Source organism: Patella vulgata, chromosome 6 (genome assembly GCF_932274485.2).
Source record: "Patella vulgata chromosome 6, xgPatVulg1.2, whole genome shotgun sequence".
In the NCBI taxonomy this organism is placed as follows: Eukaryota; Metazoa; Mollusca; class Gastropoda; family Patellidae; genus Patella; species Patella vulgata.
In genome coordinates, this window is record NC_065884.2 from 34,537,336 (window position 1) to 34,598,283 (window position 60,948).

At 38.5% G+C, this 60,948-nt stretch overlaps 1 protein-coding gene across 1 annotated transcript; it reads left to right on the top strand.

The window, feature by feature from the left end:
• The first annotated feature begins 3,193 nt into the window (after window positions 1-3,193).
• Window positions 3,194-60,555, top strand: LOC126824336 (uncharacterized). Its single transcript, XM_056101733.1, has 3 exons — window positions 3,194-3,297; window positions 4,170-4,258; window positions 60,551-60,555. The coding sequence occupies exons 1-3, from the start codon at window positions 3,194-3,196 to the stop codon at window positions 60,553-60,555; spliced, it is 198 nt and encodes a 65-aa protein (XP_055957708.1).
• The last annotated feature ends 393 nt before the right edge of the window (window positions 60,556-60,948 follow it).

Genomic DNA, 60,948 nt, shown 5'->3' on the forward strand with positions numbered 1-60,948 from the left:
TTTGCGTGAATGAATGATTAACACAGACGGGCACTTGGAATCGTAGCAACGCGCGTAAACAAAACAAAGCGACTCATGCTGGTGCGGCTCATTCAGATATCATCATCATATTGATTTAGAGCATTTAGTTTTTAGACTAATTTTTTCTTTATACATTTCACCGATATGGTTACTTGTATACAACTAAAAACAAATCTCGCAGAACAAATTTCTAAATACAAATCTCCAAATACAAATCTTGCAAAACATTTCTCCAAAAATATTTCTCGAAATTCGTCGATTCGGAACATCATGACGACATAAGCGGAAATCATCTTGGCATACAATAAGTCGGTATACAACAAAGTGGAATCGAGCAAACATAAATATCGCTCGATGACCGTGACTTTAGTGAAATCTGTTAATCTGATCTAGCATTAAATAAAATACATTGAAAGTAGTCTATTTTTAGTAATTAGGTTATTATTTGATAGCGACATATTTCTTTGGGCAAACGAAAGAGGGTTTTATCTCTTCTAAATCATGCAATCATGAATGTACGCAGGTGGAAGACACACAGAAATGGTCTCAGATGGTGTCACTGTAGCCGAAGCTACCCGATCACCATCTTTAGAACCATCTGTGTAAATAGGAGCATAATCACCATACTTAGACCTTAACTCTACAAAGAGAGATTAGAACACCGTAGAGCTAGTATCTCTCTTTTTATGTTGCGTAAGATCGAAAACGATCTTTAGGGGAGATATAGCCCACCGCGGAGTCTTAAAGAAAGGGGTATTCACAATACTTTCAAGGCTGATACCAGCCTCAGACAAAACGGGTTGTATCCGAATACCAAATGGTGGAATAACTTTTGTCTTGAGCAGATATAAATGCTCATTTTATGGTCTAATTATGGTGTTAAATGAAATATGATTTGGAGGAGATGCGATTTTCGTAGCATACTGCAGGGTCAGTTTATCACGTTTGTTGTGCAGCGAGGGCTCTTGCGCCTCGACGTACAAACTGTCCACTAGTGATGTACGAAATGCTCCTACACTGATTCAAAGTCCCTGGTTGTGTATGGTGTCGAGCTCTTTGAGATAAGACTCGCGGGCAGACCCATACACAATACACCCATAATCGAGTTATGATCTTATTAATGCTCGATATAATCGGAGCAAGACCTTACGGTGTGCTCCCCAGTCAGTATTTGATAAGACTCTCAATATGTTGAGGGGTTTGAGACATTTCTGTTTTAGGTTTCTAATATGGGGGATAAATGATTTGGTTTCATCTACAACAGGAAGGCGGTTGCTATTCAAGAAATGTTCTGGATCAGGATACTAACCTCATTTCTGACAGACATGCATGCAGACAGTCTTGGATTTTGAAAAACGAAATCCAGTTTTGGTTGCCCATAGTTGAAGTGAATTCGAACAAAACTGCAACTTACGTTCGACTATCCGCATGTCTGTAGACCATGGCACATCAGAAAGTCATCAACATAAAGAGCGCCGTCTGTGCCTGGTTTAAGGAACACTGGGATAGTATTAATTTTTATTGCTAAAAGAGTTGGAGATAAAATACTTCCCTGTGTAACCCCCATTTCCCGAGGAAATGTGTCAGCGAATATTGATCACAGTCGTACCTTAAATAACCTATCTTCCAGGACATTTTTAATGAAGATAGGTAAGCGACCTTGTAGGCTGAGGTTATGGAGTTCGCGCGTGGTATCATATTCTTTCTCTAGATCAAAAGATATTGCAACTAAATGTTGCTTCTGGATGAAAGCGTCCCTGACGAACGTTTCCAATCGAACGAGATGATCAAGAGTGCTCCTTTGGGACCGAAATCCACATTGGAGGTCAGTGATGAGGTTGTTGGGCTCAAGGTACCAAGCAAGCCTTCGATGGATCAATCTCTCCATGGTTTTGCAAATGCAGCTAGTTAAAGCGATCGGCGATAATTTGTATGATTCGTATGATCTTTATTGTGGCCGTAGGAATTTGGATGATGAATTAAATGAAAATGTACTGGCCAGAGAATTAGCAATATTAGGAAATGTTCTTAAGTCGGTATTATCAACATTTAGATGGTTAACTGATAATGCACTACTTTTACCTTTAATCCTACGAATCATATCCCATACCTATTTGGGTGTAGTACGGGAATTGATCCTAGAGACGTAACCTTGCCATGAAGACTTATTTGCTTGATGTATGGTTCTAATGGTTCTACGGGCCTTCGCCCGGACCATCTGGTATGCCGCAATATTCTCCATGGAAGGGTGGGTTTTTTTAGTCGTCTCAAAATAAGATCTAGCTCTTTTAGGGCGGATCTGCAATTGTCATTATACCATGGTTTATTGAAACGTTTTGGTTCAGTCGTGATTTTTGGATGGAATCGCCTGCTAAACTACATCTTGAAGAATTGAAGTGATTAATGCCATGGGCTCATCTGCATCTTCTAACTCTCTGTATCAAAAGAGAAAAGACACAAAGATTCAAATAGAGGCCAATCAACCTTATGCAACTTCCACCTCTGGGGTCTTCCGACCGGAGAGGGACCATTTTTATCAATTAAGATAGAAAAATGGTCTCTACCACATAGTTCTTCATTTACTCTCCATGTAAAATCCCGAAACAGGACCGGGGAGCAAATGGTGAGATCTAGGGAAGAACACGAATTTGTGGCAGGATGTAGATAAGTAGGCGAGTCACCATTTAATAAACACTAATTATGAAGGTTAATGAAGTCCGCTATTTGTTTACCTCTGTTGTTATCATCTGGATTAAGATGTAAACTTGGTGGAAGATATACAGAGCAGAGTGTTATGGGAATAAGCAAAGTCACCCTTACTGCAACTGCCTGTAAAGGCGAGTTTAGGGTGACTTGACTCTGAGGGATATCTCCATTAAGAATAATATAAACACCCCCATGAGCTCTACCATCATTAATTGACTATTGATGATAACTAAGAAAATATCTAAAAGACAAAGTGTCAGAATTCCTCCAAAAAGTGTCCTGTAAACAAACAGCTAAAGGGTTGTATTGTTGATTTTTGAATTAAAAGTTGGACTTCATTAAAATTTGGTTTGAAACCACGACAATGGGGTTGTCCGCTCGCGCACTGATTCTCAGGTTTTTCCACTGGATTATGGGTTACTCCAAGACGTCATTGAGTTACTCTTTCACAGCAGACGGCAAAATCATGGCGGAAAATAATTACGGTCGATTTACTGTTGGAAAATTGAAAGACGAGTTAGCTAAACGAGGTGCATGGACAACGGGCAGAAAAGAGGCACTTATTGAGAGGTAAGTGTCATCGAGTAAACATTAGCCTATAATAACCTAATTAAGCCCTGTTCCCATTCCAGCGACTGCCTTATGTTCGTACGCTTCACAAACCTGCGACCCACTTTCAAGTTTATAAGCGGTTCAGACGTTCATTCGTCGGCATTTAGAAACAAACAAATTACACCCGTAGGTATAGGTACGGATTTGGCATTACTCACATTGTCGGTAGTGTAATTTATTGATTTTCACAGGCCTTAGCTACTCGAGCTAGGCCTTAGCCTATCTATAGCATATCAACTAGCCTAGGCAAGCCCACGAAAGTTTTAAATCTGAATAGGCCTAATTCATTAACTAGGCCTATTTTAACTAACAATAACATGGAAGTTATTACACTGACTCAGAGACACTGTTGTCAGTGTATATCTTAGCTTGAAATAAGAAAACTTAGCCTATAGGCCTAGTATTCTGTTGTGCCACAGTATTTTGGATTTCTGCATTCAACTTGATGAGAGAGTTAATATTAATAGTCCTAAAGTACAATTATTTGTGTACGCATGTAGATAGCATGCTGATTACCATATATTATTATTAATATTATATAGATAGGCCTATTATTATAAACTTTGTTCCAAATTCCAAGTGGTGATTGACTTGCTTTGTGGTGTTTATAGAAGCCTTGTGTTCTAAATTAAATTTTAAGACAATGTATATTATGTGTTCTAATAAAATTAATAATTAATAGCTTTAGAAATCCTGTTATCCATCTTCCTGAGTACACAATTCCACAGTGGCCTAGTTCAGGATTTCGACAACTTGTATGTGAACACAGATCAACATTACCAAAAATTGATAGATGTCAATTGTCAAATAGATGGTTATTTTAAATACAGAATGGTATCTGATCATGGGATGGCCCATGATTTAAAAACACTGCAGAAAGGAGAGGAGTTGATGGAAAGTGATCGAGTTTCTGCATGCAGTTTATGTGAAATAGATACTTGTATTTACTTTACAGAAATTGTTGCTGCTGCAATGAAAAAGAAGGTAATTTGTGAGCTTAAATCTTTATTTATGTTATAATTTAATAGGGAGAACTGGTGAGCTGATCAGGGAATTTTGTTTCCTGTTTTATTGGCTAGATATTAAAAGCCTATCTCTGTCAATCATGCCAATCACATTATCTGCATTGCATTTTTAGTAAACAACAATTAGATTTCTGGTAAAAAAGAAATGATCAGATATTCTGAAATTACTCCTGATGTATTTCTTATGAACATTGATAGACATATTCTTCTTTGCAAGAGATACTTTATTACTTTTGTTGTATGTATACATGTATAGATTGATTAGTAGACTTACAGGCTGCAGCTCATGTAAAGGAATCATTCAATTTCCTAAATATAATATCTGGCACACCATTATTGAATATCCATATAGTATTAAGAAAATCGGCCCAAATGAAACTTATGCATTTTATTATAGGTAACTTACAACTATAAACTCAGCGTTGAAAAAAGTAGTGGTGAAATTGTAAATAGTCACTGTGAATGTCCTGCTGGTAAAGGCCACATGGAACCTGCAAACATCTGGCTGCAGTTTTACTGATGCTGGTTCAATTCATTGAAGATGGGCAGTGTAAAATCAAGAGCAGTTGTACTGAGAATTTGCAATCTTTCCACATGCCAAAAAGGCAATATGAAGGTAAGAGAATATGTTAAGATACAAAATTTTCATTTCCCTCTTAGTCAAGGAATCTTGGGCAGAGTTAGGGGTTTTATTTTTACTTACATGTATGTCCTTGGTTGACAATGTAATTCCTTAGCAATAGCATGTCCTTGTCTTAAGCTATCTATTTAAGCTAAATCGGCCAATTGAAGGTCTTTTTTCAGACCTTAGATTTTATATAAATTATTAATAAGACATTAATTAACTACCAAGATCAACACAATGAATCATGAATGATCAATGCCATGATTGCCATCAGATATCACTGATATTAAGTAGATTTAAATACTTTTGCGGTTTATTATTGTAACAATGACAATCAGAGCTAGACTCTCAATGTGTCGTCAATAGCCAGGCTCCGAGTGAAGTAATTTGACTGAAATTTTCAACATATTCCCTTTTCATTATCTATTTGTTAACTATTATATCAAGAACTGTCGGCTCTTTATCTAATCTTACCTAATGCCAATGCCCCTTTAATAAAATTTTGATTTATTTTCAGGATCCCCAGTAAAATCAAGAGAATTTCCCTGCATCAAAACAACCTTGTTTAGATGATCCACGTCCTTCAGCGCATCGCAACAAGCCTGGCTTTGAAGCTGATGTTAGGAACCGTGTGTACAACTACTGCTCTACAGAACAAACTGATTTAACGATCAAATTTTTATATCCCAAAGCTGATATTTTAACTGCAGTTAAAGACCATGATTATTTAATGTTACCATATACTCAATATTGGGTTGACAGTTATTTTCAGATAAAAGATGCTGAAGCAATAAAGCTAGAGGCAGCTACAAGGAGACAGGGTTTGTGTTCAAAATAGCATGATGCCAGGGAGTGGCGTTTGACGGCATCTCGAATTGGGAATGTTATGCATATGACTGCAAGACGAAATATTGACAAACTTTGTGAAAGTATTTGTTTTCCACCTGTTCTTAGTGGCCCGCCTGTAATACATGGTCTTAAATTTGAAACTGTTGCATGCAAATTTTTCAATGAAAAAATGGGTTTCATTGTGTCTAAATGTGGAGTTTTTGTGCACCCAAGTTATCCGTATCTTGGTGCAACTCCTGATGGAGTAATTGATGATAATAAAATAATTGAAATTAAATGTCCATATACAGGAAGGGATTTAAATATTGCTCCGGGAAAATATTTCCCTTATCTGGAATATTTGGATGGTAGCAGCAAAGTCTGGCTTTCTAGAAACAGTCGATATTATTCTCAGGTACAAGGACAGCTTTATTTATCTAAACACCAGTTATGTTTTTTTTTTTAATATCTACACACAAAGATCTTTATATAGAAAAAATAGAAATTGACAATGATTATTGTAAAGGTTCTTTATTACCTAAGCTTGAATTATTTTATCATAAATATTTAAGACCTTATATTGCATCTCATTTATAATTATAACAATGGTGATATGTATAATTACAACAGTTCTGTAAAACAAAATTAATCAATTTGATATCAGATTAAACAAGACCTTATATAAAGCATCCCTTTTATAACAACGGTGATATTTACAATTTCTACTGGATCACTACTGGGCTAAATCAAATGCCTTCTTATATACATCACATATTTCCATTGACTAAGTATATGTCATGTTGTTTAAAGGAATGTACAATTATCCTGTTTCACTTAAAAGTGTCAGGGTTACATTTATGATAAAGTAGCCTACAGCGTCCGGGGGGGGGGGGGTGGAGTGCAAAATATTTATATGCGATAATTAAATAGTCTTTTTTTCATGTTTTTTTTTAATTTTTAAATAAAAACGGGTCATGCAGTGCTTTTCAGGTTACACATGATTGTCTGAGAACCAGAATATTTTTTGTAAGGTCTTATAACAATGGTGATACGTACAATATCTAAAAATTAGAACATGATTATTATATTGATAAACAAAGTTGCATGTTACTTGTCTGGTTCCACAGAAGTGTTATCTCTTGAAAGTTTTTAATAAGAGATTTTCTCTTTTAATTGCCGCTACCATCATTCATGGCAAGTTAAATATACATTACTCAAGTGTGCTACATTTACCTATAATTGCAGGTCTTTCTTTTGGCATTAAATGTTATAATAAATTATCAGACATTTATTAACATACACAATCAATGCACACATCTTGTCGAAACTACAGACATTGGTAACTTGGCTTACAATAAAGTAAGTTGAATAAAATTTTCAATATATTCATTTTGCATTATCTATTTTTAAACTATCATAGCGAGAACGATCGGCTCTTATCTAAATTTTACATAATGTATTTTTAAGAAAAATGTACAATGCAAAGATTGTGTACTATTGTTATTATTGTTATTATTAATATAGGTATATGTTATGTTATACAAAAGGCTTTATTTATGATATTAAATACATGTAGTTACAGTAATAAACACACTATTATATTACAGGCCTACTAGATTTCTTTGTTTGATCTATTGGGGGGGAATGTGATTAGGCAAGTCTGTTGACAATTGATGGACGGAAATTTGATAGCATATAGCATACAAATACAATTCTTGAACCAAGAGCTCGTTTGCTGGCAGGCAGATCTTTTTTCAAAATTGTGTAGGTTTTGCCTAAACCTATCACTCTTTCGACATGAATTCTCTTTGAAGCAATTCGACGATCATGTATGACTTGTTCAGGTTCTAGTTGCGACTTGCCTTTCAACATTGTTGGGGTGTTGACCAAAACATTTTTGGATGCAAAGATATCCTGGACCATAATACCCCGGTCAGCCATTATGCTATCCTTTGATTCAAACATACCATTATTATTGACTAGTGTGGATCGTCAATTATTTGTCTGTCACTAGCTGATCCGCCATAACTGTCACTGACATATGATACAAAGTCCTCGAGGTGAACAACCGATTATGGTTTTCAGTATGTTTTTATTTTTGTACGTAGAAAATGTCATACTTTGGGCATCAACATTCTGTGGCTTTGAAATAGGAATTTCTGTGGCGTCTAGTACTACACGTGTTGTAGAAAATGCAGATTTAAAGTTACTGGGCATATTCTCTTGTACAATAGATTTTTCGAGCCAAATATTGATTTCTTTTAATTGGAAATATAAAAAATTGATCCATACATTAATTAGTTGTGAAACGGTACTTTCACTGACTTTGAAAAAAATACTGAGTTCCAAATCTTCCTTGGCTTGTCTTAATTTCATGAGAGTTAAGAAAAGTTGATCCTTAGGTTCCAACAAAGAACACTTATAATTTAAATAAAAAACTACAGGGCCAAGAGAGTAATATTTAATGGCTCTTGGATTTTCACAGAAATTTTCAATGGAGAACTTAGAATTTATATCTGACAAAAGGTGACATTGAATTTCAACATTATAATTTTGGGATGGTTCACAATCAACATACACGGCAACATCAACGCAAGAGTGATCAATTACAATTTCATTGATGACTTCATTCTCTTCATTCTGTAACATTACCGGGTTAATTGAAGCTTCAAAGACTCTCCTCAACTTTCTCCTTGGGCATACAGACTTTTTGAATGTAAATAACGATGGAACAGCATCCTTTTTCAAATAATTTATCATCGAGTTGCCCAGAGTCTCAATCTTTTGGATGACGAGTGTTATTTTATTTATTATTTTTTCTGAACAGACCTAGCCCTAATTTATTCTCGTATGGGGATTTGAACAATATTAAATTCAAAACCTTAATATATGCATTTTGCATCTGAGTGCAAAGATGATGAACATGTATGTAGGGGTCTATGTTTTTATTATTTTTTCTTACCGAGAAGTGTACTTGTATAGTCGTCATTGGTAAAATGATCTTTACAAACACGATCGTGCTCCCCTGGTTGCCATAATTTTCCAGTCTGTTGATCATTCCGCTTTATTGCAACAATCCATCTCTTCCGCAGTATTGGATCTTTCGGAAAAGTGTGCCCACCTTTTGAGTTTTTGCAGTTTGGTACACAGCAATACTGCGGCATTGTGCGTCTTTAGAGTTTAGATGTTTACATCATAGATCGTATGTTGACATAAGGCCGTGAACTATAATCCATAATTCATGCGCGCCACCTGGTGAGCTCCTCAATTTAGAATTGTCGGGGATATTATGATCTGATATTATGCACATTTTCCCTTTATTTGGCCAGTTTAAATCTGTCTAAACAGAGATGCTTTTGGTAGATACTTTTACTGCGCCTGCAAAAGACTTCCCTTAGGATTGAACGGGAAATAGCACAGTTAGATCTACTTGCTTTCTAGCATTATAATATGGTATTTTCCTCTCAGACATTACCTGCTGAATTCTTTTTTCTTTTTACCATATTGGACATTCGCGAGAATAAGAAAAGTGCTTACCCTTGCAATAGAGACAACACAATTCCGCATGGTAGGTAGCGCTCTCGTGGCCATTATGACCACAACGAGCGCAGGTGTCCTTACCTCTACAGACGGTCTTGCTATGTCCTAATTTCTGACATTTGTAACAGCGTAGGGGTTACTGATGTAAGAATCAACAGGTATGTTAAGATAGCCTGTCTTGAGAGTCTTAAGAATGTCGGGACGATTGAACGTGGGGATATAGGTGCTTGTAGGAATCACCTTTTCTCCCCCGCGTTCACTGATTCTTTTTACATATGACACGCCTTGAGAAGAAAGGTATTCTCGCTGCTGTCTTCAAGATCCCGACAGCGAATTACGCCTCTATTGGAGTTCAATGACCTATGTGGTAAACCGTGATAGGTGTATGTCTGCTAAGAATGTTGATTTAACCAACATTCTATCAAGAGAGTTCCATTTTTGAGTTTTGTAATAGCCGTGGACTCACCGGCCAAGCCAACAATGCCCTTGGTTATTAAAAATGGTGAAACTTTTGAAAGGTCTGTAGGGGGACTCTCAATTAAGAGAAACCTCGGCCATGCCTTTAAACTTTTCTTTGGGTTGTTAAGTAAGTTAGAAACGTCCTCAGTGTTCGGACGTTTCTGTTTGTTATTGACTGGGGTTTGGGGAATCCATAGATGATATTTTTTTTATTCACTCCTCGCCGTCCCCCAGGTAGGTACTACCCTGCTTACGGGGGGGGGGGGGCTAGCACGGATATCCGACGCGTGGCCTCGGGGCTCCACGAGGGAGGGGTATACTCAAGCCAGAAAGTTAAAATACTTGTCTAACCTGATTGACCCAAGCCGCTGCTATGTAGAATGTACTCCAGGATACAAAGGTAAACTTGCTGAGTATAAAAACCAACAAAGCAAAAAAGAGAAACGTACATCCTACAGAGCTAAAACGACCAAAGCCGATTGATCAGAGTGAGTCATCCTGACCTCCTGTCTAGGTGAACCAAGGGCCAAAGTAATGTGTTGCAGAGAAAGGGCTCAATCACCAGGATTCCACTCTCCACCGACACGGGTCGCAACGCATGGCAAACACGTTGCCCCATTACAGGGATCCTTTTAGTCGCCTCTTACGACAAGTTTTTGATTTTAATAATGGCGTAGCATGTGATGCTTTTAATAAGATTTATATCGTTAGTACTTTGTTTGACCAGAAATCTAGGCAAGGTTCGGGATGATTTTATTGCTAATGGTTCTAAATCCTCGGTAGACATACGCTTAGTAGCACGAGTCTTCTTTGTTTGAGAAGCCATTTGACTGATTGAAAAGATTCATCCCTGCCTGCTCTCCAACCACCGAGCATTAGAGCGTATATGGACTTTGCCAAATTTCGACAGAAAAAATTCAGCACGGTAGGCATAAGGTAGCTTTGTGTGACACTGGCTGGCTTTAAACGTCCTAGTTAGATTTGATTCAATACGTACGGCACAATTAGGTCGCTCCGTGTGACACGGGCTTTAAACTTCCTAGTAATGGCCTATCACACGATTGCGTGTGAGAGAAACGTAGACCTATGGGTTGCGCATAAAAATTAATAAAATCCGTCGTTAACGTTAGTTTGATCATAATACTAGTGTTAAAGGTCGAAATGTTTTCTTTCATCTAGTACACGCTCCATCAGTGATATTGATATATTCCTTGTAAGTCTGGTGGTGTCTTTATGCGCCCACATTTTCATGTGGACGTATATTGTCGTCGACCCTGTCCGTCCGAACGTCCGTCCACAATTGCATTTTATCCGATTTCAACGAAACATGAAATGTAGGTTTATCTCCCTTAGATCTCGGTGCCTTTCGATATTGGCATGTATCGGACCGTAACTTCATGGATTATGGCCCCTGGTTGTACGAAAAATCGCGTTTGTAGCTTGTGGACCCTATAGAGGTCACAATTTTTATCTGATTTTGCTGAAATTTTAAAAAAATAAGTTTATACCTCAAAGATCTTGGTTCCTTTCAATCTTCGCGCATATCGGACCATCACGTTTAAAAAACCGTTTGAATATATCACCGTCACACCTTAATGGCGGTGGAGTTCGAATTCCGTGAAAATCGGACCAAAACTGCCGGACAAAATGGCCGCCCCTCGTACGTAAACAGTGTACAAATATGGTATATCAAGATTGTGGACCCTCTAGAGCTCACAATTTTGATGAAACTTGAAATACGTGTTTATAACCCAAAGATCTTGGTTCCTTTTGATATTTGCGCATATCGGATAGTAACTTTCTGAATTATGGCCCTTGTCTGTACGAAAAATCGCGTTTTTTAGCTTGTGCTCCATCTAAAGTTCACAATTATTATCCGATTGAAAAAGAAACGTGTTAATATATCACGGTTACACCGTAATGAGTTCGAATTTCGTGAAAATCGGACCAAAAATGGCCGCCCCTCGTATACCGGTGTAAATATATGGTATATCAAAGTTGTAGACCCTCTAGAGGCCACATATTTTTTTTTTCGATTTTGATGAAACCTTAAATTTAAGCTTATATCACAAAGATCTTGGTTCCTTTTGATATGCGCGGATCGTAACTTGATGGTATGGAAAATCGCGTTTTAAGCTTGTGTTCCCTCTGGGGGTAACAATTTTTATCCCTGGAGGTCACAATTTTCACCTGATTTTGATGAAACTTGAAATGCATGTGTATAACCCAAAGATCTTTGTTGCTTTCGATATTCGCGCACATCAGATCGTAACTTCCTGAATTATGTCTACTGATTGCACGAAATATCGCGTTTTTAGCTTTTGGTCCCTCTAAAGGTCACAATTATTAACTGATTTAAAAACAATTGTTCGAATATATCACCGTTAAATGGTAATGTTGGTTGAAATGCTAGACAAAATGGCCGCCCCTCTACGCAAATAGTATAAACATCTGGTATATCAAGGTTGTGGACCCTCTAGAGGTCACAATTTTGATCCGATATTGACGAAACCTGAAATGCATGTTTATGACCCAAGTATCTGATCGTACCTTCCTGAATTATGGCCCTTGATGTTACGAAAAATCGCTTTTTGTTTAGCTTGATCTCTATCCATCTCTTGCAAAATGTGGGCGTATCCACATCTAATAATCTTTACCCACACCTCCTCCATACACACATAAACACTCAAACTCACACAGAAACGAAACAAACAAAACAAACAATAACATCAGAAGTAATCCCGTTGATATTTCAACTTTTTATGCGTTGGGTTTTTTAATTGGGCAACCTCTTAATAACCATAATTAAGTAGTTTGTTTATACGGGAGCAAAACACATTATTGTTTTTTACCATGGCTCAGCAAGTAGCATATTTTATACTGAACATATACTTGAACATCGTATAAATTTATAGAATAACATACAGATTGTATAGAATTCAAGATCGCACATCAATTATTCGCAGAGTTATTATCCTTGTCATGAAACTCTGTAATCCTACTGATATTCCTACTGAAAGTCGCACGCCAATGGAGCCGCGGTGGCCCAGGGGTAACAATGGCACTGCAGTATGCTACAAAAATTGTATCGCTGCCTCATCATATTTTATTTAACACCATATTTAGACCCTATCATGAACATCTATATTTACTGAAAACTAATGTTATCCCATCATTCGGTATTCGCATTCAACCCCTTTTGTCTCGGGCTGGTATCAGTCATGACAGTATTGCGAATACCCCTTTCTTTGAGACACCACCATGGTCTGTATCTCCGCCCAAGATCGATCTAGATCTTACAAAAAATAAAAAGAAAGATACTAGTTCCACAGTGTTTCAGTCTCTCCCCAGAGAGTTAAGGTCTAAATATGGTGAATATGCTCGAATTTATACAGATGGTTCCAAAGATAGCTTCGGCTACTGTCACGCCATCTGAGACCATTTCTGTTCGTTTTCCTCCTGCTTCTTCCATATCTACCGCTGAACTCCAGGATTTGGAGTTCGTTAAATCCTCTTCGTCTTTAAAACACATTATTTACTAATTCTTTGTCCTGTTTACAATCTCTGCAACACATTACTTTGGCCCATGGTTCACCTAGACGGAAGATCAGAGTGGCCCACTCTGATCAATCGGCTTTGGTCGTTTTAGCTCTGTAGAATGTACGTTCTCCTAACATCAATGCTTTGTAGTTTTTGCACTCAGCAGATTTACCTTTGTGTCCTTAAGTACATTCTGTGGAGCAGCAGCTTGGGTCAATCAGGTTGGCTAAGTATTTATACTTTCTGGCTTGAGTATACCCCTCGTCAAGCCCTGAGGATTGCACTGGTTATCCGTGCTAGTCCTCCCGTTGGTAGGCAGGGCAGTAAGCTTGGGGACTACGAGGGGTGAATAATAATTAAAAAAACAAAAATACGTCATGGATAAATAAGAGTTAAAAACAGAAGTCCTAATACAGAGGACGTTTCTAATTTATTTAATGTTTACATGTAAGGTATTAAAACCTTGGCCGAGGTTTCTCTTGATTGAGAGTCCCTCTATGGATTTATCAAAAGTTTCACCGTCCTTGATAGCAAAGGGCATAGCTGGCTTAGCCGCGGTCAGCATGCTACCATGTTGCTTAAATAATCAACATTAGCAGACATTCCTATCAAGGTGTCTCCTCATATGTCTTTAAATCCATGTATACCTTTCTCCTTAGGGTGTTCAACTCGTTAAACGGGTAAGTATAAATGTAGTTTTATGGTATGTCAGTTCCAATCGGTCTATATTGCGCCAAACATAATACGGTGATTTTTACGAGACAGGCTAAAAAAAAAATATATATATATCACAGAAAAACATTATATGCATAAAAAAAAACAATATCACAGTAAGTAGAAATTAAAAATAAAACACATCTTTTATGCATATAAATATTTAAATACAAAAATGAAATGATATATATACAATTAAAATTTATGATAAAATCCTGTCTCTTTTAAAAAATCTAACACTTTACCATAAAAACCCGGTTGGGCAAACATGTGATGTAATGATTGACAAGGGTAAAAATGCGATTTAATATCCTTGAGATGCTTGCACTCAATCAAAATGTGCTTAACCGTCAAAGGAACATGACATTGTTCACATTCTGATTGAGGCTCTCGCTTTAATATAAAAATGTGAGTTAATGTGACCAATTCGAGAGCGACACAAAACAGCTTCGTCTGCCCTGTTGGTTCTATAGGAACTTTGCCAGTTTCCTAAGAGAGGCTAGGTGGTCACGGTGGCAAGTTGGTAAGACGCTGGTTCGCTAGCCCAGAAAGTTCATCCAGATTTTCCGGCGTGGTTACCCCTTGTGAGTGACGCAGGACAGAGGGCCTGACAAGGACAGGTGTCTAGTCATTCGGATGGGACGAATAACCGAGGTCCCGTGTACACATTGGTTTGTACCTAAAAGATCCCTTGACAGTTGGAATTTGATATAAAAGTAGGCCGTAGTGCCGCTGTCCGCTCAAAATTTCCCTCATTGCACACTGTATGGCGTATACCCGTCTTCATTAGCCCAGTTCGGAGCAAAAAAGTAGGACGTTAACCCCATTTCATTTCTAAAGTGATGAAGTTTATTTGTGTCTGCAAGATCCCAAGACCGTTGTCAGCATTCATAAATAAATTGGTTGATACATGCTTTAAAATCTGTAAAGGGTAAAAGGAATTGTGATATGGGAACATCTAAAGCAGTCTGCTTGATCATTCCTTTTAATATCAACATGACTGGGGACCAAGCAAAGGATAATGTCCTTGCCGATAAACTCGTGCGATAGTAGCAGACGATAAATGTCTGTTACTAATGGGTGTACAAGTTGCTTATTGTTTATTGCCTGTAAAGAGGACAAAGGATCAGAAAATATGACGTTTTTTAAATAAGAAGATGATTGAATGAACTCCAATGCATGAAAGATGGCGAGGAGCTCAACAGTTAAGATTGAAGCAGCGGGTGGAAATCTGATAGACATGATTCCAGATGGGGTGATGGTAGCTTAAAGGACAATATTGGTGCCAGTCATTATCAAATATGTGATAGAACTGGTTAAACACGTTCCAAATATCATTTTATCACAAGCTCAACAGTTAAGATTGAAGCAGCGGGTGGAAATCTGATAGACATGATTCCAGATGGGGTGATGGTAGCTTAAAGGACAATATTGGTGCCAGTCATTATCACATATGTGATAGAACTGGTTAAACACGTTCCAAATATCATTTTATCACAGAGATCATTGCAACGATAGATGAGTAATCAATGTTTCAACAATATAGGAAGTGACGAACGCAAAAGGAAAACACGGGTTATCCCTCTATTTAACTGACTCACGTTTCGGGTGATAACAGATACATGGGCGAATTTCTGCTCACTAATAATTCCTTTGAAGACCAAAAGTTGTTGTAGGGACTGTGAAATGATATCTGACAATTCATAAACAAAATTGACTGTCACTAGATAAGAGAACATGAAAGAAAAACAGAAAAAGTCCGTGCATTACCATGTTTTTATAAGTATAGAATGAAAAAACACCCGTGAATGTACGGACTGTTTCTATTTTCCTCGTGTTCTCTTATCTAATGACATTCAATTACTTTTTTGAATTGCCAGATATACTCTTACAGTCCCATATAACAAGTTTTGGTCTTCGAAGGAATTTTTAGTGAGCAAAAATTCACCCATGTATCTGTCATAACCCGTCACTTCAGCCAGTTATATAGAGGGATAACTCGTGTCTTCCTTTTGCGTTCGTCACTTCCTATTGTTGAAACATTGATTACTCATCTATCGTAGCAATGATCTCTGTGATAAAATAATATTTGGAACGTGTTTAACCAGCTCTATCACATATGTGATAATGACTGGCACCAATATTGTCCTTTAAGTTATGAATATAGCGTGTTTTAAAGATAAAGATGATTGAATGAACTCCAATGCCTGAAAGTTCTCGATCATCGGAATGCAAACCTCGTTTCTGACAGAAATGCATTCAGACAGTCTTCGATTTCGAAAAACGAAATCCATTTTCGGTTGCCCATTGTTGAAGTGAATTCAAACAAAACTGCAACTTACGCTCGATTATCCGCATATCTGTAGAACCATAGCACATCTAAAAGTCATCAATATAAAGAGCGCCGTTTGTACCTGGTTTAAGGCACATTTAGATGGTTGACTGATAATGCACTACTTTTAGCTTTAATTCTACGAATCCTATCCCATACGGATTTGGAAGTGGTACGGGAATTTATCCTTGAGAAATAACCCTGTCACGAAGACTTCTTTGTTGGCGTATGGTTCTCAAGGCGTCATAAAATACGATCAAGCTCTTTAAGAGCGAATTTGAAATCGTTATTATACCATGGTTTATTGAAACGTTTTGGCTCAGTCGTGGTCTATGGAATCGCCTACTCAGCTACATCCTGAAGGATTGAAGTGAATAAGGCCATGGGCTCATCTGCATCTTTTAACGCCTTTGCATCAAAAGAGAAGAGACACGAAGATTCGAAAAGAGCCTAATCAGCCTTATGCAACTTTCACCTCTGCGGCCTTTCAACCGGAGAGGGGCCATTATTGTCTATCAAGATCGGAAAGTGATCACTGCCACAAAGATCTTCATTAACTCTCCATGTAAAATCCTAAAACAGGACCGGATAGCAAATAAAGAGATCGAGGGAAGAAAAAGAAGCAGTTGTTGGATGTAGACAAGTAGGCACGGGAGGGGCTTCTCGTCGATGCACCATATCACTATTAATAACTCGTAGTTGTATGTTTCATACCGATGATTTTATTAGTACTACTAATGATGATGATGATGATTTACTAAAAAATACAAATATGTTTCAAGAATTAAAACACAGAATAAAATTATATACCGTAAGTTACATTAAGTCTGTAAAATTTGTACAGTGTGAAATTAATGGTAAAATGATTAGAGGGAGACAACTCTTGTTTTTGCGAGAGCTTCCACAAAACCAAAAAACACACAGTTGCCCAATGGAAATCAAAACATGCATGGTAAATATTATAACATGCATACTGTTTAGGTATAAATATGTATAAACTAAATAAAAGGCAACTACTTATTGCTAAAAGTAGCTATGCAAATACTAGTTCGAATGACAGGTAACTAATGCAAATGGCGGGCGGGCTAGTGAAGAAATAAAAACCAGCGCGCACAAGCAAAACTCACATTATCTTAATAATAAAGAACCAAATATGCTACGAAATGCTGATTATATTATATATATGAAAGATTATACAATTGTAGTTACCGAATTTGTGTGCCTCCATGGTCCTAAAGTTTCGAAATCTCCAGCAGCTGGGTCATAAGACGCACATGGTCATTCCCCTTACGACTGGCTAAACTAAAAAAACAGAAAGTAGCCACGCTTTTCCGTGTCGTAAAACGAAGATAAGGCTTACACCGACCCTCTCAATTGTATATATTATCTTATAATCAATTGACATAAACGAAGTACAATATAAAGCAAATCCATAAAAGGACGAAATACGAAACACCTAATTGGATAGCTACATGTACTACATCAAGTCGAAACAATACACAAAGTGTCTGATAATCCGTAAAACGAAATGAACATCATTTGAAATAAGCAATATACATTGCATGTTAAAGTTATCCAGCACAATCCTAAAAATCGAAATGATTGTACATGTACAAATTAGTCAATATACTTAGAATAATTATGAATAAAACCCGCAGATTATTCAAAATATTTAACCTAAATACATGTAATCGAAAGTTATAACATAAAACTGGATATCAGGTTCAAATCATACAAATTACACAAGCAATTAAGACAATATACTTTGATCATCTTGACATATACTCAGCCAAATTAAAAACTTGACAGTCGGGATTTTTGGGACTCGATTTTTAATATTTGGTTTAAGGCAACTATTTTAGTGTTATGTTAGTGTTATGTTGTGCACAGACGACCTTGACATCAACAGAAAGCAAGAATACGTCTCGCCGAAAGTCCTTGACATTGATAACGTTCATGATGTCACAGTACCCCCCAAAATGAAATTCACAGACTTGGAGAACAATCGGAATAAAGTGTTTAGTAACGGTTGTGGCCTCCTCTAGCGTCTCGTACTGCCATACAACGTCTTCCAACGTCAGTGGTGGATTCACTTGCTGACGAACACGTCGAGCCAGTTCGTCCCAGATGTGTTCAATAGGATTAAGGTCGGGGCTAAGCGACGGCCTATCCAGGATTTGGACACCGGCGGCATTTCTTTAAAAATTCTGGGTAGCAATTGCTGTATGGGGTCGAGCATTGTCTTGTTGAAACGTTAGTCCAGGCCCATGTGTCATGGACAGCATTTAAGTTCCATTGGACAACAACAAGAGGAGAACGTCCATGTGCACAAAAAGAACCCCAAACCATGACGCTGCCGCCACCAAATCGGTCAACTTCTCTGACGCATACTTGAACGTAACGTTCACCTCGTCTGCGGTACACTCGGACCCTAGGCCATCGGCAAATCTCAAAGTGAACCGAGATTCGTCACTAAAGACAACCGAATTCCACTGTCTTTGAGTAAATCTTATGTGTCTTGTGGCCCACACAAGTCGGTTACGGCGATGAAGAGGTGTCAATAATGGTCCATTATAGGGCCTCCGAGCTCGAAGACCAGCAGTCTGCAAGCGATTTCGAACAGTTTGTGCAGTTACCCTTCCACCAAACATCTCTCTACTTGTGGAGGTTGCAGTGACAAATCTGTTTCTAAGATGACGTAATCATATTGCTTGATCTTCCATGGAGTGACGTCAGACGTGGCGCTCCCGCCCTTGGGCCTTCGGCAATAGTTCCAGTTTGAAGCACTCTCATTCTAAGATTAATTATTGTCTGGCGTGAACAATTAAAGGCTCTTGCAACAGTGACCACAGACTGACCAGCATAGAGCCTACCTATAGCACGTAGACGTTCTACATTTGAAAGGCGCGGCATTTTCTAACAAAGATGAAAATAACAATTTTAATTTGTTTTTCCAGTTCAAGTTATGTGTGCGTGTTCAGTTTAAGCAAACTTGCATCGATTGACCTCACGAGTTTGTGTTTGCACGTGTTTTTCATCTTTATATGCTCAAAAGTCACGTGATCCACTTTACAATTTTATGAAATTAAAGGCTTCTTACTACTTACTATCGTTAGAAACACTTTAAAATTTATTTGACTTACCAGAAAAAAAAAATTGTTGAAATTCATCAGTGTCAAGTTTTTAATTTGGCTGGGTATATATCATAATGATGGAAAAATCTTGATGAGACTATAAAATTACCATTCCTGTGAAAATTTAAAATCTAAAATACTAACAAAGCAAATAGTCTGTATATCAAAATGACAATCTACAAATACAATTATTAACCATTGTCAGCTTCTAATAATAAACACAATTTATGTATAGGGCGTGTCAAAGTATTTGTCTTTGTCTTAACGGTAACAACACGGACTAAACCTTGCTTATCTAATTTGGTATCAACAACTTTAGCTAATGTCCACGAATGTTTCATATTTCCATCAGCAATAAGAACAATGTCACCGATTTCAACATTTTTCTTGGGTTTTAGCCATTTCTGTCGCAACTGTAACAATGGCAAATATTCTTTAAGCCACCGTTTCCAAAATAAATCGCACATATATTGGACTTGACGCCAACGTTTCCTAATGTAATTATCAGTTTTGTCAGGAATAGTTATTTAATAATCTCTCTGTGTATTAACTCCAAGTAAATGATTTGGGATCAACGCATCCAAATCATCGGGCGAATCTGAGGCATTTGTAATTGGCCTATTATTTAAAATAGACTCGACCTCACAAAATAAAGTTGTGAAACCTTCATCATCCATATGGTTCAACGGGTCATGTTTGAGAGAGTGTAGCACTTTACGAACTTGACGTATAAGTCTCGCCATGCACCACCGAAGTGTGAGGCAGACGGAGGATTAAAATACCACTGAATACCAATATTAGTCAATTTCGAGTTAATTTGAGCTTCATTCACTAGTAGAATACTTGCTTTCAGCTCCTTGTCTGCACTAACTAAATTACTTCCATTATCGGATCTAATGGAGTTAGGTTTGCCTCTGCGAGCAACAAACCGACGAATCGCATTTATACTGGAGTTTGTATCTAGTGAATTGGCAACTTCAAGGTGTACGGCTCTCGAATTCAAACACGTAAAAATAACACCATATCGTTTTACAGTCGAACGTTTATGGCGCAGCTCGGAAGGTCCGAAGTAATCCATGCCTGTATGATAGAAGGGAGGATTGTTTGATGTGAGTCTCTCTACAGGCAGATCGGACATTTTCTGATTCACCGTACTCGCACGATACTTCCTACATGTAACACACTTGGATGTTATAGACTTTATAGTCTTACTGACACCTAAGATCCAATACCTTGTTCGCAAGTTAGATAAAATGGAATTTTTACCTAAATGTCCAATTCTTTGGTGTGATTTAACAACCAAAAGTTCAGCAAGCTTTGATTGTTTTGGCACAATAATTTGATGCTTAGCATCTAATACCATTTCTGCTGATTTTAACCGTCTCCAACACATACCATACCACTTCGCACTATGGGGTCTAACTTAGATACTTGAGGAATATCAATTTTATTGTCTTTTATTTTAATATTCCAATGTTTCTCTTGTTCATAATTAATTATAAAATTTTCAGCATTCGTAATGTCACTAACTGAAAGATGTAAGTCAAGTTTGGCATTGGACCTAACACACTTTATCAAAAGTCTCAATAAAGCAACAGCTTTGATAAATCTATCATAATCTGAATAATAGTCAATTAAACTTTCTAACGGATGATTCTGTTGAGCAATTAAACAAACTGACCTCTTGACATCTGGGTCAGTTTCGGCAATGTGAAAGTCGCATACAGACGTAGGTCAGTCACTTTCCGGTTTTGGTAGAAAGTCAGGTCCCTCAAACCACTTCTTACTTTCTAGTAGGTTCTGAATATTCGCACCCCAACTAGCTATATCTGCAGGATTATCTGAGCCACTGACATGACGCCATTGATGAACATATGTAGCCTCATGAATAAAGGAAACTCTATTCGCCACGAAAGTTTTGAATCTTGAGGATTCATTACGAATATAACCTAGCACTGTAGAACTGTCTGTCCAAAAGCAAACTCTGTCCACAGGTATTTGTAGTTCGGACATAATTTTCTTATTTAATTTGGCAGCTATGTACGCAGCAGTAAGTTCCGACTTAGGTATTGTGACCCTTTTAAGCGGACAAACCCTAGATTTTCCTAAAATTAACGTACAACTAGTAACATCTGCTTCATCTGTTAATCGAATGTATGACGCAGTTCCAAAACTAATCTCGGAGGCATCGGAGAAGTGATGAATTTCCGTACATTTGATTTTAAGTTGGTGTTTAACTTTAACACACCTTTTAACTTTAAGAGCTTCCAATTTAGGAAGTTCTCTCAACCACTTAGTCCACTGCCCAAGTAACGGTTCCTCAACCTTATTATCCCAGGAATATCCCGATGAACATAATTGTTGAATTATACGCTTAGCAGGTAGTATTGCAGGTGCCACTAACCCTAGATGATAGAATATCGAGCTAACAATGGGTAGCAGCCCTCGACGCGTTGTGGGTTGGTCAGGTATATTAATCTTATATGTAATCGTATCTGACGAAACATTCCATTGAACTCCAAGAGCTCGCTCTATTGTGTCATGACCGTCAAGAAATGGGTTATAAATCGCACGTTCATGCTCTGGTATTGAGGATAGAACATTTAAATTGTTTGAGACCCACTTGTGTAAGTGAAATCCACCTAAGCTACAGAGTTTAGTTAACTGTTCTACCATCTGAACTGCTTCTTTCTCATCGTCTGTCAAATGTAGACAGTCATCTACATAAAAGTCTTGTAACACAATCGAACTGACTTGCTGACTAAAGTTTTGACGGTTGTCAAGTGCTACGCGACGTAAGGCGTAGTTTGCGACACTTGGGGACGAAACTGCACCGAACAAATGAGACGTCATTCTGTATTGTTGTGGCTTAACGTTGATGTTTCCTTCAGGCCACCATAGAAAACTTAGTAGGTCCCGGTCTTGCTCAGGGACTCGAACCTGATGGAACATAGCTTCTATGTCTGCTATGAAGGCTATCTGTCCTAAACGGAAACGTAGTAGGACACCAACTAATGTGTTAGTTAAATCTGGCCCCTGTAGCAAAACATTATTTAAAGATATGCCTTGAAATTGACTTGAACAATCGAAAACTACACGATATTTCTTCTTTTTTTTTATGTTGAACTGCATGATGAGGAATTAAATATAACTTGGAGTTATCTCCCCTGCTTACATCGGCTTTCTCAGCATAACCATTTGATAGGAGAGAATTAACAATGCAAGCGTATTTATTATGAAATCCAGGATCTCTAACAAATTTCGTTCGTAGATTAGAGAGTCTGTTATTTACAAAACTAAAGTTATTAGGCAAGAGGATGTCTTTGTTTTTAATTGGTAGACCAATTTCATAATTATTGTCTTTCAAAATAGTTGAATTTTCTACACTATTAAGAAATTGTTTATCTAGAATCGAGTATTCTCTTTTATTGTTTACAGAGTTTTTCGGAAAGTCTAAATTGAAACTCTTTTGTAAGAGAATTTCCAGTGATTTTAAATGTTCAGCATCTCGCAATATTTTTGCCTCAATTCTGTGAAAACACACTGTGGTTCTGAATTATCAATAGGTCTCACTAATTTCCAAATTATCCACCCAAGGGGTGTATGAAAGGCATGTGGACTACCCCTGGGTCCAGTCCTAAACTCATTTGGTGTGTAAGCATCTGGGACATTATTTCCGATAATCATACCCACTTCACCATCATAGTATTCCATATTTATGTCCGACAAATGATTCCAGTGTTTAATATCCACATTAGAGGGAATACATGTCTTTGATACCGGTACTTTATCCGTAGTGAAACAAGTTGGTATTCTAACACTGTCCGAATGATCACTCGAATAAACTTCCAGATCTTGGATAATGTGTGTGGACTTATCTTTCACACCATGCATAGTTTCTATTGAGAGTTTAGTTTTAGGTGCGGAAACGCCTAATTGGTGCATTACGCTTTCTGTGCAGAACGAAATGCTACTACCTTGATCCATCAAAGCTAAGGTACGAATAGTCGTCAAACCAGCATGACTCTTCACGCAGACTGGAATGATTGGCATGGTGCAGGTACCGGCCCTCGTTAGGTCTCCCTGTATCCGAGTCGCATTGTCAACATTACATTAGTAAACACTACCCGAGGAAGACGTCGCCACTGCTCAGCAAGAGCATGTTGAAGGTCCTGCAACGTCAGTGGTGGATTCACTTGCTGACGAACACGTCGACCCAGTTCGTCCCAGATGTGTTCAATAGGATTAAGGTCGGGGCTAAGCGACGGCCAATCCAAGACTTGGACACCGGCATTTCTTAAAAAATTCTGGGTAGCAATTGTTGTATGGGGTCGAGCATTGTCTTGTTGAAACGTTAGTCCAGGCCCATGTCTCTGCATAAACGGAAGAAGAACAGGTTGCAAAATCTGATCCCTGTACTGGACAGCATTTAAGTTCCCTTGGACAACAAGAAGAGGGGAACGTCCATGTGCACAAAAAGAACCCCAAACCATGACGCTGCCGCCACCAAATCGGTCAACTTCTCTGACGCATACTTGAGCGTAACGTTCACCTCGTCTGCGGTACACTCGGGCCCTGCCATCGGCAAATCTCAAAGTGAATCGAGATTCGTCACTAAAGACAACCGAATTCCACTGTCTTTGAGTAAATCTTATGTGTCTTGTGGCCTACACAAGTCGGTTACGGCGATGAAGGAGGTGTCAATATTGGTCCATTGGTCTATTGTCTGGCGTGAACAATTAAAGGCTCTTGCAACAGTGACCACAGACTGACCAGCATAGAGCCTACCTATAGCACGTAGACGTTCTACATTTGAAAGGCGCGGCATTTTCTAACAAAGATGAAAATAACAATTTTAATTTGTTTTTCCAGTTCAAGTTACGTGTGCGTGTTCAGTTTAAGCAAACTTGCATCGATTGACCTCACGAGTTTGTGTTTGCACGTGTTTTTCAGGTTTATCATCTTTATATGCTCAAAAGTCACGTGATCCAGGCAGGATACGCCCACATTTTCAAGAGATGGATAGAGAACAAGCTAACAAGAAAGTGATTTTTCCAACTATCAAGGGCCATAATTCAGGAAATTACAATTCAATATGCGCGAATATCGAACGGAACTGAGATCTTTGTGTTATAAACTTACATTTCAAGTTTCAACAAAATCGGATAAAAATTGTGACCTCTATAGGGTCCACAACCTTGATATACCATATTTTTACGCTATTTGAGAACGAACGGAGGCCATTTTGTCTGTCAATTTTGGGTTGATTTTCACGAAATTCGAATTCAGTCGTCCTTAGGGTGTAACAGTGGTATAATAATACAGTTTTTTTTAAATCGGATAAAAATTACGACCTCTATAGGGTCCACAAGCTAAAAACGCGATTTTTCGTACAATCGGGGGCCATAATTCGGGAAGTTATCGTCCGATATGCGCGAATATCCCAAGAAAACCGAGATCTTTGGGTTATAAACTTACATTTCAAGTTTCAACAAAATCAGATAAATACGTCCACATGAAAATGTGGGCGTATAAAAATACAAATATGTTTCAAGAATTAAAACACAGAATAAAATTATATACCGTAAGTTACATTAAGTCTGTAAAATTTGTATAGTGTGAAATTAATTGTAAAGTGACTAGATGGAGACAACTCTTGTTTTGTGAGAGCTTCCACAGAACCAAAAAACACACAGTTGCCCAATGGAAATCAAAACATGCATGGTAAATATTACAACATGCATACTGTTTAGGTATAAATATGTATAAACTAAATAAAAGGCAATACTTATTGCTAAAAGTAGCTATGCAAATACTAGGTCGAATGACAGGTAACTAATGCAAATGGCGGGCGGTCTAGTTGAAGAAATACAAACCAGCGTGCACAAACAAAACTCACATTATCTTAATAATAAAGAACCAAATATGCTACGAAATGCTGATTATATTATATATATGAAAGATTATACAATTGTAGTTACCGAATTTGTGTGCCTCCATGGTCCTAAAGTTTCGAAATCTCCAGCTCGGTCAAAAGGTGCACATGGTCATTCCCCTTACGACTGGCTAAACTAAAAAACAGAAAGTAGCCTCGCTTTTCCGTGTCGTAAAACGAAGATAAGGCTTACAGTCTTTATCAGAAAGTTCCTTGATCTTGTTTGTTTTTGGTGGATGAATTGGGGGCACAATCAGCTTTATCACAGACTTTCCAGACTTATTAACAGTCTGAGTGCTGAGAGTAACCATTGCGGGTTTTAGAGGAATAAGCGGTGCTTGTTTCGACGAGGAGTCTTCGGTCTCCGCTAGAACTTCAACACGCGTTTGGCCATCAATAGAAGCGAGTTTTGGCCTCAACCAGCTTGCTTGCTTCAGGGTATGGTATATTTTTCCCGTTTTCACCTGCTGAACTTTTCTTTCTTTCTTCCATATTGGGCACCCTCTGGAATAAGGAAAATGGGGTCCTTTGCAGTTACTGCAGTTGAGATCGAGCTGACCTTGTTGTGCAACTTACTCCCCCATTTACAAATGAATAATTGAAATATTGTTTTATGGCACATCAGCTTCAAACATATGGCGATTATTTCGAGACAGGCTAAAATACATCACAGAACAAATTACATGCATAAATAAAAACAATATCACAGTAAGTAACATTAAAAATATAAGGTATGACCATTGCGAGAGCGACACAAAACAACTTCATCCCTCCTGTTCGTTCTATAGGAGTTGGGCCAATCTCCTAAGAGAGGCTTAATGTGATGAAGTTTATTTGTGCCTGCAAGATACGAAGACCGTTGACAGCGGCCATAAATGAAATGATTAATGCAAGATTTAAAATCTGTTTATAGTATTAAACAATAGGATAAGGGGAGATCTAAGGCAGACTTGGCAGCCAAATCTGCGTGATCGTTCTCTTTAATATCAATGTGACTGGGTAGCCAGCAAAGGACAATTGTTGTATGGGGTCGAGCATTGTCTTGTTGAAACGTTAGTCCAGGCCCATGTCTCTGCATAAACGGAAGAAGAACAGGTTGCAAAATCTGATCCCTGTACTGGACAGCATTTAAGTTCCCTTGGACAACAAGAAGAGGGGAACGTCCATGTGCACAAAAAGAACCCCAAACCATGACGCTGCCGCCACCAAATCGGTCAACTTCTCTGACGCATACTTGAGCGTAACGTTCACCTCGTCTGCGGTACACTCGGGCCCTGCCATCGGCAAATCTCAAAGTGAATCGAGATTCGTCACTAAAGACAACCGAATTCCACTGTCTTTGAGTAAATCTTATGTGTCTTGTGGCCTACACAAGTCGGTTACGGCGATGAAGGAGGTGTCAATATTGGTCCATTGGTCTATTGTCTGGCGTGAACAATTAAAGGCTCTTGCAACAGTGACCACAGACTGACCAGCATAGAGCCTACCTATAGCACGTAGACGTTCTACATTTGAAAGGCGCGGCATTTTCTAACAAAGATGAAAATAACAATTTTAATTTGTTTTTCCAGTTCAAGTTACGTGTGCGTGTTCAGTTTAAGCAAACTTGCATCGATTGACCTCACGAGTTTGTGTTTGCACGTGTTTTTCAGGTTTATCATCTTTATATGCTCAAAAGTCACGTGATCCAGGCAGGATACGCCCACATTTTCAAGAGATGGATAGAGAACAAGCTAACAAGAAAGTGATTTTTCCAACTATCAAGGGCCATAATTCAGGAAATTACAATTCAATATGCGCGAATATCGAACGGAACTGAGATCTTTGTGTTATAAACTTACATTTCAAGTTTCAACAAAATCGGATAAAAATTGTGACCTCTATAGGGTCCACAACCTTGATATACCATATTTTTACGCTATTTGAGAACGAACGGAGGCCATTTTGTCTGTCAATTTTGGGTTGATTTTCACGAAATTCGAATTCAGTCGTCCTTAGGGTGTAACAGTGGTATAATAATACAGTTTTTTTTAAATCGGATAAAAATTACGACCTCTATAGGGTCCACAAGCTAAAAACGCGATTTTTCGTACAATCGGGGGCCATAATTCGGGAAGTTATCGTCCGATATGCGCGAATATCCCAAGAAAACCGAGATCTTTGGGTTATAAACTTACATTTCAAGTTTCAACAAAATCAGATAAATACGTCCACATGAAAATGTGGGCGTATAAAAATACAAATATGTTTCAAGAATTAAAACACAGAATAAAATTATATACCGTAAGTTACATTAAGTCTGTAAAATTTGTATAGTGTGAAATTAATTGTAAAGTGACTAGATGGAGACAACTCTTGTTTTGTGAGAGCTTCCACAGAACCAAAAAACACACAGTTGCCCAATGGAAATCAAAACATGCATGGTAAATATTACAACATGCATACTGTTTAGGTATAAATATGTATAAACTAAATAAAAGGCAATACTTATTGCTAAAAGTAGCTATGCAAATACTAGGTCGAATGACAGGTAACTAATGCAAATGGCGGGCGGTCTAGTTGAAGAAATACAAACCAGCGTGCACAAACAAAACTCACATTATCTTAATAATAAAGAACCAAATATGCTACGAAATGCTGATTATATTATATATATGAAAGATTATACAATTGTAGTTACCGAATTTGTGTGCCTCCATGGTCCTAAAGTTTCGAAATCTCCAGCTCGGTCAAAAGGTGCACATGGTCATTCCCCTTACGACTGGCTAAACTAAAAAACAGAAAGTAGCCTCGCTTTTCCGTGTCGTAAAACGAAGATAAGGCTTACAGTCTTTATCAGAAAGTTCCTTGATCTTGTTTGTTTTTGGTGGATGAATTGGGGGCACAATCAGCTTTATCACAGACTTTCCAGACTTATTAACAGTCTGAGTGCTGAGAGTAACCATTGCGGGTTTTAGAGGAATAAGCGGTGCTTGTTTCGACGAGGAGTCTTCGGTCTCCGCTAGAACTTCAACACGCGTTTGGCCATCAATAGAAGCGAGTTTTGGCCTCAACCAGCTTGCTTGCTTCAGGGTATGGTATATTTTTCCCGTTTTCACCTGCTGAACTTTTCTTTCTTTCTTCCATATTGGGCACCCTCTGGAATAAGGAAAATGGGGTCCTTTGCAGTTACTGCAGTTGAGATCGAGCTGACCTTGTTGTGCAACTTACTCCCCCATTTACAAATGAATAATTGAAATATTGTTTTATGGCACATCAGCTTCAAACATATGGCGATTATTTCGAGACAGGCTAAAATACATCACAGAACAAATTACATGCATAAATAAAAACAATATCACAGTAAGTAACATTAAAAATATAAGGTATGACCATTGCGAGAGCGACACAAAACAACTTCATCCCTCCTGTTCGTTCTATAGGAGTTGGGCCAATCTCCTAAGAGAGGCTTAATGTGATGAAGTTTATTTGTGCCTGCAAGATACGAAGACCGTTGACAGCGGCCATAAATGAAATGATTAATGCAAGATTTAAAATCTGTTTATAGTATTAAACAATAGGATAAGGGGAGATCTAAGGCAGACTTGGCAGCCAAATCTGCGTGATCGTTCTCTTTAATATCAATGTGACTGGGTAGCCAGCAAAGGACAATGTCCTTTCTGCTCAACTCGTATGAAACTAGCAGAGGATAAATATCTGCTACTAATGGGTGGTCAAGCTGTTGGTTATTTATTGCTTGTAATGAGGACAAAGAATCAGTAAAAATTATATATCAGATGATGATTGAATATACTCCAAAGCCTTAAGAATGGCCTGTAGTTCAGCTGTATCGATGGAAGCAGCAGATGGCAGGCGGACAGAAATGGTCTCAGATGGTGTCACGGTAGCCGAAGCTACCCGATCATCATCTTTCGAACCGTCTGTATATATGGTGGAGCTAGTATCTCTCTTTTTATGTTGTGTAAGATCGAAATAGATCTTAGGAGATATAGCCCACGGTGAAGTCTTAAAGAAAGAGGTATTCGCAATACTGTCAAGGCTGATACCAGCCTCAGACAAAAGGGGTTGTACGCGAATACGGAATGGTGGAAAAACTTTAGTTTTGAGCAGATATAAATATTCATGATATGGTCTAAATATTGTGTTAAATGAAATGTGGTTTGGTAAAGATGCCATTTTCGTAGCATACTGGCAGGGCCAGTTTATCACATATGTTGTGTAGAGAGGGCTCGACGTATAAACTCTCCCTGGAGATGTACGAAATGCTCCTAAACTGATTAGCAAAATGATGATAGGCAACAAAATGTCTGAGTGGTAAGACATCTGAATTCTTTAAATAAGTTTCTTGTAAACAAATAGCCAAGGGATTAAATTTTTATACGCCCACATTTTCATGGAGACATATATTGTCGTCGCCCCTGTCCGTCCGGACGTCCGTCCACAATGGTTTGTGAACACTCTACAGGTCACAATGTTTATCCGATTTCAATGACACTTGAAAAATAGGTTTATCACCCTTACGATCTCGGTTCCTTTCGATATTGGCATGCATCGGACCGTAACTTCATGGATTATGGCCCCCGATTATACGAAAAATCACGTATTTAGCTTGTGAACACTGTAGAGATCACAATTTTTATCCGATTTGGTTTAAACTTGAAATACATGATTATAACCCACAGATCTCGGTTCCTGTCGATATTCGCGCATATCGGACAATAACTTCGTGAATTATGGCCCCTGGTTGTACGGAAAATCACGTTATTAGCTTGTGAACCCTATAGAGATCACAATTTTTATCCGATTTAAAAAAAATGAAATGAAATGTGGTTTTATGGGCACATCAGCTGCAACCGGGCTATATTGCGCCAAACATATGGTGAAAATTACGAGACAGACTAAATATATCACAGAAAAACATTATATGCAAAAATAAAAACAATATCACTTTTATTAAAATTAAAAATAAAATACAACTTTTATGCATATAAAAATTAAATACAAAAATGAAATGATATATATATATACAATTAAAATTTATGATAAAATCCGGTCTCTTTTAAAAAGTCTAATGCTTTACCATATAAACCTGGTTGGGCAAACATGTGATGTAATGACTGACAACGGTAACAATTCGATCTAATCTTCTTGAAATGCTTGCACTCAATCGAAATGTGCTTAACTGTCAAAGGAACATGACAGTGTTCACATTCTGGTTGAGGCTCTCGCTTTAAAATGAAAATATGAGTTAAAAAAGTATGACCAATGCAAGAGCGACACAAAACAACTTCATCCCTCCTGTTGGTTCCATAGAAGCTTGGCCAGTCTCCTAAGAGAGGCTTAATGTGATGAAGTTTATTTGTGTCTGCAAGATCCCAAGACCGTTGCCAGCGGTCATATATAAAGAGTTAATGGACGATCTGAAATCGATAAAAGGTAAAAGAAATTGTGACATGGGAAAATCTAAAGCAGGCTTGGCAGCGAAGTCGGCTTGATCATTCCCTTTAATATCAACATGACTGGGGAGCCAGCAAAGGCCGGTGTCCTTGCCGTTAAACCCGTGTGATAGTAGCAGACGATAAACGTCTTGTACTAACGGGTGTAGAAGCTGCTTATTGTTTATTGCCTGCAAAGAGGACAAAGAATCAGTAAATATAATGTGTTTTAAAGATGAAGAGGATTTAATGAACTCCAAAGCCTGAAAGATGGCCTGGAGTTCAGCAGTAAATATGGAAGCAGCAGGAGGAAGACGAACAGAAATCAACATGACTGGGGAGCCAGCAAAGGCCGGTGTCCTTGCCGTTAAACCCGTGTGATAGTAGCAGACGATAAATGTCTTCTACTAACGGGTGTAGAAGCTGCTTATTGTTTATTGCCTGCAAAGAGGACAAAGAATCAGTAAATATAATGTATTTTAAAGATGAAGAGGATTTAATGAACTCCAAAGCCTGAAAGATGGCCTGGAGTTCAGCAGTAAATATGGAAGCAGCAGGAGGAAGACGAACAGAAATGGTCTCAGATGGCGTGACAGTAGCCGAAGCTACCCGATCGTCATCTTTGGAACCATCTGTATAAATTGGAGCATAATCACCATATAGACCATGGTGGTGTCTCAAAGAATGGGGTATTCGCAATACTTACTTGACTGATACGAAGCCTGAGACAAAAGGAGTTGAATAGCATTAGTCTTCAGTAAATATAGATGTTCATGATAGGGTCTAAATATTGTGTTAAATGAAATACGATGAGGCAGAGATGCAATTTTTGTAGCATACCGCAGTGCAAGTTTATCACGTCTATCGTACAATGAGGGCTCGTGCGCCTCGACGTATAAACTCTGCACTGGAGATGTTCTGTTCAAAATGCTCCTAAACTGATTCTAAGTCCTTGGTTATGTATAATGTCAAGCTCTTTGAGATAAGACTCGCAATAAATTTACTCGACTTCGAACAATTAGTGACAACACCTACAAGATACCAAAAAAACGGCAACAATAACTTTAATTGACTTGATCTTGACCAATTTTCCTGAATTTACTAAACATTGCGACGTATCTGATAATTTCTGCAGTGATCATTGTCCTGTATCATGCGACTTATCTTTCAAAATGTCAAAGGCACAATGTTTTAAAAGACTACAATAACATTGACATCGACAAACTAAAACGGGATACCATAGGAAAAATTGGTACGATCTGATAGATGGAAAAGACATTGACCGTGCTTCTATAGACTTCACAAGTGAGTTAATATCAATTGCTAAGGTCAACATACCTAATCGAATTGTAACTATTCGGCCCAACGATAAACCATGGATGACACTAGAAATTAGGAAATTACGCAAAAAAATAAATAAAATCGAATACACAAAAAAGCAACGAAATCAAATCACGACATCCATTGGCGACATTTCAGATATATCCGCAACCAATATATTAATCTTATTCAAACTGCAAAAATTAAATACTATCAAAATGATTCGGAAACTTTTGGAAATAACACCTTTTGGAATATTATTAATTCATTTGTGAAAGGCCAAGGGACAACCAAGACAGATATGCCACCTTTAGTTGTGAACAAAGACACCCTTTTTGCACCAGAAGAAAAGGCCAATGTACTCAATAATTTCTTCATTGAACAATCCGAATTAAACGACACTAACACCGCTTTTCCCCCTATTAGACAAAATCCGAACTCACGAACGCAGATCGTACCAACCCATCAAGAAGTTAAAGATATCATCAACAGTTTGAATATATCAAAAGCATCTGGTCCCTATGACATCAGTGCCAAATTTCCACTGAAATTTCCTCTCCACTTTGTACTTTATTCAAACTCTCTCTAGAACCAAAAAAGGTTCCCCAAATTTGAAAATTTGCCAACGCCACGGCCGTATGTAAGAAAGGATCTCCTAATGAATGTGGAAACTACAGACCTGTCTCATTGTTAAGCATTATAATTAAAGTATTCGAAAAAGTAATCTATAAGCATGTCTTTAACTTCTTGCGGGATTGTCAAATACTAACAACGTTTCAAAGCGGATTTCTTCAAGGTGACAGTACTATATACCAACTAATAGAATTAACACACGTTTTGTCAAGCCATTGATAACCATTCACAAACAAGAATTGTCTTCTGTGACATCAGCAAGGCCTTTGACCGTGTCTGGCACGCTGGACTATGTTGGAAGCTAGGTAGACTTCCTAGATTGGCTTGGCAATTATCTTTCAAATAGACAACAGAAAGTAGTACTAAATGAAGTTGCCTCTGAAGCCAAAGTAATCCCTGCTGGTGTCCCCCAAGGCTCCGTCCTTTGCTGTTCCTTATTTACATCAACGATATTGTTGAGAATATTACATCAAATGTCAGATTATTTGCCGATTTGCAAGCGCCAATACTCTTAATACTGATCTCGAAACTATTAATGACTGGGCTAAAACCTGGCTGGTTACCTTTATTCCCTTAAAACTGAAACTTTGTCGATCAGCACTAGAACGAAAATTACTAAGCCACCACTAATTTTCAAAATAACGGCAAATGGGATGTCCACATAGGAAATTTATGCAAAAAAGTATCAAAACTAGTAAATTGTTTGAGATCTCTAAAATATCGCTTGAAACGCAGATCCTTACTGACTATCTATAACGCCTACATTCTGCCTCACTTCGACTACGCGGATATCGTTTGGGATGGGTGGTCGGAACTACTAACTAATCAACTTGAGCACTCGCAACTGGACGCACTACGCACAATCTGCGGAGCGGTTAAAGGTACGAGCCACGATTCTCTTTACAAAGAGACCGGTTTCATTCCTCTAAAAGAACGTCTGTAATTTAAGTCTGTAATTTTTGGGGACATGTCTCGCGTTGTGTTCACGTTTGGTGGCGACCTTGTACATTTTCCGGTCGCTGTACGGTACGGTACAAGACTCCACAAACGAAATTAATAACCTTATCTTTACAACAGTTCAATCATACTTCAATTTAACTAAACGACTTTAAACTATTATTGTTGCTGTTATTGTTATTAATATTATTATTATTATTACATACTATAATACTTGAGGTGTATTCAACTAAGTAAGGGTTGTATATATTGTATATACTGCTTTTCATTATTAGTATATAATTTGTATTGTAAATAGGGATAGTGGTCTGACATAGGCATTTTGCCTGTTTCCCAATTTCCCATTCGTTTATAGTGAATAAAATATGTTTTTTTTAAAAAAAATAAGACTCGCGGGCAGACCCATACACAGTACACCCATAATCGAGTTTAGATCTTATCAGTGCTCGATATAATCTGAGCAAGACCTTACGGTCAGCTCCCCAGTCAGTATATGATAAGACTCTCAATATATTGAGGGCTTTCAGACATTTCTTCTTGAGGGTTTTAATATGAGGGATAAATGATAATTTCTTATCAAATATCAAACCCAAGAATTTCGTTTCATCCAGTGTAAGCTCCGGATCAGGATGTAAACCTCTTCTTTGACAGAAGTGCATGCACACAGTCTTGGATTTCGGTATCGTATTTATTTTGATAGAAAAAAGTGGGGGAGACAATATACTTCCTTGAATGGGTCAGAGAATATTGATCCGAAACGTACCTTAAACGACCTATCTTCTAAGAAGTTTTTAATGAAGATAGGTAAGCGACCCCGCAGACTGAGGTTATGCAGGTCGCGCATGATACCATATTTCCATGTGGTATCATATGAATGAATGAAATGAGGTTTTATGGCACGTCAGATCCAACCGGGCTATATTGCGCCAAACACATGATGAATTATTCGAGACAAAAAAAAATCACAAAGAATATTTATATCCATAAATAAAAACAAATATAACAGATAACGTATACAATTAAAAATAAATATCAAATACTTTATGGATATAAACAAGTAAAATGAAAGAGAAAAATGTTATATATATACACAATTAAAACATGTAATAAAAATTTGTCTCTTTTAAAAAGTTTAGGACTTGACAATATAGCTCCGATTGAGCAAATAAATGGTGTAATGTCTGACAACGGTAATATTTAGATCTAATATTTTCAAGATACTTAAACTCAATCAAAAAGTATGACCAATGCGAGAGCGACACAAAACAACTTCATCCCTCCTGTTGGTACTATAGGGTTAGGCCAATGCCCAAGGAGAGGCTTGATGTGATGAAGTTTATTTGTGCCTGCAAGATCCCATGACCGTTGCCAGCGGCCATAAATGAGATGAATTATTGATGGAATTAAAAATGGTGATAGGGGAAGATCTAAAGCAGCTTTATCAGCAAAATCTGCTTTATCATTCCCCCTTATATTAACGTGACTGGGAAGCCAGCAAAAGACGATGTCTTTGCTGTTTAACTCGTAAGATAGTAGCAGACGATAGATATCTGCTACCAATGGGTGTCCAAGCTGTTTGTTATTAATTGCTTGTAGTGAGGACAAAGAATCAGAAAAGATGATGTATTTTAAATCTGATGAGGACTGTATGAACTCCAAGGCCTGGAGAATAGCCTGGAGCTCAGCTGTAAAAATAGAAGCAGCAGGTGGAGGCTTACAGAAATGGTCTCAGATGGTGTCACGGCAGCCGAAGCTATCCGATCACCATCTGTATAAATTGGAGCATAGGCACCATATTTAAACCTTAGCTCTCGAAAGAGAGACTGAAACACCGTCTTGTGTAAGATCGAAATCAATCTTTGGAGGAGATATAGCCCACGGTGGAGTCCTAAAGAAAGGAGTATTCGCAATACTGTCAAGGCTGATACCAGCCTCAGACAAAAGGGGTCTAAATATGGTGTTAAATGAAATATGATTCGGAAGTGATGCAATTTTCGTAGCATACTGCAGGGCTAGTTTATCACGTCTGATGTGCAATGAGGGCTCGTGCGCCTCGACGTATAAACTGTCCACTGGAGATGTACGAAATGCTCCTCAACTGATTCAAAGTCCCAGGTTGTGTATGGTGTCGAGCTCTTTGAGATAAGACTCGCGGGCAGACCCATACACAATACACCCATAATCGAGTTTTGATCGAATTAATGCTCGATATAATCTGAGCAAGGCCTTACGGTCTGCTCCCCAGTCAGTATTTGATAAGACTCTCAATATGTTGAGGCCTTTCAAACATTTCTTTTTTAGGCTTTTAATGTGGGGGATAAATGATAATTTCTTATCAAATATCAGCCACAGAAATTTGGTTTCATCCACAACTGGAAAGCGGCTGTCATCCAAGGAAAGTTCTGGATCAGGATGCAAACCTCGTTTCTGGCAGAAATGCATGCAGATAGTCTTGGATTTCGAAAAACGGAATCCATTTTCGGTTGCCGATTATTGAAGTGAATTCAAACAAAGCTGCAACTTACGTTCGATTATCCGCATATCTGTAGAACCATAGCACATCCGAAAGTCATCAACATAAAGAGCACCGTTTGTACCTGGTTTAAGGCACGCTGGGATAGTGTTAATTTTTATTGCAAACAATGTAGGAGATAAAATACTTCCCCGAGGAACCCCCAGGGGAAATGGGTCAGAGAATATTGATCCCAGTCGTACCTTAAATGACCTATCTTCCAGGAAATTTTTAATGAAGAAGGGTAATCGACCTCGTAGGCCGAGGTTATAGAGGTCGCGCATGATACCATATTTCCATGGGTAAGTATTTTATCTCCAACTCTTTTTGCCATAAAAATTTATACTATCCCAGCGTGCCTTTATGTTGATGACTTTTAAATGTGCTATGGCTCTACAGACATGCGGATAATCGAACGTAAGTTGCAGCTGTTTGAATTCACTTCAATAATAGGCAACCGAAAATGAATTTCGTTTTTCGAAATCCAAGACTGCCTGCATGCAAGTCTGTCAGAAACGAGGTTTCCATCCTGTAGTTCCAATTGTGGACGAAACCAAATTTCTCGGGCTGATATTTGATAAAATAATTATCATTTATCCCCCACATTAAAAACCTAAAAAAGAAAAGTCTGAAAACCCTCAACATATTGCGAGTCTTATCAAATACTGAGTGGGGACCAGACCGTAAGGTCTTGCCCAGATTATATCGAGCATTAATAAAATCTAAACTTGATTATGGGTGTATTGTGTATGGGTCTGCCCGCGAATCTTATCTCAAAGAGCTCGACACCATACACAACCAGAGACTTAGAATCTGTTTAGGTGCATTTCGTACATCCCCAGTGGACAGTTTATACGTCGAGGCGTACGAGCCCTCACTGCGGAACAGGCATGACAGGTTGGCCCTGCAGTATGCTATTTTCATTTAAGACCATCCACAAACCAAAAGCACTTTATCAAAATTATTCGAAAATTTTGTGGAATGTGGTACCACACAGCCATAAAGGGAGGTCTGAGAAGAATTTTTTGAAATAATTGATATATGTGCAATATGTTGTGGAACTCATGTGGTGAAAAACACCACATACACACAAAACATTGTATCAAAAAAATATTTATTTTCAGAAACCAATATATATCTAACGTCATTCCATCATTCGGTATTCGCATACACCCCCCTTTGTCTAAGGCTGGTATCAGTCTTGACAGTATTGCGAATACTCCTTTCTTTAGGACTCCACCGTGGGCTATATCTTTCCCATAAATCTGTAATGTATTTATCGCAGTTTTTCCTTTGTGTCCTGAGTGCCTACTCTAAAGCAGCGGCTTGGTTCAACTGGATAAAGTAAAAATATCAATTCTTTACTTTGTCTAGGTATATCCCTGTCTGTCCTCTTAGGGCGCATACCATGGATATCCGCGCAGTAGCCTGTGTGGATATTGTAACCCTTTGGTGGTTGGAGAGCAGGCAGGAATGAATCTTATAAAATACACTCATGGCTTCCCAAATCAAAAAGACGGAGGGCCTGAAAAAGTACAGCGTCTAGTCGTTCTAGTGGTACGCAAAACCGTGGTCTCGCTGAACACGTTGGCGTGTACGTAAAGTGAACTCGATGAAGAGAAGAGTAAGTGGAAGCGCAGCTGTTTGAACAAAGTTTCCCTCAATGCACACTACATAGCGTATGCCCGTTTTCATTATCCCGGTTGGATATTTCGGGTCACTAAACACTTGCGATTGTAAATCAGTTTGATAGAATATTGTTTGTTTTATTTACTAAATTTGTTTAAAGTCCGTTCAATACGGTCGATTTACGATGTGGAAAATATGTGGTTGCTGGAATATTGTTTGAGCAAAATTTCCCTCAATGCACACTGCATAGCGTATGCTCGTTTTCATTATCCCGGTTGGATATTTCGGGTCACTAAACACTTGCGATTGTAAATCAGTTTAATAGAATATTGTTGGTTTTATTTACTAAATTTGTTTAAAGTCCGTTCAATAAGGTCGATTTACGTTGTGGAAAATATGTGGTTGCTGGAATATTGTACAATTTTTATGTTATGCCTCCTTCCTTACTGGCGCGAACACTAGAAGCAGAAAGGTGGGGATATCTCTTTCGTTTATCAGTCTGATATGATTTGCTTTACTGCTTCTATTCTGGGTGTCGTGTCCATGGGTTTGCCTGCAGTCGTCATTAGCCCAGTCGGAGTATAACAGTAGGAGTAGGACGTTAAACCCATTTTATTTATTTTCTTATGGATATATTTATGTGTTGTGTTTGACCGTGACGGATATAATAGCTTTCGGGCTATTACGTCATTTTTAAAAACAAAACGTTTTGAGGTGATTAGGGGCTTTCTCGAAAATACTTTTGTTTTATTAACATAATTAAAACATGTCAATATTGTGACGTTTCTATCACAGGTGGTCTAACAGAGATACCAAATCCAGCAAGTAAGTAACATATTATTTATAAACGAAATATCGACGTAACACCACTGCACTGCTTCCCCGTGTTACTTAACGATATATTTTCTCCGCCGCCCAGCTCCAAAAAGATATTGTACGTGACAAGGAGTAGGGTCGCCTGTCCAACCCCGTCGGTTTTCTCCGGGTCCTCCGTTTTCCTCCCATTGCTAAAGACCCCTACGCGCAAACGAATTATTGAAATAAAACTAAACCATATGTTAGTCCCGAAATGACCTAGTTTGTGTCGAGTGGACGTTAAACCCCATTTCTCTCTCTATCCAAAGTGATATAAGTTCCAAAAAGATATAAGTATGGATTATTCAAACTAACGAGAAAATATATTTGTTACTCAAAACACTATAACTTGCGAAATACCACCCAAAGTCTTCGACATTAAAAACACGAATTATTTGTCAATTTAAATTAACATTGATGTTGTGATCTTACCGGCTTCTGATATCCAATATCAGTGCCATTTGTAACAAGGGACTTGAAGAACGAGGCTAGACATATTCCACAAGTCATATCGAACGGTGATGCCATATTCTTATCTGGGGAGCATGCGCGTAATAAATACCTTCGGTGTAGACTGGAATAACCAGACGCTACAGATTGTCATTCGATTGAGATTCCTGGTGTATTTCGCCGAACATAAGTGATTAGAAACTACAGTTAAACAGAAACAATTGAATGTAAAACAATCTATGTACATTCATATTACATTATTATACTGAGCGCCATGGAAAACGCATCACTTTTTTTTCCCAAATATTTTATTACTAGGTGGTTTTGTATGTATAATATTATGGAATACTATGAACTATTGTTTCACACAATGCTCCCAAACGCAAAAAATATCGGCCCGTGTGCACAAACAAAATTGCACGAGATGCACATGAAAACCCCAATATTCACGTGCAGCATTGTGTGTGAGCCCTTTAAGAGCATGTTTACAACTTAATGTGCATGACATGAACTGTGAAACGTCAATCTGTCGTAATTTGTTGTTGGACGTTTAAAGGAATCGAGCTAGAGATGCCGAGACTTACTGAAAATCAACGGAATGAAGCCATTGGAAAGTCCCGGGCTGGCATGTCTACACGTGCTATTGCCAGACACTTCAATTGTCATCAGTCCACTATTGTAAGATTGGTGGAACGTGTTCGAGCTACTGGTCCACAACGCGCTACAACCCAGGCTCAAGACCGCTACATCCGGGTCATTCATCTGTGTGACAGATTCCGCCCAGCGACTCGAACAGGTGCAGCAGTCGTCGGAAGACAAGGACCAGTAAGTGCCAACACCGTAAGACGTCGTCTAAGAGGAGTAGGACTCCGTGCACGACGACCTTATGTTGGAGCTATCCTCAGGGATCATCACCGTCAGTGGCGTTTGATATGGGCTCAAGGACACCAGACATGGAGAAGAGTAGACTGGCAAAGTGTGCTCTTCAGTGATGAGAGTTGCTTTCATTTTTATCACGCTGATGGCCGTCAACGTGTGTGGAGACGTCTTGTGGAACGTCTTGCAGACTGCTGCGTCTTCGAAACGAATCGATGGGGTGGGGGGAGTGTAATGGTGTGAGAAGGCTTCACATTTTATCACCAGACCGCCCTACACATTTGCAGGGGTCGCGTTAATGCTGTAGCCTATCGTGATGATGGCCGGTGGAGGACACACGCGCTACTGACATCTGTGTCGTACTTTTGGTTTTAACCCCTCTCACTTTGTACCCTTGATTACAGATTAAATATCCATAAGTGTACAAATGTGTTGTTATTGATGTGTTCCCATTTGAATAGTGTTCACAATAAGAAGCAAACTAAATAAGATATGTTTACAGGATTATTTTGTTATACGAAAAACTAAGTGATGCGTTTTCCATGGCGCTCAGTATATATGCGTTCCGACCCATTTGTGTCAATTTCTAGTTCCAAAATATTAGCGATTTAGCTCCTTTAAGCGAAACCGCCATTGTGTGGAACATGTGCAAGACGATGAATGGAGAACAGCTAACGTGAGAGCAGTGGCAGTGAATAAGGTCTTCACTAACTCGTAATGTCAGTTTCTAATAACGCTTTTAAAAGTTTGCTCTATTTATTATGGGCTTATAATGAAATTTGAGTCTCAAAAGGTAAAAATAAAATGAACTAGAACTGCGATGCAGTAATGACGGGTTTCGCCGATGCCACGTTACCAGTGAACTTATGCCATTTCCGGTGCCACGTTACCCTCGAACTTATGTCACATTCGGCACCCCCGTCTTCATTAGCCCAGTTCAGTAGGACGTTAATTCCCATTTCATTTCATTTACATTTGGTACCAATGAAACCGTTAAACAGCTTTCAACATAAGCATTGCACACGTGTTGTGAAATAGACGCAGAATCAACCAAATCCAGCAATATCAATTCCATTGATACATTTGTTACCATGTGTTACATATGTCAAAAAAGAGACCCTGACAAAATTTGTCTCTAACTTACCGCTAAGTTAGCTGACTTTCTAATGGGAAATTTCTCGACAAGGGAAGATGCTAGAAGCAATTTTTGGACATCTATATGATCCAATCTATATGTCAATTGGAATCAAATATGATAATGTTAAACGAATAATAAATATAACTCCAAAGAAACATTATTTTGAAGGAATGAACGAAATGTTGTTTAATGCCACGTCAGCTCCAACCGGGCTTTATTGCGCCAAACATATGGTTGATTTATACGAGACAAGTTAAAGCGAGAATTTCAAATTTTCTAAGAAAGTCAAAACATAATTATTTCTATGTCTTTTGCTCAATAGGTTATCAAATCACCATTATACGATCATGGGCATTATTTCCCACCCTTAAAAATCTATGACACAGGAAATAACACAATTACCTCCCCTGTTTTGCTATTGACAACATGGGGAAGCCATTTTCCAACGTTCGAATTTGAAGTTAAAAATGATATTTTTGCCAATTTCTCAGCTGGCAATAGCGAGTTATAGGATTAATAGGATTATTCTTTAACAAGGTAGGACTGTTTATGGATACCATCTATTTTAAGGCTTTATTTTAATACATTTTAAAAATATAACTTGAAAATTTGCAATTGCAACTTTAAAAAAACGTCACAGAAAAAGTATTATATGCATAAATAAAAACAATATCACAGTAACGAAAACAAGATGGCGGATGTGAGAGGACGCTTAAAAATTCGGTCTGAGTAAATTTTATTTTTATGCTCCTATGAAGAAAGTACGGTCAACTATGTTCTAATCTGACTGACTTATGTTTCTGTGCAATTCCTAGACTATTATTAATTTGAATTTCAAACCTGTGGTCCCTAAATTTGTGTTAGTTACACATCGGGGGAGATATTGAGACTCAGTCATTGTCTAAATATGGCAGATGATTGACACACAGTGACTAAGAGCTCACTACCAATACAAACCAAAGACGTTAGGATCAAGTTGTCATCTAGGACAAATGATTATGTTAAAAATTATCGTCACAGTATATCCAGTACTTCTAGCCAGGAATCTTCACTAAACTGCGAAAATAGCGGGTGAGCCAAAAAGCAATGACGAGTCACCACTAAATCAACCAGGTACAGTTGACAATACATTTTCATACGCCCACGTTTTCATGTGGACGTATATTGTCGTCGACCCTGTCCGTCCGTCCGTCCGTCCGGACGTCAGTCCACAATTGTTTGTGAACAGTCTACAGGTCAAAATTTTTATCCGATTTCAATGAAACTTGAAATATAGGTTTATCACCCTTTCGATATTGGCATGTATCGGACTGTAACTTCATGGATTATGGCCCCAGATTGTACGAAAAATCACGTTTTTAGCTCGTGAACACTGTAGAGGCCACAAATTTTATCCGATTTGGTTTAAACTTGAAATGTATGCTTATAACCCAAAGATCTCGGTTCCTTTCGATATTCGCGCATATCGGAAGGTAACTTCCTGAATTATGGCCCCTGATTGTACGAAAAATCGCGTTTTTAGCTTGTGGACCCCATAGAAGTCATAATTTTTATCCGATTTAAAAAAAACGTATTATTATATTACCGTTACACCCTAAGGACGACTGAGTTCGCCTTTCTTGAAAATCGGCTCAAAACTGACAGACAAAATGACCGCCCTTCGTTCTCAAATAGCGTAATAAATATGGTATATCAAGGTTGTGGACCCTATAGAGGTCACAATATTTATCCGATTTTGTTGAAACTTAAAATGTAAGTTTATAACCCAAAGATCTCGGTTCCTTTCGATATTCGTGCATATCGGACCATAACGTCCTGAATTATGGCCCTTGATTGTACGAAAAATCGCGTTTTTAGCTTGTGGACCCCATAGAAGTCATCATTTTTATCCGATTTAAAAAACCGTATTATTATATTACCGTTACACCCTAAGACCGACTGAGTTCGAATTTCGTGAAATTCGGCTCAAAATTGACAGACAAAATGGCCGCCGTTCGTTCTCGACTAGCGTAAAAATATGGTATATCAAGGTTGTGGACCCTATAGAGGTCACAATTTTTATCCGATTTTGTTGAAACTTGAAATGTAAGTTTATAACCCAAAGATCTCGGTTCCTTTCGATGGTCGCGCATATCGGACCGTAACTTCCTGAATTATGGCCCCTGATTGTACGAAAAATCACGTTTTTAGCTTGTGGACAAGTAGAGGTCATAATTTTTATCCAATTTAAAAAATCATTTTAGTATATCACCATTACGTCCTCAGGACGGCTAAGTTCGAATTTCGTGAAAATCGGCCCAAAACTGACAGACAAAATGGCCGCCCTTCGTTCTCAAATAGCGTAAAAATATGGTATATCAAGGTTGTGGACCCTATAATAGAGGTCACAATTTTTATTCGATTTTGTTGAAACTGGAAATGTAGGTTTATAACCCAAAAATCTCGTTTCCTTTCGAGATTCGCGCTTATCTGACCGTAACTTCCTGAATTATGGCCCCTGATTGTACGAAAAATCGCGTTTTTAGCTTGTGGACCCTATAAAGGTCATAATTTTTATCTGATTTTAAAAAAAACGTTCGAATATATCACCATTACACCTTAAGGATAGTTGAGTTCAAATTTCGTAAATATCGGTCCTAAGTTGACAGACAAAATGGCCGCCCCTCGTACTCAAATTGTGTAAAAATATGGTATATATCAATGTTGTAGACCCTCTAGAGGTCACAATTTTCTTTTGATTTTTATGAAACTTGAAATATAATTTAATAACCCAAAGATCTTGGTTCTTTTCGATATTCGGCATATCGAATAGTAACTTTCTGACTTATGGCCCTTGATTGTACGAAACATCGCGTTTTTAGCTTGTGGTCCTTGTAGAGGTCAAAATTTGTATCTGATTTAAACAGAATGTGTGAATATATCACCATTACACACAGAGATCATTGGTCCTTCTGATAATTGCGGATACCTGAACTTAACTTCCTGGATTATGGCCCCTGATTGTTCGAAAAATGGCATTTTTAGCTTGCGGATTCTCTAGAGATCACAAATTTTTTTCCGATTTTAAATATTTCACCATTCCACCATAATGAAGGTTGAATTCGAATTTCGGGAAAATCGAAATGAAACTGCCGAACAAAATGGCCGCTTTTTGTTCGCAAATTGTGTAAAAGTATTCAATACGAATGTTTTCAAACCTCTAGGGGTCACAATTTTTGTCCGATTCTGATGAAAAAACTTAAATCATATCTTTATATCCCAAAGATCTCAGTCCCTTTTGATATTTGCGCATTTCAGACCATAACTTTCATGATTATTGCCCCTGATTGTACAACAAATCCTGTTTGTTTTTAGCTTGTTCTCTATCCATCTCTTGCAAAATGTGGGTGTATCCTGCTTGGCAGCCGCTGGTTTGATAGTAAAGCCTTTCACCTTGTCATTGAACAAGCTGTACAAACTGCAGTTGCAGGAATAGAACAAACTCTTCTATCCTATGTCAAGGATCAGTTCCATGTATTCGATGAACGACTATCTGAGGTTGAGCTAACACAAAGAAGCACAGGACTTGACGTAGATAATTTCCACGAACGATTTGAGCAAATGGAGGCTGGTATGAATGCAAAAGAAAGCGAGTGTAAATAATTAGCAAACAAATTAAACAACTTAGAACAATATACACGGAAAGCCCATCTGCGAGTATTTGGGGTAAAAGAAACGCCAAATGAAGATTGTCAAAATTGTCTCCAAGTTAATCAAAGATAAGATCAGAATTGATAAATCAATTTCTATTGAGGCGGCTCATCGTGTTGGTCCTCTTCCCCATGTTTCAAGTGATGACACTACTCCAAAAACTGTGAAACCCAGGGGAATTATCGTCAGATTTTTGAGAAGGGACGAGAGACAATTAGTTGTTTCAAACAGACGAAAATTGGCCAAATCAGGTGTTTCTATCGTCGAAGATATGACAGTGGAGAACATAAGACTCTTAGATAAACATCAAAAACACCCACTCGTAAAATCATCATGGTTCTCAAATGGAAAGGTTAAATCACAGGGACACAATAATAATGTTTGTAGAGTGGAGTTAGTTCCAGAATTAGATGACCAGTTAATTAGGAAATTAAGTGATCAGAAGACTGTCACAGTGTCCTGACCTACTTTCTACATTTCTTTTCTAAACAGTATTCACAGACTTTGTAAAAACGGTTATCCGCACGTGTAATAGTAAACCTGGAAATCAACACATTACTTTAGAAATAAAAACCCAAAAATTATCGTCACAGTATATCCAGTACTTCTAGCCAGGAATCTTCACTAAACTGCGAAAATAGCGGGTGAACCATCGTGTGAGTCAAAAAGCAATGAAGTTAGGATCAAGTTGTCATCTAGGACAAATGATTATGTTAAAAATTATCGTCACAGTATATCCAGTACTTCTAGCCAGGAATATTCACTAAACTGCGAAAATAGCGGGTGAGCCAAAAAGCAATGACGAGTCACCACTAAATCAACCAGGTACAGTTGACAATACATTTTCATACGCCCACATTTTCATGTGGACGTATATTGTCGTCGCCCTTGTCCGTCCGTCCGGACGTCAGTCCACAATTGTTTGTGAACAGTCTACAGGTCACAATTTTTATTCGATTTCAATGAAACTTGAAATATAAGTTTATCATCCTTTCGATATTGGCATGTATCGGACTGTAACTTCATGGATTATGTTCCCAGATTGTACGAAAAATCACGTTTTTAGCTCGTGAACACTGTAGAGGCCACACTTTTTATCCGATTTGGTTTAAACTTGAAATGTATGCTTATAACCCAAAGATCTCGGTTCCTTTCGATATTTCCGCATATCGGAAGGTAACTTCCTGAATTATGACCCCTGATTGTACGAAAAATCGCGTTTTTAGCTTCTGGGCCCTATAGAGGTCATAATTTTTATCCGATTTAAAAAACGTATTATTATATCACCGTTACACCCTAAGGACGACTGAGTTCGCATTTCTTGAAAATCGACCCAAAACTGACAGACAAAATGGCCGCCGTTCGTTCTCAAATATCGTAAAAATATGGTATATCAAGGTTGTGGACCCTATAGAGGTCACAATTTTTATCCGATTTTGTTGAAACTTGGAATGTAAGTTTATAACCCAAAGATCTCGGTTCCTGTCGATATTGGCGCATATCGGACCATAACTTCCTGAATTATGGCCCCTGATTGTACGAAAAATCGCGTTTTTAGCTTGTGGACCCCATAGAAGTCATAATTTTTATCCGATTTAAAAAAAACGTATTATTATATTACCGTTACACCCTAAGGACGACTGAGTTCGCCTTTCTTGAAAATCGGCTCAAAACTGACAGACAAAATGGCCGCCCTTCGTTCTCAAATAGCGTAAAAATATGGTGTATCAAGGTTGTGGACCCTATAGAGGTCACAATTTTTATCCGATTTTGTTGAAACTTGAAATGTAAGTTTATAACCCAAAGATCTCGGTTCCTTTTGATATTCGTGCATATCGGACCATAACTTCCTGAATTATGGCCCTTGATTGTACGAAAAATCGCGTTTTTAGCTTGTGGACCCTATAGAGGTCATCATTTTTATCCGATTAAAAAAAAAACGTATTATTATATCACCGTTACACCATAAGGACGACTGAGTTCGAATTTCGTGAAATTCGGCTCAAAATTGACAGACAAAATGGCCGCCGTTCGTTCTCAAACAGCGTAAAAATATGGTATATCAAGGTTGTGGACCCTATAGAGGTCACAATTTTTATCCGATTTGTTGAAACTTGAAATGTAAGTTTATAGCCCAAAGATCTCGGTTCCTTTCGATATTCGCGCATATCGGACCGTAACTTCATGAATTATGGCCCCTGATTGTACGCAAAAACGCGTTTTTTGGCTTGTGGACCCTATAGGGGTCATAATTTTTATCCGATTTAAAAAACTGTGTTAATATATCACCTTTACACCATAAGGACGGCTGAGGTCGAATTTCGTGAAAATCGGCCCAAAACTGATAGACAAAATGGCCGCCGTTCGTTCTCAAATAGCGTAAAAATATGGTATATCAAGGTTGTGGACCCTATAGAGGTCACAATTTTTATCCGATTTTGTTGAAGCTTGACATGTGAGTTTATAAGCCAAAGATCTCGGTTGCTGTCGATATTCGCGCATATCGGACCGTAACTTCCTGAATTATGGCCCCTGATTGTACGAAAAATCACGTTTGTAGCTTGTGGACCCTATTGAGGTCATAATTATAATCCGATTTAAAAAATCATATTATTATATCACCGTTACACCCTAAGGACGACTGAGTTCGAATTTCGTGAAAATCGACCAAAAACTGACAGATAAAATGGCCGCCCTTCGTTCTCAAATAGCGTAAAAATATGGTATATCAGAGGTTACAATTTTTATCCGATTTTGTTGAAACTTGAAATGTAAGTTTGTAACCCAAAGATCTTGGTTCCTTTCGATATTCGCGCATATCGGACCGTAACTTACTGAATTATGGCCCCTGATTGTACGAAAAATCGCGTTTTTAGCTTGCGGACCCTATAGAGGTCATAATTTTTGTCCGATTTAAAAAAACGTATTATTATATCACCGTTACACCCTAAGGACGACTGAGTTCGAATTTCCTGAAAATCGGCCCAAAACTGACAGACAAAATGACCGCCCCTCCTTCTCAAATTGCATAAAAATATGGTATATCAAGGTTGTGGACCCTATAGAGGTCACAATTTTTATCCGATTTTGTTGAAACTTGAAATGTAAGTTTATAACTCAAAGATCTTGGTTCCTTTCGATATTTGCGCATATCGAATTGTATTATGGCCCTTGATTGTAGGAAAAATCACTTTCGTTTTAGCTTGTTTTCTATCCATCTCTCGAAAATGTGGGCGTATCCTGCCTGGCAGCCGCTGGTTTCAATCAATTTCGCCTGAGAAACACCCCTGCAGAATTTTTAGATGGTAGAAACGTACACTTGGTCCCATCCCTAACTCTATCGTATATTTATTTTATTAATTCCATTTCATCATTGGTTTGGCTTATTTCACAGTTAAGTTATTGCATGTAGTAAGAACCTTAGAACGACATAGTGGGGAATAACATTCATCATAAACATCTCAATACACACTCTGCCAGGGGCATAGTTGATCTACACTCACTTGACTTAACCCAAGCTTTAAATCTTTCAACGGTAAGTAGGTGCTAGATAAATGATTACAACCACCAGTAGTATGGTTGTGTAAGCCTCCAAGACGTGCAGTAGAACGGATATGAGCAAATCGAGTTTCGGGACTATTTTCCTACTCTAATACCGTGCCGGTTTACGCCAGAATAAATTGGCTCATTATATTAATTACGATAAAACTAACTTGATTAATATTGGTTTATTTGAACCAGTTTTTATTTCAATATATCATATAAATATAAGACAACACAGGCCCTATTTCTAATCACACGTGTTTATAAAGTACGTTAATAAAAAGTAGAATACAAACGCAGAATAGTAAGTTAAAGAAATGTAACCAGTTTTTATTGTCAGTTTAAAATACGGAGCCATTCGGATATAACTGCCGAGTTGTCATGAGCACGCGGGTTTTTCAGACAAAGTATAACCAGAAAATGTATTGTCCTTGCACAATAAAAGTTATATTAATGTTATTAATTCCCTTTGTATTCATGGGCATCATGATGAGATGGCAACGTTATATGTTTTATATTTATGTTCAAACGAACACGTCATGTGATCAGTTATTTGTGTATAAAACAAATGATAACCTCCCATGTTCAATAGTCTAATTGTGGGAAGTATCCTTGCGTTAAAAAGAAATAATTATTGGGGGGTTCTCGCTGCAAGTAGTATGCATCAATTGTGTTTGGAAATAAAATCAGTAACTTTTATGTGGTCGTTAATTTTAGATCTAAAGGTTTTAGCTATCAACTTCTTGTCGACATGTTGCTTTCATTTTTGTCCCGGAAATAATATTTTATATTGGTGCTTTAGTGTTTAAATCCTTGCTCGTGATTGGTTATTCAAGATAAACGTGGCTTATGGGTCGATTATGTTCATGTATGAGGAAAAGTATATATACTATTCAAAAAAAGTAGGGGATATTTGATTTTTAAGTGTTATTAAAGTCACCTAATGAAACTGACGAAGAAACAAATGACAAAATGAAATGAAGTTCACATTCATCGATTTATTCCAAATGATCGTTAGACTAAGTAAGGCACAGACTGACCATTATAAGGGTAAAATGATACCCGGGGTCAAACAGCAAAGTTACCACAGCATCACAACCAAGTCAGTAACGGGTAAATCCTCCTCTGTTTGCCAAACAAGCATTGATCCGACGTGGCATACTCCTAATGAGACGTCTAAGGTCATTTTGGTCCAGATTGTCCCATTCCTGTTGCAACGCAGCAGCAAGTTCTTGGACATTGGCAGGACGTTGTTGACGTTGACGTAACCTCTGTCCAAGCATGTCCCAGAAATGCTCGATGGGGGGGAGGTCGGGACTCAGTGCTGGCCAAGGTAATGTGGTGATGTTTTGTTGTTGGAGGTAACCTGTAACGATCCTGGCCCTGTGACATCTTGCGTTGTCATCCTGGAAGATGAAACGGCGGCCATGACGTCGTGCGAACGGCACAACATGGACTGCCAAGATGTTGTCCCGGTAGTACTGGCCTGTAACACGCCCTGCAACAACATGTAAAGCCGTTCTTCCAGCAACAGTGATGCCTCCCCACACCATAACAGAACCACCCCCAAATCGATCATGTCTGATGACGTTAACGTCTTGGAAGCGCTCGTTTCGACGACGCCACACCCTCCTACGTCTGTCCAAAAAATCAACAGTGAAGCTTGACTCATCTGAAAACATCACATTGCTCCAGCGTCGATTATCCCAGTGTTGACGATCCCTACACCAACGACGTCTTGCCTGAATGTGATGATCTCTCAAACAAGGGATCACGCGAGGACGTCGGGCGCGAAGGTGACCCCTATGCAGTCGATTCCGAATCGTCTGGCAACTCACTCTCACACCAGTGTCTGTTTGAAGACGAGCGCTGATCTGATTTGCTGTGATGACACGATTTCTCAAGGCCAAGGTACGGATAAATCGATCCTGAGCTTGAGTTGTCGCCCTTGGTCGACCTGAGCGTGGTCTGTCCTGTACAGATTGTGTATCACGGTATCTGGACCATAGCCTGCTTATGACAGACTGAGAAACATTCATCGTCCGCGCCACAACCGCCTGTGTTGTGCCGATCTGTAGCATGCCAAGGGCACGTAACCTTTCATTTTGGGTAAGCCGACGCATATCAAAATTTGTTTTCTGGTCACTAAAACAATTAAACTGATGTTTCCACCCTGGAATTCAATGCCACAATGACTGTAACATTCAAAGTCAGAGTCGTGCAAATCTTGGGTTGGACCCCCATGATGATCCCAAGCATCACCTGCATTCCATGCGGTAGCTATTGGTGCGTTTGGGCGTCACATGTAACTGGAAATGTTTCTTCTGTTAGGTTCTATAGTGACCTTTTTCGTAGTCACTTGCATATTTTAGTATTATGCCCCCAAAATCAAATATCCCCTACTTTTTTTGAATAGTATATAACAACATCAATGCAGAAACCGATATAAATATGTCTGCACATTTAGAAACAAAATTTATTATCGGCTTAAATCGATTGTAACGCGTGTTTAAATATTTGCATCCTCAACGGGGTCGCGGTGGCTAAGTGGGTAAGACGCTGGCTCGCTAGCCTGGAGGTCGTCGGGTGTTCGATCCCTGCATTGGTCGAGAAAAGTCAGCCAGATTTTCCGGCTTGGTCCCCCCTTGTCCGTGATGCAGGATGGAGGGCCTGACAAGGACAGCTGTATTGTCGTTCGGATGGGACAAAAAAAACGAGGTCCCGTGTACACATTGGCGTGCACGTGAAAGATCCCTTGTGACAGTTGGAATTCGATATAAGAGCAGGAAGTAGTGCCGCTGTCCAGGCAAAATTTCCCTCATAGCACACTGTATGACGTGTGCCCGTCTTCATTAGCCCAGCTCGGAGCAGAGTAGGACGTTAAACTCCATTTCATTTCATTTTTCACCCTGAACAGTCGACATCCTGGCTTATGATTGGTTGGCATTATTATCCCATTACCATCAAATAGGGACCGATTATAACCTTTCCAGATATTTCCCGAGAAACAGATATTTTTATTCTGCAAACTTTAAAGATCTCGTAATTTGAGTGATATAGAAAACCCTTGCAGAATTGAATCTCTAATGAAAATATCAGCCCCAATATGGTTCACCAATCTCCCTCCACCTTCCTGTAAACATATCTTATTTATTTTGCTTCTTGTTAGCAGCTAAGTAGTCCATACTAAAACGGGCGGTATGCGGACGTGCATTATCCTGTTGGAAGTGCTGAAGTTGTGGGTGCGCTCGAAACAACAATTGGTTGCAAGGCATCATCACGGTAGGCTACAGCATTAACGCGACCCCTGCAAATGTGTAGGGCGGTCCGGTGATGAATTGTGAAGCCTCCCCACGCCATTACACTTCCCCCACCCCATCGATTCGTTTCGAAGACGCAGCAGTATGCAAGACGTCCCCCAAGACGTCTCCACACACGTTGACGGCCATCAGCGTGATAAAGATGAAAGCGACTCTCATCACTGAAGAGCACACTTTGCCAGTCTACTCTTCTCCATGTCTGGTGTCCTTGAGCCCATATCAAACGCCGCTGACGGTGATGATTCCTGAGGATAGCTCCAACATAAGGTCGTCGTGCTGGGTGGAATCTGTCACGCAGATGAGTGACCCGGATGTAGCGGTCTTGAGCCTGGGTTGTAACGCGTTGTGGACCAGGACGTTGACGGTCACGTGTTGATCCAGTAACTCGAACACGTTCCACCAACCTTACAATAGTGGACTGATGACAATTGAAGTGTCTGGCAATAGCACGTGTAGACATGCCAGCCCGGGACATTCCCATGGCTTCATTCCGTTGATTTTCAGTAAGGCTCGGCATATCTAGCTCGATTCCTTCACACGTCCAACAAGAAATTACGACAGATTGACGTTTCACAGTTCATGTACTGCACATTAAGTTGAAAACATGCTTTTAAAGGGCTCACACACAATACTGCACGTGAATATTGGGGTTTTCATGTGCATCTCGTGCAATTTATTTTTGTGCACACGGGCCGATATTTTATGCATTTGGGAGCATTGTGTGAAACAATAGTTCATAGTATTGCATAATATTATACATACAAAACCACCTAGTAATAAAATATTTGGGAAAAAAGTGATGTGTTTTCCATGGCGCTCAGTATATTTGTGTACATGAAGTTGTGATGTTTATTTTTTTAAATTACTTAATATACTGTGATATTTGCTTTTATTTGTGTACATAAATTCATGTGATACTATTTAGTTTGTCTCATACTTTTCACCATATGTCTGGCGCAATATAGCCCGGTCGGAGCTGACGTGCCATACAACCATATTTCATTTCGAACTCCACCAAGGCATTTACCTAATAGACACTTACACAAACCCATTTTAACATTACCCTTATTTCGTCGAAAGTCGAGGGATAATAAAAAAACCCTAAACAATTAAGTAGTGTGCTCTTAATGTACTGTAATCAATGAAAATACGTATTTTCCTCACCCAAAATGCATGATCTTTATGCCTGTCTTACTTCGACAACAACAGAGTTCAGTGAGTAGGAAAACTTCATTGCACATTCTAGAGCTAGGTGTTCATGCAGAAAGGCCCAATGGAAATGCACTATAGTAATGCTTATCACAAATAGAAAGGTACCAACAGAGAACATTTTTGCGCTTTTATCCGGAACGTTCACATCCATCTCCGATCTGGTCCAAAATGCCTGACTATTACAGTTGAATTTTATTACGGCCTAGATGATGAATTTATAACGAAATAATACTACCCCCTCCCCTGTAAGACGTAATAATATTGAATTATATGGATAATCAAATTATATTTTTCAGTTCCTGCTTGTGAATCAATCTTTAAACAGTGCTTTGAATTCCTAACGAACGGCACGACCTCTTATTGTGTGTAAGTTTAACTTCAATGTTGTTTTATTGTAAATAATACTTTTCACAAATAATCTGTAATATATATGTATATATATATATATTAACCATGAAATGCCATGTTTATAGGAAAGTTGAAAAAAATAACGAATGCCTAGCCAATATAGTGTCCAAAAAAATGTGTCCATTTACGGTTCTTGAAGCAGTGTACAATATTGCAACGTCAGAAAACGAAAGGCTAGCAAACAAAGATCCGCAAAACTGTGGTAAGATGAAATATTTTAATTTTAAATATTTGAATCATGCAACAATCATCTGAATTCAGATTAATCTGAAGCTGCTTGTCAATGTCATAGTATAAAATCGTCCTTTAAAGGTCCTCACCCTGTTACACTTTGAGCAAGAAAACCAAAAAATCTTTTTAATATAATTTTGCCAGATTGTTAGCGTGGTCGGAGTACGGGAATTAAGTGTGGAAGGGTATCGCTGCCAATATTAAATGCTCTGCAACAATGTCGTTTCCATTGATTATATGTAAAAGGTACAATGTACAAAGTCCTAATACCGATAATGATAAAGTCAAAATACCTCTAAGGCAAGAGTTAAATGTAAAAGCCAAATGTTAAGAGTTAAATGGCAAATGTTTTGTGGGAAAATGCTTTTTTAACATGTCTACATTTTACATTTCTCTCATTACATTTTACATTTGCGCCCTGCCACATCCCATTTGTCCTTCACGCTTTCTACATAGCAACTTTCGCACAGCATCAACTTTATATCACGTGACCTACTAACATATACGGAAACCCGGCACACTATAAACCAGCTCACTATAAGGATATTCACCACACGATAACAGTAAATCAAGCTGACACACCATAAGAAACTATCTAGACGACCGTGCGCAATAATTGATAGATTCAAACAGCCAAACAGTAATTTATAACACAATAACCGGAATTTCGTATTAATACCCGTATTTTGATATTTTACACCCCCCCCCCCCCAAACACACACACACACACTCTCTTTCCGGTCTCTCTATAAACAGAGTTGAGTACACCCTAATTAACTTTGATCCATTAAAAATACAACAATATATAAGCATTGTGCCCAACAAATAAATAATTTATTTAAAGAGAGGAATGGTTATACATTTTTTAGTATGGACATAGAGAATTTTTGATTAAGCCCCGTATCTTTAGTTTAGTTTAGTTTAGCCCCCCCCCCCCCCCCACCATTCCTTCACTTCAACTTGAATCTTATTTTGTAAAGTTAAGCAAAAATGAATGTGCCAGAAATTTATTTACATATTCGAAAAGAGCAATCAGTGATACGTAACATGTTATCTGGAATTTCCTATTTAGACTAGTATTTTTACTTGAATACCCCTTTAATAGTGTGGTTATTTATTGGATTTGAATTATGAAAATACGATTGTACCAGAAAACTATTTACATATTTACAAACAGAAATGAAGGTGCTTTTCACTAATATGTAACATGATACCTGGCATTTCGTATTTGGACATTGCACAGCCTCCACACCCACCCCCCGTAATCATGGTAAAGTACCATCCAAAGTGTCAAGGTAAGTAAATTTGTATTGTGTGCGTGCTAGGCTGATTTCCTGTTATAGTGTCATGAATATCTTTGTTCTGGCTTATAGTGTGCCAGGTTTCCGTATATGTTAATAAGTCACGTGGTATCCTACATTTGCATATGAAAGTTGATGCTGTGCGAAACATGCTATGCAGAATGCGTGAAGGAAAATTTAACGGGATGTGGCAGGGAGCAAATGTAAAATGTAATGAGAGAAATGTAAAATGTAGACACGTCAAAAAAAGCATGTTCCCACAAAACATTTGTCATTTAACACTTAATATTTGACGTTTTACATTTAACTCTTGCCTTAGAGGTATTTTGACTTTAACATTACCGGTATTAGTACATAGTACTTTTTACATATAACCAATGGAAAAGACATTGTAGCAGAATATTTAATATTGGCAGCGACACCCTTGCATAATTAAGTGGGGGGAATTTGGTTCTTATGATCTATTGGTCCAGTAGTAACCCACCCATCTTTACAACTTGGGGAAACTTTTTAGCGCAATTTTGAATTTTTGCCTCTCCCAATCACGCTCGAGAGCACAAACTCCTAAATAAGGTGTGAAAATTGACCTCTAAACCCAACAAGTATGGTGTTTACCCATAGGAAATCGATACCACAGATTTTAAAAATCCCACTTTTTTACGCTAAGACATCACTATGACGTAAAATTCAAAATGGCGCCCAAGATGGTCATCATTCCATATAACTGACCAGAACGTCCTTACTATTCATGTTTGGTATAGTTTGGTGTCTATACCTAGGATTGAAGGGTAAAGCGAAGCAATCCTATTCAACCACCCGCTAGATGAAAAACGCGTGACATCATTGTGAAATCCAAGATGGTTGCCACCAAACTATATAAACTGTCACAATGAGCATCCTAGAAAGTTGATTTTGGTGTCTATACAAAGCCCATCAATTTAACGTTATGACGTCACTCGATCAGCTGAGGGAAGTCGTGAGCATTTGTATGTCACCTCAATTTGGTGGTAACTCAGTCATGGGAAGGAAGGGTAAAATAATTCAAAATGGCGTCCAAGATGGCCACCATTCAATATAAATGGCCTTAAAGCCCTTACTATTCATGCTAGGGGAACACATTTGGTGTCTTTACCTAGGTTTAACGGGTGAGACAACCTATTACAACCAACCGTTAGACATAAAATCTAAGATGGTCGCCACCAAATTATATGGTTTACAAGTTATCAATGATGGTTTGTAGGATGGTACCAAGTACATGTTGTAAACAAATGCAAACACAATATTTGTGCAAACAACAATGATTATACTCATTTCTGTAGTTATTCCATTGATTCCAGGCCTCCGATGATAAGTGTTTTTTTATACAATTGAATAGCCGGCACTCCGAATGATGACTGAAGGACGATTTAAGATAGGGTTATTAAAAGACTTGAAAAAGTAGATCAAGGCGCATTTGTGTACCATTTTAATAACTTTGCATGGGGCAAGACAGTAACAGAATCCGGAAAACCAATTAGGAAAACCATCAGAAGAAGATAGACATACCGAAGTTAATCCAGTAGACGTGGTACAAGGGTTAATCAGCGAACTGGATGTATGAGATGTGTTGTTGACGTTTGGGAAAGTAGGACGAGGGGAAATGTGTAGGGAGTGAAGTGCTGTAAAGGGATAGTTAGATGTATTATGAATGGTTAGAGTGGCTGTGGTGTTACGGTGAAATACTATGCCGCCACCGTAACAACACAGCTTTATGATTTGTTAGACAGGAGTGATGTAATGGGTGTCAACAACTGGGTATGCTGGTACCGTTGCAACGTAGCCGTGAAATATATGTTGTGGGGGGGAAGGGCGGAAACGGAAAAATATACAATGTTGACAGTATGTGCCAGGCATGAGGCTGCGCAGACCGAGCGGCAGCTCGATAGGGAGTGTGTGGGAGGGTCACCCTCATAAATTTTTTTTTTTTTAAATTTCAGTTTTCTGTAAGCAGTGAAAACACTATTTTGGCATTGTTTGCGGGGTTAAACCTAAAAATCACATTAATACACCTATTGCACGATATTGTGAAACTAGCTGACGAAGACAGCTCGGGCGGCGATTGTTCGACTCGGGGCTGCTCTGTCAGTATCTAACAAACGCATTTAGTTGGCGTACAACTTTTAAAAACCGAATGTCAGTATGGTATTTCTCACATAATTGGTTATCGCAAAAACAGAGTAAACTGAAAGCGAGTAATCTCGTCACTTGGCTTCCTATATTATTGTTTGTGGACGGTTTACTACTCAGTGATAAGCCTGCGCCGCAAAAAGAGGTCTCGCCTTTTATTATTAGTATAATGACTTCCTCATGTGCGGCAGGTTAGTTTGCTTCTAAAAACACTGTTTTCCGTTCCAAAAAAATCCAAAAGTAATTTTCTACCAGATGACCATGGTTCTTTTCACCGAGACTAGATAATTTCTCTCGGTGTAAGGATATAGCTATGGATAAGTTCATACAAGGTCAATAAATCCGCGGTCACTTCGGGTCACACTGTTGAGAAAATAAACCGATGGGTTTGTTTAGTAGCAAATCGAGCGTGAATCAACTGAGTTTGTACTGAAAAATTTTTGAGTGATATGTATGAACTGTCTTCACACATTCGGTTTATAATTAGCGATACACAGGTACAGTGGCAAGTGTTGTACTTCACAGATTGTTTACCTCCGAACTACCTCCGCACGAAATCCCCGATTTGGGTACTTGTTAAAAGAAAAAGAAATAGTACCTGTGCGCATGCCAGTAAAAAAAACCCTAAGAGTTCGCGCATAAAAATGCCCGAACGTACCAGGCGCCAGGTCATCCAGGAGACAATAAAGAAACTGGTCTATGTACAAGAGCAAGCGTTATACCTCGTACACTACTAGTCTGGTAGCTCAGTGCGGGGGGGGGGGGGCATCAAATGGGCACAAAACCAGACCTAACTTTTGGCGAATCGAGTATAAGCATATGTACAACAAGAAAAATCGCTCGATGACCGGGACTCAGTGAAACCATGTGCGTGACAGGGCCTTCGATAAAGAAAATGGATGGAAACTAGTCTGTTTTCAGAAATTAGGTTTTGTCTGACATATTTCTTTGCTCAAAGAGAGAGAGAAATGGGGTATAACGTCCACTCGACACAACTAGGTCATTTCGGGACTAACACATGGTTCAATTTTATTTCAATAATTCGCTTGCGCGTAGCGGTCTTTAACAGTGGGAGGAAACTGGAGGACCGGGAAAAAACCCACAAGGTTGGACAGGCGACCCTATTCCTTGTCAAGTACAAACGGGGAATCGAAACCACGCAAGTTGACTCAATGACAGACCTTATGATACAGTGCTAATCATTCGGCCATCCAACCCCGCTTCTTTGCTCAAACGAAAGTGTGTTTTATCTCTTCTAAATCATGTTTTCATAAATGTGCCGGGGAATAAGTAATATATATATTGAAAGAGGGATAATAAAAATACTTTCCGGTCATACATTACACGATAACCCGTATTTTAACTTTTACCCACATGAAGCCACAATAATTCCCATCCCTAAACCGGGTAAAGATCATACGAATCCTACGAACTATCGTCCCATCGCTTTAACTAGTTGTATTTGCAAAACCTATGGAGAAATTGATCAATCGAAAGCTTGTTCGGTACCTTGAGTCCAACGACCTCATTACTGACCTCCAGTGTGGATTTCGGTCCCACACGAGCACTCTTGATCATCTCGTTCGATTTGAAACGTTCGTCAAGGACGCTTTCATCAAGAAGCAACATTTAGTTGCAATATTTTTTGATCTGGAGAAAGCATATGATACTACATGGAAACATGGTATCATGCGCGACCTCCATAACCTCGGCCTACGAGGTCGCTTATCTATCTTCATTAAAAATTTCCTGGAAGATATGTCATTTAAGGTACAACTAGGATCAATATTTTCCGACCCATTCCCTCAGGAGCTGTGTGTTCCACAGGGAAGTATTTTGTCTCCGACTCTTTTTGCGATAAAAATGAATACTATCTCAGCGTGCCTTAAACCAGGTTCAAACGGCGCTCTTTATGTTGATGACTTTCAGATATGGTTCTACAGACATGCGGATAGTCGAACGTAAGTTGCAGCTTTGTTTGAATTCACTTCAACAATGGGCAACCGAAAATGGATTTCGTTGTTCGAAATCAAAGACCGTCTGCATGCGTTTCGTCAGAAACGAGGCTTGCATCTTTATCGTAAATTTTTCTTTGATGGTAACCGCCTCCCAATTGTGGATGAAACCAAATTTTTTTGGCTGATATTTGATAAGAAATTGTCATTTATCTCCCACATTAAAAGCCTCAAAAAGAAATGTCTGAAAGCCCTCAACATATTGAGAGTCTTATCAAATATCAAATACCGACTGGGGAGCAGACCGCGAGGACTTGCTCAGATTATATCGAGCATTAATAAGATCTAAACTCGATTATGGGTGTATTCTGTATGGGTCTGACCGTGAGTCTTGTCTCAAAGAGCTGGTATGGCGCCATCTCATACCGTTTCTGTGTGTCTTCCACATGCTGCTTCAATATTTACAGCTGAGCTCCATGCTCTGAAGTTCATTCATTTATCACATCTACTACAGTACATCATCTTTACTCATTTTCTGTCCTCCCACCAAGCAATTAACAATAAAAACTTTAACACCCATTCGTAGCAGATATTAATTGTCTGCTACTATCTTACGAGTTAAACAGCAAAATCGTCGTCTTTTGCTGGCTCCCCAGTCACGATGATATAGGGGGGGGGGGGGTGATCAAGCAGATTTTGCTGCCAAAGCTGCTTTAGATCTTCCCAAATCCCCCTTTTTAAATTCTATATAAGGATTTTAAACCTTCAATAAACCATTTAATTTATGGCCGTTGACAATGGTCGTGGGATCTTGCAGGCACTAACAAACTTCATCACATTAAGCCTCTTTTAGTAGATTTGCCAAACTTCTACAGAACCAACAGGAGAATCGCTCTCCTATAGGTCATACTGTTTTAACTCACATTTTCATATTAAAGCGAGAGCCTCAACCAGAATGTGAACACTTGTCAGTTAATCACATTCTGATTGAGTGCAAGATCGCATTTTTACCGTTGCCAATCATTACATCAATTGTTTCCCCAACCGGGTTTATATGGTAAAGTTTTAGACTTTTTAAAAGAGACAGGTTTTCATTATAAATTTTAATTTGTACTTAATTATTTATATGCATAAAAGATGTATTTTATCTGTGCTATCGATCTCCTGTTCGTACAAACCATACTTGTTGGGTCAATATTCATATGTTATTTAGGAATTAAATTCAAAATGGCGCCAAAAGCTTTCCTCAAGGGGTAAAGATGGGTAACTCCATGGAAGGTTAGAATTGGACCAATAGATCATAAAGAAACTAAGACCCCCCCCCCCCCAACACCCTCACTTAATTCCCTCTAACATGCTATATTACTGTTTCCCGACCACGCTATTAGGGGAATTGCAACTTGTGAGATAAATTTATATCTAGTTCAATGTTCACTTTATGTATTCAGAATAATCTCTAGACGGATTAGTTAATATGTTCACTTTATGTATTCAGAATTATCTCAAGAAGAATTAGTTAATATGTCGTTGAATGACTTCTATTTAGTTTCCACGCCAGTTATGCCAACTTTGTTCCAAACTACCAGTCCTGATCCTAAAACAAAAAGTTCCATAGTAGAACAGGCCGCTCCACTTACAACAACGGAACCGGCAACACGCGTAGTAGAAACTACCACGTCTAACACAGCTATACCAATACCTTCTACTGCTATATTTACAACAGAATGTCAGTAATATATTACCTATTATAATGTATCCTCTTTAAGGATGTTTCATAAGTATTGCTTTATATGTCGGTGCCAGATAAATTTATTAAGAAAATGCAATTCCTTAAACTAGATTAGTC

Bases quoted from the DNA above. Each gene is read 5' to 3' on its own strand.
- LOC126824336 (XM_056101733.1), top strand. From the start codon at position 3,194: ATGGCGGAAAATAATTACGGTCGATTTACTGTTGGAAAATTGAAAGAC. The intron at 3,298-4,169 runs GTAAGTGTCATC...TTTTAAATACAG, and splicing joins AAAGAGGCACTTATTGAGAG to AATGGTATCTGATCATGGGA.